The 72,089-nt window shown below is 34.9% G+C and overlaps 2 long non-coding RNA genes and 1 pseudogene across 7 annotated transcripts; all 3 read right to left on the reverse strand.

The window, feature by feature from the left end:
• Window positions 1–11,991: 11,991 nt before the first annotated feature.
• Window positions 11,992–14,030, reverse strand: LOC127149389 (uncharacterized). The gene is made up of 3 exons (XR_007820912.1): window positions 12,964–14,030; window positions 12,665–12,885; window positions 11,992–12,316 (listed from the first exon to the last, which is right to left on the reverse strand). It is a non-coding gene; the product is annotated as an uncharacterized LOC127149389 (long non-coding RNA).
• A 3,527-nt stretch (window positions 14,031–17,557) lies between these two features.
• LOC103492694 (uncharacterized) lies at window positions 17,558–33,262 on the reverse strand. 6 transcript variants are annotated; one of them, XR_007821269.1, is made up of 8 exons: window positions 32,877–33,262; window positions 28,266–28,478; window positions 27,975–28,116; window positions 27,799–27,900; window positions 27,406–27,524; window positions 27,172–27,295; window positions 26,949–26,998; window positions 17,558–18,457 (listed from the first exon to the last, which is right to left on the reverse strand). It is a non-coding gene; the product is annotated as an uncharacterized LOC103492694 (long non-coding RNA). The 6 variants fall into 6 exon arrangements; XR_007821268.1 differs by having other exon boundaries at window positions 17,558–19,499; XR_007821270.1 differs by having other exon boundaries at window positions 17,558–19,900.
• A 35,683-nt stretch (window positions 33,263–68,945) lies between these two features.
• On the reverse strand, window positions 68,946–71,599 carry LOC127149582 (ABC transporter C family member 2-like; annotated as a pseudogene).
• Between the last annotated feature and the right edge of the window lie 490 nt (window positions 71,600–72,089).

Genomic DNA, 72,089 nt, shown 5'->3' on the forward strand with positions numbered 1-72,089 from the left:
TCGTTCGAAGCTTGAAAGGAAATGCTTTCGAGTGGTACACGGATTTAGAGCCGGAAGTCATTGACAACTGGGAACATGATGAAGCTTACAAACACCAAACAACGGAAGGTTGTGCTCTAATGTGGAAAGGTAAAGTGATAGCTTATGATTCTAAACAGTCGAAGAAGCATGAGTGTAACTATGCAACTCATGATGTGTAAATAGCCACAGTAGTGTTAGCAGTAAAAATATGACGACACCTTTTTTTTTTATGGAGAAAAAATGTCATATCTTGATAGATGCTAAAAATATTTATTTTTTGTCAAAAGAGTTATATTAGACATGGAGGATATGGTTAGGGTTGATCAATGATTTTAACTACACCATTGATCACCATCTAGGAAAATGAATGTGAAAGTTGATGCTCTGAGTAGAAAGGCGACCCATCTTTAAGTTTCCTTGAAGACCAGAAGTTTTTCTTTGTCTTGGGTCAATATCGTAATTCATTGTTGAGTGTGGATTCTTAGGGAGTTTTTCTTGCACAAATTTCGATAAGGCTTACTCTTGTTGGCAAAACTATTAAAGTAAACAAAAGATGAAGGTTTAAAGTAGAGAGTACCAATAAAGCAAGGCTTTCAAGCAAACTATGATCTAAGAGGCGATGGAGTAATAACAAGATACAATCAATTGTGCATTCTGAACAATTTGGAGTTAAAAGAATGAAATGATATAGGAAGTTTAAGTCTCAATTTATACTATGACTTCAAGAAGTACCAAGGTGTATCTAACTTTGAAACAACATTACTGGTGGCCTCAAATGAAGCGAAAAATAGTTGAGTGTGCATTAAGATGTTTGATTTGCCAACAGGTTGAATTGTTTAGACAAAAGCAACATAACTATTGAATCCATTTCAACTACTAAAGTGGAACTAGAAACACTTTATGATGAATTTTTCTTTTGGACTTCCTTGAGCATGGAGAAAACACAGTGGTGTTTGGGTGATAGTCAACAGATTGACAAGGATAACATGATTTTGTTTTTACCTTTACATGCTGCTTAGTACTTGGATTAATTTGGCTAAGTTTATAGCAAGTTGTAGTTACTAAACTAAGGTTTAGTACAACCTTTTATCCTCAAACTAAGGGAAAGTCAGAGCAAACTACTTCGACATTATAGGATATGTTACAAGTCGATGTTTCATAGTTTAAGGGTAACTGGAACTCATATCTCTTATTGATGGAATTTGATTGTAACAATAGTTCCAATTCCAACATTGAAACGACTCCCTTCGAATTTGTTTGTAATGATATTTTATGGGATGAAGTAAGGTTGAGAAAGTGACTTGGCCAAGTGATATAATTCATCAATAAGACAATAGAGGTTATCTGAAGCAAACAAAAACCAACCCATTATCGCAAACGGAGTTTTGTAGATAAATGTTGAAGTTAATGTTAAAGTTTTCCCCTTAAGTTTCCTCTTTGGAAAGTTTTCTTTGTAGAATAAGGTCTTGAATCATATGAGATATTGAAAGGTTTTGGACCATTTACATATCGTTTAGTGTCGCTTATGGAACTTGCTAGGGTTCACGATGTGTTTCATGGTCGTTCTGGCGTAAGTATTTTCCTGATCCCTCTCATATTCTCGAGGCACAACCGATCTCCATTTGAACAAGGACTTGTCTTACGAAGTGGAACCAATACAAATTCTTGACAAGAAAGAACAAGTGCTAAGGAACAAAGTTATACCGTTAGTTAAGGTTCTTTGGAGGAACCACAATATTGAAGAAACAACGTAAGAGACAGAACAGGCAATGAAAGCTCGATACCCACAACCCACAACTTTTCACGTCATCACCTTGATCGAATTTCGCGGACGAAATTCTTAAAAGGAGATAGTAACTTGTAAGCCCCATTCCGTTTTCTTCTATTTTACCTATTTATTTAATATCTCCTTAAGATTTATTTGTGTGATAAGAAAATTTTAGAACTACAACTTCTTCTTGTTCTTCTTGTTCTTCTTCTTCTTCTTCTTCCTTCTAGAGAGAGAGAGACCGACGGCTTCCCCCTCCTTTCATTCAAAAAAATTTCTTCCGCCGCCACATCTCCCTCTTTCTCTCCTAAAACCGACACCATCACTTGTCGATGACCAGCATGCCACCGTTCTAGCTTGGATTATGGTTAGCGTCGTTCGACCCTCTTTCTCCTTGCGCGGTGCTTAAGAGTTCAACTTGCACACCACCATTTGCCGCTATCACACCAAACTCACGAATATGGTAGTAACTTAGTTTTCATTCGAATTGCTGAACTTTAGGGCAGGTTACTGCAATGTTCTTGTCTCGTATTTGTCTTGTACCGCAGCTATAAATTCTATGGCTCCGCCGTTCTCACTAAATTTTGGCTTCGGAGTAAGATCTATTATATTTTAGTTGGGTTTCTTGTACACTTTCAAATACCCACTAAGTCTTGACTTGAATTAAACATTACCCACAACATTTCGATGCTAGATTGGACTATTTGAGGAGTTTGAGCCACTGTCCAGTACTTGAAAGCTCGAATTTAGGCATTTCGGCACAACTTTGGTTAGATTCTAAGCTTTATGGAGTCGATCTTGAGCCCATCTAAATTGAGTGATAATATTTAATAGCCCATGATAGTGGATGATTATTTTCGAATTAGGAAGTTGTTAGGGTGATGTCCATTAAGATTAAGGCTACTTTGATAACTGTTTCGTAAGATTTTGGGTAATTTCGGTAAATTTTGTGAATACCCATTTGGTTTTAACATGAACTTGATATTACCCATAACGTTATGTATAAAAGATAGAAGATTTTGTGAATTTGAGGCTGAAGAGGAAGAAGAGAACTTTGGAAAAGTGACAGCTATAACAGAAGTGTGGTAAACACATACCACCTCTGATGTTCTGATCGGTTTGAGCTACACAAAAAGAATTAAGAGTTGAGGTTTAAATTTTGAAATCTAATTCATTTTTGAACAAATTTTATGAAGGAAGCTTAAGCAAATTCTGAGGTTTATTGGGTGAATTGTCACACAAAAGACAGAGCAAGTGTTTTCACGCGAAATCAGAAGATCTCTGTTTTTTTTAGTATTTTAGGGTGTACCAGTGAAGTTAGGATCTCTATTTAGTATGGTTGGAAAGCTTATTCAATGTACTACAACTTTTTGAAGAAATTGTGAGCTAAATATGATTAGAAGTAAGCTTAATTTTATAAACAAGTCAGGGGATAGCAGAAGACTCTGTTTTTGAACTCTCTCTGTTTCGAGCCATTTCTGTAGCAATCTGTTGCGAATCCTATTTTCTTCCTTCAGGTAAATTATAAAGGATATCAAAATGAAGGTTTGACATAAAGAACACTCATTTTGGTTTAGTATTGGAAGAGTTGTGATCATTTAAAGTTCATGTTGCGAATCTGAAAATTTTTTTAGATATGTGTTGTCGAGGTGATTTTGATATGGTTTTAGATAAATTTTAGTGGGTTCTCTCATGTTTGGGTGCTTGTGGCGTTAAGAGATTAATGTAATGCTAAGGTCCAAAGTTGGAATTTTTAGAATAGATTAAAGCATGAAGGGATAATTCAATTTAAGTCTTGAAAGAGAGCAATTGGAGTCTTTGGAACATAAAATAGTTTGAGTTGGCTTTATGAAGTATGTTGAAGATTGTTGTGTCGTTTTGCTTGATGAAGTTAATTGATAAACCTTAATCTTTGTTTCAGGCTAAATTGAAGTGGGGAAAGCGTAAAATCCTGGGGGATCGAGTAATTGATTGTGAGTGGATTATTTTTAAGCTTTCTTTATACATATACACGTTATCTCTTGATATTGCTTGGAAACTACCATGACTCGTTTATGACCACGTTTTCGTTTATGTTTAAACAATGTGTTTTACACATCGCGATTTAATGAATGTTATGACTTGGTGTTTATAAAAATGGGTTTCAACTTCCTGTTTTCAATTACACTTAAACGACTTGTTTGTTCATCACGATTGTAATAATGTGCATGGCTTGAACTTTTTAAAATCGTATTTGAAATTTTTATTATACTTGGTTTTGAAATATGGTTAACGGATGCTTATGGTGAATGAGAAAGTGATTTTCCTAAGCTACGTGAGTGTGTTTCCGTAGCGCCACCTAAGGTTGTCAGGGGATTCCGGGGTTGAAAGAGGCCATGACCGAAGATCCACGAACCTGAGCCTAGGTGAGGACGTGGATGGAAGATTGTGATATGGCTTCATGCCTAGCTTAACCCATGGTTGGGTGGCTCTATGTGCACATAGGAGCGGTATGTTGTTACCGTGGTAGGTGCTAAATATGCGTGAGCTCCGTTTGGCAGCGTGTTTCCTTGTGGATATGGATCACGTGTGAGCTATTTCGGGCCGTGTATTTAGTATGCTATCATGGTCGGATTGGATGGAGGTTGCTATCGTGGTATGTGCTAAGTATGCGTGAGCTCCGTTTGGCTTCGTGTTTCTTTGTTGATTTGGAGCACGCGTGAGCTATCCTTGGGTCGTATGCTTAGTATACTATCATGGTTGGGATGGATTGGTTGGATCGGATTGGATGGAGGTTGTTATCGTGGCAGGTACTAAATATACGTGAGCTAGTTTTGGCTGCATGATTCATTGGTCATGTGTGAGCTATCTTTCGTCGTATATTTAGTCGCCTTGCCATGGTTGACTGGGTACAGGTTTGTTGGCCTTACTTTTGGTTTATGGTAATATATGATTTTATCGTTGTAATTATTATTTCGTTATTGAGGTTATATTTAAACGGTTTAAAGATATGTTTTATAAGCTTTTACTTTTAAAACTTGCCACTCATTGAGATTTAGCCAACGTTTTCAATGTTTTCTCCCCCTTCCTCAGGTAGCAGTCAAGGACCAAGCATTGGTTAAGCTTCCCGTCATTGATCGTAGATTTTCATTCTTTTCGTATGTTTTTACTTCAAGTTTGTATTTGTATAATGGGGTGCTTATAAGTAATAAGGGTCACGCCAAGGTCATGTGTTTTTAGACACTTTTGAACTGTAATTATTTCTTGGCTGGTATCTAGTTTGATCATGAGCTCTGCCTGAAACTCTAAATGAGATTCTTAAATTTTCTGGATGATTATGTGGTGAGACACACTCGATGTATTTGAGTTTTTAACAAGCATAGAAGTGTGATTTTCTTCTATTTTCAGGTGTGGTTAATCCGTTTTTCAGGGGAGACTCTGTCGAATTTTTTTTAGAATTTTTGGAAAGCATTTTATCAATCTTACGTTTAAAGAGGATTGTTTTAAGGAGTAGATTCACACAACGATCTAGGTTAGAGGGGAAAATTTAGAACAAGGTGTGACATCGATGCAGAGCTCTAAGTCTTGACTGCAAAGATTGACTCACCGAACTGTCGGCTGTAGAAATATGCACCCAAGGCATGCATTGGGGACTCCTCTACATTCTACAAGGAATAAAGCCACGCACATTTGAAGAGTTAGCAACTCACGCTCATGATATGGAATTAAGCATCGCCAACAGAGGGACTAAGGATTTTCCAGTTCTTGAAGTAAGAAAAGATAAGAAGGAGACGAAGGGTACTGAAAAGGTAGTGATGAGCACCGTGAAGAATCTATGGTCGTAAACGCGACTCCACTGAAGTTCTCTAAAAGAAAAGAAGGGAGAGCTGAAAAGAAGGATGATGGAAGCGAGAGACGACATCTGACTTTAAAGAAAGATAGGAAAACGTTTTCCCATTTTTCAATTCAGATATTGCTGACATGCTAGAGCAACTACTGGAGAAGCAGCTGATCCAACTACCGGAATGTAAGCGACTTGAGCAAACAAGAAAGGTGGATGATCTCACCTACTGCAAGTATCATCGGGTCATCAGTCACCTAGTAGAGAAATGTTTTGTGTTGAAAGAGCTAATTCTAAGGTTAGCTCGTGAGAAAAAGATTAAGCTAGACCTAGAGGAGGTAGCTCAAAAAAACCATGCTGCAGTAACGATAATGTTAGAGGCACTTTCGCTAAGATTGATTTTTAAACAAAGGGAAAGCTTGATCCAGTTCGGGACCTTCAAGCCTATAGTGGTCCAATTCCATCAGGAAGTTCCACCCAAGGATTCTCAAGAAAAAGAAAAATCGATCGAAGAAGACGATGAAGGATGGATCGTTGTGACTCACTGAACGAAAAGAAAGTCGACTTCGACCTAAAAAGAGTCTCGCTTCTACATAAATTATAGAAGAGGGAATAAGGCTCAAAAGAATAGGAAAAAGAAGAAGACTCGAAAGCCTAAGCTTGTGCACGAGGAAGACAAGGATTTCCCTCAACCTCAGTGCTTAGTAACCTTGGCAGACTTCTCTCCAACAAGATTCCTTTGTGATCATAAGGATGAAAATCCAGGAGTTGTTGTATGTCATGCTATTAATGCAATGAAGGAAGAAAGCATCCCGCCAAGATTACTAGAGGAGAAGGGAGTGTCAAAAGACCTATCGAGGTTCAATGTGGATTATTTTTTATCACTTCCTCAAGAAACCGAAACCATCCTTATTAATGCATTATTGAATCCAGCAGCATCAAGTTCTAGTGCTCCAACTGCGACATACGAGAGTACTCTTTATTCCATGTGTATAGACTTCTCAGATGAGGATTTACTGTTGGGATATAAACTTCATAATAGACTCTTGTATGTTTTTTGATATGTTCGAGAACAGAGAGTCGATCGAATTCTCATCAATAATGGATCAGTTGTGAACATAATGCCAAAGTCGACTATGAGGCAATTAGACATCTTAATGGACAAACTCTCAAATAGTAAACTAGTAATTCAAGGTTTCAACCAGGGCAGCTAAAGAGTAATAGGTATGATACGCTTAGAACTCATAATTGGTGACCTAAAGGCTAGTGCATTGTTTCATGTTATAGACTCGAGAACCACTTATAAGTTGTTACTCGGTCGTCCTTGGATTCATGGAAATGGAGTAGTAACTTTGACAATGCATCAGTGCTTTAAATTTTATCAAGACGGTGTAAAGAAGGTTGAGGCCGACTCTAACCCGTTCTCAGAGGTTGAGTCTCACTTTGCAGATGCAAAGTTTTATTTAAAGAATGACAATAGCCCAAAAGCCATGCCTATAGAAATTCCTTTTGTAAACAGAAAAGATAATTTACAGTTGAAATCACTTGCAAGCAGGGAACCACATAAAAGTACAGGAACCTTTAACTTTGAAAAGGGTGAGGCATCCACGAGCATCACAAAAAGTATGATCTTGATGGACGAAACCACCGATTTTGCACTATGTCCCTCTGTCGAGATGCAAGAAAGGCGAATCACCATTTGTAGAGTCCCCACAAGGCTTGAAAGTTGGTGACATTGAAGTCCTAAAAGAAAGCTTCACTACACCGCTTACCAAAATAACTAAGTAAGAAATAAAGATAGACCTGATGGAAGCAAGCTTGCCTCAAAGGCAGACGAAAGATGGGTTCAACCCCAAGGCTTACAAATTAATGGCGAAAGGAGGTTATGACTTCACAACTCACACCAAGTTTAAAAGCTTGAAAATTCACGAACAATCTGAGCTCTTCTCAATCCAAAAGAAGCTGTTACAGGAAGGACATTCTATACCCGTGTCAAGAAAAGGACTCGAATACAAGTCACTAGAGCCAATTCATATAACTAGAAAGGGGAAGGAAAAAGTGGTTGACAGCAACATATAACTGTAGAGAAGGTTGATAGTATGGAAGAAAAAGAAGGTGACAGTTAGAGAACCTCAGCATTTGATCGAATTAGACCGCATGTTGCACGCGACCCAGTATTTGAAAGACTAAGCATGATAGAGATAGAAAGAAAAGGCCACCAGTCAACATCTAGCCTTAACCAACGATTGGTCTTTCAAAGGCTAACTACGACCTTTAAAAAGGAGAAAGACACATGTCAGGCCTCGACGACTACATGACCATCAACCTTTGAAAGGCTAAGCATGGCTAAAAAGAAAAATGTACAAACACCCCGTGCTTCAATTTTTAATCATATTGGGGATGGAGGCCCACGTGTCAAGACTGGTTCTAGCATAGATACAAAGAAGAAGGAACCAACATCTCGCGTGTTAGTTTGGCACCGAATTAAGCATACAGACATCGATAATTACCATGGTAAGTAGTTTCCTTGTGAGGTAAAGGGAGAGAGAGAAATTCGTAGCAATGTACTGTCCCGAATGAAAAGAAAATTTTTTGTTACACTTAATACAAGTCAAGGTTCCTCGAAGGTGAAAAGACATGATGTTATACTAACTAATCCTAAAAAAGAAGACTCATAACAAGAAAAAGGTGAAACCTCATGTCATCATATCACCATTCTTGAGTAATTAGAGATTGAAACCCCTGAAGAAGACACGAAAGATGCCCCCACAGAGTTTAGAGGATGGTGGCTAATCTACCATAGATGAGCTGAAAGAGGTAAACCTTGGTACAATAGAGGAACCATGTCCAACTTTCATTAGTACATCTCTCTCTAGTGAAGAGGAGGGTAAGTACATGAGTTTGCTCACAGAGTATAAGGATACTTAGATTTTTCTTGGTTATACAAGGAGATGCCAGGACTTGATCCAAAAGTAGTAGTCCATCATCTCGCAATTAAACCAGGGTATCGATCGATTAAGCAAGCGCAACGACGTTTTCGACTAGAGTTTATTCCTCAGATCGAGGTTGAAGTCAACAAGTTGATTGAAGCAGGATTCATTCGCGAGGTCAAATATCCAACCTGGATAGTAAACATTGTCCCTGTAAAAAAAACGGGTAGCTTCGCGTTTGTGTAGACTTTCGTGACCTGAATAATGCATGCCCTAAAGATGATTTTCCTCTGTCCATCACATAAATCATGGTTGATGCAACTACTAGACACGAGGCGCTGTCCTTTATGGATGTGAGTCATCTGGATATAACCAAATACGAATGACTCTTGAAGATGAAGAAATGACAGCTTTTAGGACTCCAAAGGGAATATATTGTTACAAGGTGATGCCCTCTGGATTGAAAAATGTTAGCGCCACTTATCACCGTGCTATACAAAAAGTGTTTGACGATATGCTACATAAGTATGTCGAGTGCTCTGTTAATGACCTTGTGGTCAAATCTAAGAGACGATAAGACCATTTGAAGGATCTAAAAGTTGTGTTGGATCGCTTGCGAAAATATCAGCTGAGGATGAACGCCCTCTCAAATATGCATTCGATGTAACTTCAAGAAAGTTTCTTGACTTCATTGTAAGGCACTGAGGAATTGAGATATACCAGTCCAAGATTGATGCCACTTAGAAGATGTCAAGGCCAAAGAGTTTGCATGACCTAAGAAGTCTTCAGGGACGATTGGCTTACATTCGAAGGTGCATCTCCAACATGGCCGATCGGTACCAACCTTTTCAAAAGTTGATGAGAAAAGTAGAAATTTTTGTGCAGGATGAGACTTGTCAGAATGCTTTTGATAGCATAAAGAAATACCTGCTTTATCCTCCAGTATTAGAAGCTTCAGTACCTGGCAAGCCATTAATATTGTACATTACTGCACAGGAAAGGTCTCTAGGCGCATTGTTTGCACAAGAGGAGGAGAAGGGAAAGAAACGTGCTCTCTACTATTTAAACAGAACCTTAGTTGGGGTCGAAGTTAACTATTCTCCCATTGAGAAAATGTGTCTTGCACTTTTCTTTGCTATTGATAAGTTGAGCCATTATATGCAGGTGTTTACAGTTCATCTAATAGCAAAGGCGGACCCTATAAAGTATGTTTTGTCTAGGCCAATTATCTCTGGTTGCTTAGCCAAATAGGCAGTTCTACTCCAGCAATACGACATTGTCTATATTCTCCAAAACGCGAGAAAATGACAAGTGTTGGTAGACTTTCTAGTAGGCCACCCAATTTCTTCATATTGGAAGTTATGTGAAGACTTGCCAAACGATGAAATTTTCTTCACGGAAGTTATTGAACTTTGGACTATGTATTTTGATGGCGCGACACGGAAAAGTGACGCGGGGGCAAACATCATCCTCATTTCTCCTGATAAACATATGTTGCCTTGTAGCTTTTCACTTGCTGAACTATGCTCAAACAATGTGGTTGAATATCAGACTTTGATAATTGGCCTTCAAATGGCATTAGAGATCGAAGTATCATTCAAAAAAATGTACGATGATTCAAAGTTGATAACCAATCAGCTCTCGCTTAAGTATGATGTGAAACATGAAGACTTGAAGTCATACTTCGCTTATGGTCAACAATTGATGGAAATGTTTGACAGTGTGATGTTGGACCATGTCCCTAGAACAGAAAATAAGAGAACAGACACATTGGAAAATTTGGCCACTACCTTGACGATGGTGGATGACGTAGTTCTGAATATACCACTTTGTCAATGATGGATTATGCCTCCAATTTTGTCTGATTGTCAATAAGCGAACATAACAACATCTCATTTGATGGACGAAGAAGATTGGCGTTAACCTATTATAGAGTATCTTGAACATGGAATGCTTCCAAAGGATTCTCATCATAAAATTAAGGTACGAAGAAGGGCTGCACACTTCATTTATTACAAGGGAACCTTATATTGTCGTTCTCTTGAAGGGCTCTTCCTACAATGTCTTGGAAATGAAGAGTCAATAAAAGCTCTAAAGGAAGCGCATGCAGGTGTCTGTGGAGCACATCAATCGGGACTAAAGCTTCAATTTCAGTTGAGAAGAATATGTTATTATTGGCTTAAGATGATTCAAGATTCAATGGACTATGCAAAGGAGTGTGAAGCTTGTCAATACCATGCAAACTTCATACATCAACCTCTAGAGCCTCTACATCCAACTGTGGCTTCTTGGTCGTTCGAGGCTTGGAGACTTGATCTGGTTGGCCCTATTACACCAAAATCATCAGCAGGACATTCTTATATCCTTCCAGCAACAGATTATTTTTCAAAGTGGGCTGAGGTCATTCCCTTGAGAGAGGCCAAGAAAGAGAATGTGGCGAACTTCATTCGTATCCACATCGTTTATCGATATGATATTCCTCACCAGATCGTGATAGATAATGGAAGGTAATTCTCTAATAACATGATAGACAAATTATGTGAAAAATTCAAGTTCAAGCAATACAAGTCATCTATGTACAATGCAGCTGCGAATGGCCTAGCAGAAGCATTCAATAAAACGTTATGTAATCTTCTGAAGAAATTGTCTCTAGGTCGAAGATGGATTGGCAAGAAAGAATCGATCAAGCATTGTGGTTTTATCGAACCACTCATCGCACTCCTACAGGGATTACACCATATTCGCTTGTTTACAATGTAAAGGTTGTCCTTTCCCTCGAAAGAGAAATCCCATCATTAAGAATGGCAGTGCAAGAGGGGTTGACTACTGAAGACAATGTCAAGTTACGTCTTCAAGAGTTAGGCTCACTTGATGAAAAGCGATTAGAAGCTCAGCAAGCATTGGAATGTTACCAAGTGAGAATGTTTAAAGCTTTTGATAAGTACGTTAAACCTCGCTCCTTTCAGATTGGTGATTTAGGACTTGTTGTAAGAAGACCGATCATCACAACGAGGCATACATGAAATAAGTTCACACCTAAATGAGATGGACCTTACATTGTCAAAAAAGTTTACACAAATGGCGCATACAAGATTGTTGATCAAGGTGGATTAAAAATTGGCCCAATCAACGACAAGTTCCTCAAGAAATTTTATGCTTAACGTTATTGTCTAGTAAAAAAAACAAATCAATTGAATTACGTTATGACTTGATCCCTATGTTATAAAAAGGGTAAGTAGGCAGCTTAAGGTTCACTTTAAGTTCAGTCACACGTAAAAAAAAAAAAAAACAATCATGTTTCATTGTCATCTCATATATAAATTGCAAAATAAATATAAATGTAGCCACACTAGAATAAAAAAAATCTTTTGCATTATCATTCAACAAATTTTTTTTTATACATTTACAAGGATTGCAACAAAAGAAAATGGGGCAAATGAGGCATAAATCAAAGCTTCCATGCTCCTGGGAACCGTAGCCAGGGCCTCAATCACTTCTTCAGTAATAACAGGGTGCTTTCAAGGGTGTTAACTTCATCTTGGAGCTTGGCAACTTCTAGTTCTTGCTGGTTTATGGCCTCTTCTTTCTCACAAGATAAGATCGACAGTTGTTCAGACTCAACATTTATCCTCTAAAGTCTTCTTTTCAGTTCCTTCTTTTCTAAAGATAACTGCGTGGCTCTTTCTTGAATAACTTTGGCATCCCCTCGTACTTGTTCCATCAAAGTTAAAGCTTCCTTGATGGCAGATGTCCTCTCGTCTAATTGACGAGCTTTATCTGTTGACAACAACTGTGCAAAATATGAAAATTACACATCGTTGAAATTGTCCCTCTTAAGATAGCTATTTAAATACTCTTCAAGAGGAATCAAGCCATCTGCATGGATCTTTTCAATCTCCGAGAGAACCGTTACTATTTCTAGCCTAAGTCTTGGAATATATTCAAAAGAAGTTCACATGATCTTATATTGAATATCCTCCAACATATATAAGGCTGTTTTCTTGAAGAAGTTTGAAACAATATTTTCATCAACTCACTGAGAAGGTTTAGGGTTTCTCGTAGTCTGTCTATTAGAAGTGTCTAAAAACGATTCAGAAAACTTAAGGGGACAGGTGTCGAGCTGACCTTCTGTAAGGGTGCTTTAGGACAGGCATCTCCTTTGGATGAAGGACTCCCAATGTCTTTTCCTACCACTATCATCTTGCCTCGACGAATCTCCTCGAGAAGAGTAGATGGACGTAAGGACTGTTTGGCTGGTTTAGAGGCAGGAGTCTTCGAGGTACCAACTTTCTCAATGGTCGAATCAACTGCTCTATAAGGCCTTCAAGATGATGGTTCAAAGGTGACTGCAGAAGTAAACAATTAATAAGTCATTTGTGAAGAAGATGAACAAAAAAAAATTTAAGAAAGGAAAATGTGCAAACCAGTGGTGGAACATCAGGGACTCCCAAAGCACTTGAAACCCTTCCGTCGAGATCATCACTTGATACCTTCGCTTTCTTCAAAGGTCTCTTCCAATGACGATCACTTTTGATGCTTTCACTCTCATCTTTATGCTCCTTTATCTCCTCCTCGAGAGCAGCATCCATCGCCTCAACCAAGTAAATTTCTTTATCATTCAAGTTGCTCCCTCGGTTCTTAGACAGTTTGGGTTGTGAAAGGGGAGGAATGACACTACTCACCAAATGGTGTCTGTTATCCTCAAAATAGGTATCGTGCCTCGAGGCCCACCAGCCTATAAATTTTTGTGTCACATGCTTGCAAGGCTCTAACGAATGGACGGACAAGTATAACTCAGATAAAGTGTTACGCCTCGTACATATTCTCCAGTGATATAATATCACTAGTACAAATTTGGGTTTTAACGACACTAGTAATCAAAATATTGTGTCGTTAAAAATAAAAAAAGGGTGGGGTGAAAGTAAATGTGTCGTTAAAAATGACAAATGCGAAATTTTTTATGACACGGTTTTTGCGTCATTATTTAATTTTTCTTGATATAAATTTTGCGTTGTAAGAATAAACTCCAGCAATTTTTTTGATCTAATGGAAGGGTAATCTTCTAAAGGTTAGAGGTCGTAGATATAATATTTTGTCATTTATTTATTATTTATTTATTTGCTTTTTTATTTTATTTATCTACTTTATTTTGAAAGTGGATTTGAATTTGAATTTAACCATTTGTTTTTTTAAAACAAAAAAATGAATATCACATCTCCTTCGTACTTATTTTCCCTCAACTCACCGAATTTTCTCTCCTAAGATTTTTTTCCTCTGCCTCTTCAGACTCTTCCACCTCCTCCACTCTTAAAACATGGTACTGCTCTCTCTGTCCTATAAAAACATATAAAAACAAAGGAGAATTTCTTTTTGAGAGGGTATGTTAGATTGAGATCAATTGGAAGGGTTGGAAAAAAAAGCTAAGGAAACTATTATGTCAAATTAGTCTTTTAACTTTTTTCCTCCATTTCCTTTCCCTTTTGAGACTGTGATAAATTATAACGGTGTATTTTTTTCCAAATATAAACGATCGTGTAGCAAAATCTAAACGATTGTGTTACCAAATCTAAGAATCGTAAAGCCAAATCTAAACGATCGTATATCAAATTTTAAATAAAATTGGTTTAGATTTAGGGTAGTCAAATGTAAACGATTGTGTAACCAAATCTAAACGAATCTAAACGATCGTGTAACCCAATTATTTAAACGATCGTGTAACAAATAGTCAAAAGCACATTGTTGACGAGGTATTTTTGGTATTTTACATGTTGGGCCTTTGGGCTTTTTATATTTTCGGAATTATTCTATACAGTGTAAATACTTTGCCACTTTTTTATATTTTTGAAAAGACGCCTATTTTATTTCCAATATATTATTTTATATTATTTCCAATTTATTTTTTATATTATTTTATATAATTTTCAATATATTATTTTATATTATTTCCAATACATTATTTTATATTATTTTCTATATTTTATTTTCAATATTTTATTTCCAGTATATTATTTTATTTGGTGGGGTTGTAAAATTGTAAAATTTGTAAATATTGCTTCTACGATAATATTAATGTTGAAAAGAAAACAAGAAAAATTGATTTGGATCTTTCTTATATGTAACAAGTAATACAAACAACATTTGATTATGTACCCATTTTTATGAAATATTGTAATATAATAAATTATTTGTTTTTAATTTTTATAAAAAAAAACTGATTGGCACATTAATTTGGTAGGACACATTTCAATTTATTATACTAAATTAAATTTCAATACAGTTGCAACTGTAAAGCGAATTTCGGATGAGCTTTGTTTGCTTGATTAAATTTTTGGGATGAGCATTATTTCCTTCACTAAATTTTTGGGATGAACATTATTTCTTTAGTTAAATTATTTTTAGTAAACTTGGATTTGGGATGGCCATATTATAGGTTCTGAATATATAAACAAATTTAGTAATAATTGATTTATGTAATGACAAATTTGGCAATAATTAATTTTTGTATCCGTAAATTTAGTAATAATTAATTTTTGTGATTGCATTCCGAAAGTAATAATCAAAGAGTATGGTAATTTAGAGAAGTATGATAAAAGAAAGTGTCCATGCAAAATAAAATAAAATATATGAAAAAGTTTACGATTGAACATTACCTCGTATTGAAATAATAAAAAAAAATTAAGATTCAACCAAAAAAATAATAATAATATGGTTATTTTAGAATTTAAAAATTAAATAAAGTTGTTAAATTCCTAAAACATATATTAGGAAGGTTATAATAGGGGTTGCTGTACCTCTACACGTCAAAATTAATTACACAATTCCATAAAACAAATTAATTACATTGAAGAGACTCTGATAAGAACGCAAGTATTAAAATAATTACAAATTAATTATTGTAATTCAAATATCTGCATTCTAAATAGTCTTAATATTAACTTTTTAAAATATAAACACAATTCAACAACCACAAATTGTACACACAATTATACAAGATTCGTATGTATGTGTGTGAGTGTGTGTTTTATTAAAATAATATTGTTTGAAAAACTTATTAAAAAAAATAATGCACTTTAGAAATAATTTTTAAAAAACCAGAAGATCATTAAACACTTGATCAATATTTAAGAAAAAAATAAATTAAACGTTAAGAAGTGGGCGAGTCTCGTTTATTTTTCAATGTCTTTCCTTTTTTTTAATCATTTTCTTTAATTTAAAAAAATGAAATTTTTAAATTTTAATTATTATATATATTTTAAAAAACCTTAATTATATTACAAATACTATTAATATAAAAAGATGACCATAACCACACGTCAATCTATTTATTATCCAACACTCGTACCATCTGTCAAGTAAACATGATGGTCTCTTAGTGACCATATAAATTGCCTATAAAAGAAAATTTGATTTGGATCTTTCTTATATGTTGTAAGAAGTAATACAAACAACATTTGATTTTATTGTACCCATTTTTATGAAATATTGCAAATATATAAATTTTTGTTTTTAATTTTTATAAAAAGGAAAAAAGAAAAGATTGGCCCATTAATTTGGTAGAACACACTCCAATTTATTATACTATATTAAATTTCAACACAGTTGCAACTGTAAAGCGGATTTTGGATGAGCTTTATTTCCTTCATTACATTTTTGGGATTAACATTATTTCTTTTAATTAAATTATTTTAGTAAACTTGGATTTGGGATGGCCATTCTGAATATATAAACAAACTTAATAATCATTGATTTATGTAATGACAAATTTGGTAATAATTAATTTTTGTAACCACAAATTTGGTAATAATTAATTTTTGTAACCACAAATTTAGTAATAATTAATTTTTGTAACCACATATTTAGTAATAAATGACTTTTGTGATTGCATTCCAAAAGTAATAATTAAAGAGTATGGTAGTTTAGAGAAGTGTGATAAAAGAAAGTGTGCATACAAAATAAAATAAAAGATGAATCTCTTACACCTAGAATGATTGTGCAAGACACCGAAGTTTTGCTAGCATATTGTTCAACACTCTGACACTTACAAAAAATGCAAAATGTATGAAAAAGATTTCATATATGTAATTAATAGATTTCTAATATTTTAAACCTAAAAACAACTTTCAGAAATTGTAATTTGTGTCTAAGATTCCAAAATTCAAAACTACTACTAAAATTGTTTTAAATATTAAAAACAGCTATTAAATCTCGAAATATATGAAAAAGTTTACGATTGGACATAACATCGTATTGAAATAATAAAAAAAAGTTAGAGATTCAACCAAAAAATATAATAATATGGTTATTTTAGAATTAAAATAATTAAATAAAGTTGTTAAATTCCTAAAACATATATTAGAAAGGTTGGTTGCTATACCTCTACACGTCAAAATTAATTACACAAATTAATTACATTTGAGACACTCTAATAAGAACGCAAGTATTGAAATAATTACAGTCATCAAATGTAGGTATTTTGGTATTTTACAAAATAACATGCACGTCACACGTGCATATTGCAAAAAATACTAAATGGTTTTACCATTTTTTCAAAATAACCCCTAAAAACATTGTTATATCTCTTATTATCCTTTATTTTATTTATTTAGATTTTAGTCCGTAGCCATTTGAATTTTGTTTTTTTTTATATAATTAAAATTAAGGGTGTTATGGCTTTAGGTTGAAAAGAGTTGAGTGAACTATAATAACTCTCTCAACACCCTAGTAAATTAAGGGTATAAATAAAGGTGATAAGGATTACTACTAATTTGATACTGAAAAACTATTTAAATTCTAGCGGCTAAAATATTTAAATATTTAAACAAAATTTAAATAAAAAATATAAATAAAGCAACATTTTAAAATTATAAAATTTGTAAATATTGCTCTATAATAATATTAACGTTCAAAACAAAAAGGAAAATTCGATTTGAATCTTTCTTTATACATATTTTTACGAAATATTGCAAATATATAAATCTATTGTTTCTAATATTTATAAAAAGAAAAAAAGAAGATTGATTCATCCATTTATTTGGTAAGACATATTTCTATTGTAAACTCAATTGTACACTCAATTCATGTAATATTCACATACATATGCACGTACATACGTACCTACTTACCTACCTACATACCTACATGCATAAAATAAATGTATGTACTGTCCTATAATAATATAATTTTGACAAGAAAAACGAAAAATATGCTTCGATTTAGATCTTTTTTGGTTCATAAGTAGTACAAACAACATTTGATTATGTACCCATTTTTATATAAATTGCAAATATATAAACATTTTGTGTTAATTTTTATAAAAAGATAAAACTTACACTAACTAATAAATGGTAGAAATGATCAAACATATTGATGGATTCACTTGGTAAGGCATCTTTACCTTTCTCTCTCTTGGCTACTATAAATATGATCATCCTTACTCTTATCTTTCATCACTTTCAAACAATCTCACTCTTATCTTTCACCACTTTCAAACAATCTCATTCTCAAGTGTTTTCGTTATCATCCAAGCAATTTCCATCATCATTCAAGCAATGGAGTCTTTCAACATCCTGTTTCTATTGGTAATCAACAATACACAATAATTTTCTTCTTCTTCGTTTCATTATAACCTCAATCTCACTGTTGTTTTTTTTTTTTTTTTTGAACTACAGATCACTATTATTGGTATTGGGCATAGTTTGGCCCTCACTACTATCTCTCCAAAATTATATTGGGAGTCTATGCTTCCTACCACTCCACTGCCAAAAGCAATTCTTGCTCTTCTTCAACCAGGTGCATTTTTTTCTAAAAAAAAATGTTTTAATAAGTAATATTGATTTGATGGGTAACCATGCCTTGCAGATTTCTTTTTCTCCCCGAAGAGTCACAACGGAAGCCCATCTCTTTATATTGAGGAAAATGCTGGTCAAAAATATGCGTATGTCGATCATCCTCATTCACAAAACAGTAATGTTTCAAGCATCTTCTTCTTAGACAATATGTTATCTATTGGTTCAACATATAACTTGTATTTTCTAAATATTTCATCAAAAAATTCCCCTTTCTTGGTGCGAGTGGCTGCAAACAAATATCCCTTTTCTTCGAACAAACTATTAGACATCCTTGCCAGATTCTCAATAAAACCCAATACCGACGAAGCAAAATTGATAGAAAACACAATTATGGATTGTGAAGTTCCTCCTATCAAGGGGGAAGAAAGGTATTGTGCAACGTCATTAGAGAGCATGGTGGATGTGGTGATCATGAAGATGGGGAAGGAAGTTAAGGTAATGTCAGCTACAGTGGAGGACGGAATGAACCCAACGTATTCACAAGTTTCAACGGTGGTGGAGAAGTCGAAGGTAAACAACCTTCTTTGCCATAAGGAAACATACCCATATGCCGTGTTTTATTGCCATTCAAATCGGGGAACGCGAGTCTATGAGGTTGGTTTTATTGATAAGGATGGAAAGAGGGCCAATGTTTTGGCAGTTTGCCATAACGACACCTCCGGTTGGGATCCAAAACATTTTGCTTTCAAATATCTGAAGGTGAAACCGGGTGGAGCTACAATATGCCATTTTCTTCCTCCATATGATTTGGCTTTCTTTGTATAAAGTCATCACAACTGTGATCAGTGGCCTAACCTATCTTGACTCCAAATAATTATTGTTTGACGTCTGTTTGTTTTCAAAGGTGTGTCCATCCTAGCTAATATGATCTATGGTTGTATTTGGTTTGTTTGTATTTTTGTCCTTCTGTCCCTTTTAAAGTTTGTATCGTTTTTATTATTATATCAATGAGAAGTATTTCTTGTTTGAAAGTGTTTGATTGGAAGAACTAACCTCCTAATTTTGACCAAGAGAAGTAACTACAGGATTTGTACTCACTAATGCTTTTTCGCACATCTTTATAGCTTTATGAACATCTCTCAAGTGACCCCACTTAGGTTGCCTAGCCAATCCTGTGTCATAGAAGATAAAACAACTACCATATAAAAAGGCAGTAGCTTGTAATGAATTTGGGTGTGAATCTATATCCATATAATTTTTGTTTTTCATTTTTATGATTGGAGTTCACAACTTGAGTATAAGTTCATAACAAACTTCATTCTTTATGCACAATTTCAATTTTGAAGATGTAATAGCCAAGTCTTGATGTGAAATCCAGAATTCTCAAGCAATTGAACATAATCAAAATTGAAATCATAACTCAAAAAGGCAATAAGTAATGTATCATTGGCCACTGTCAAGAATGAAGAGATAATTAAAGAGAGGAAAAGAAAACAAATGGCCACCAAAAGCTTCAAATTTGGTTTCACTTTTATTAGTTACGCATTCCACCTCTTTAAATTTTGATGGCATCCTAATTAAAAGAAAATAAAATAAAATAACTATATTAATTAGAAATTGAACCGAGTGTTATATGTATTAGACAGATGTGAAATAAGTTTCATATTCAAAGACTCAATAAGAACTGACCATTGGTGTGTTTGTCTTTTTCAGATATATTCTATGTTTGTACATCATTGAAGTCTTCTACCAAGCATGTTTGTCTTATATTACTCAAATTTAGGAAAGAAAGAAAGAGGTTGAGTGTGGTACAGCCGATCAGGCAACCCCACATACAAATGTGACAAGGCTTTTAGAGTACATATTGTTATATTGTTAGATTTTATCTTGTTCCACCTCAATTGTTATATTGTTAGATTTTATCTTGTTCCACCACATTGTTAGCTAGCTCTTACAAGGGATTTTATTAACCGTATGCAGACTTTATTTGGTGTTCTCTTACTTGCATATTTTTCTAGTTTGGATGTTCTCTATAATGGAGGTACAGATGTGATTACTTATGAATTCGTGGATACTTGAGAAAATGAAGAACTTGTCCAAGGAGAACATCTATGTCCTGAGCGACAAGCAAACTTATATTCAAGTCAGTATCAATTTCACAACATCCTGTGATATTATTACCTTTAACGATAAAGATCGATATTTTATGTTTTTTCTTTTCTTTTTTTTTTTCCACCAAGACATGAAGACAACAGATAAAGATTGTAGTACATACAATATATATATATATATATATATATATATATTAACAAACTAATATGCACATATTTACAAAGACTAAAAACTAGAAAAATAATGCAGCTCGAATTGTACCTTTGAAAACAATAAATTTATAAAGATATAATAACAAAAATAAAAGAAATAAAAATGGAATTTTGAATATGGAACAAATATGCATTGTATTGAAATAACCGATGTATACAAACACGGTGAGTTTAATAAATGAAAAAAATAGATTAAGGAGGTATTTGGGGCATTGAGTTGGTTGTTATAACTAATAAATATTGTAGCTTGTGAGTTATAATATAGTCCATGTTTCGAGTGTAGGCTATTTTATTGTGTGGGCAGAAAATAGTAAAACTATGTAAGAAAGAGATAAATAGAGGACTAGTAGGAAAGAATAAACATTGTAACCGAAATTTGAATTGGTAAAACTACATTTAATTGTAGGTTATAATAGTTGAAAATACCAAAAAAAATATATATAATTGGAGCCCAAATATAGAGTGAGTGATATATATCGACCCACTTAAAATTGGTAACCCAAACACTTATCCTATGGCAGATCATGTGATTAGCAGTTTGCGTCCGCTTATCTCCCTAATCAAAAGTAATGAATTTAATGTTTGTTCCTTTAATTGTGGCTCCCATTAATTTACTAAAAATGACTTTCGCATGGATGAATCACATAATGAAGATAGGATACAAAAGACCGTTGACAAAGAATGATGTATGGAAATTGGATATATGGGACCAACTGAAACATCATTCAATCGATGTGTTTGTTTACCTCTCCCACTCAACAACAACAACAACAGCTCTAGTTTTCGTTCGAAGAAGCTTTTAGTTTCTTATATATTACTTATACTTTTTCTAGTCTTTTTTATGGCATCTTTTTCTTCTTCTCTTAATTTAAAAGAAACGTGCAATTATTTTAGGAATATGTTTGTTTTGTAATAATAACCTCGAGTTTAGGCTCACGAGTACTCAACAATAGAATGGTCATATTGGTCGTAGTTCATGACTTCAACCCACTTTATCTTTGAACACAACTTGACGCACTTGGGAAGTCTTCAATTTAACCCTCGGGTTCTTTTTTACCGGTCTTGTCCAACTACTAACAAATGTAGTTTTGATACTATGTTAAATTACAAATTGTGACCCAAAATTTTAGATGATGAGTTACGGTGAAATTTGATTACATCAACAACTTAATTAACACAAAATCTCCCTCAAAATCAAGGATTTTAGTCAAGAATCTGAACATTAGGAATGAAAGAGGAATGCAGTAGCATATAGAATTGAAGGAATAATAGGCTTTTAAGTAGCGGTTGCTTATAAACTTCGATTCTCAATTATTAAAGTAGAGGTTGCTTATAAACTTGGATTCTCAATTATTAATTAGGAAAGATTTAGAGGTATAGCCTTCACTATGCTGATTTTCATATATATCTCATTATCATATACTACATCTACCCTAATTAATTTTCAAAATTCTAACTCTTTATTATAATGTATTTGTTTCGATATATACTGTATTATATACACAGTAATGTATCATTATATGCAATGAGTTTTTTAAGTATATATTATTTTTTTCAATATTTTTGTATGTAATTAGCTTTTTATAGTATATTTAACTACTTTTTAGTAAGATGTTATGTAGTGTATTCGTGATAACTTTTTTAATTATATAGTTTCTTACCTTGTAACTTTTTTTCAATATATACTGTTATATTCGCTATAAATTTTTTTAATTACATAATTTCCCATCTTGAAACTTTTTTTAATTCCATAATTTCCAATCTTATAACTTTTCTTCAATATAGATTGTGCTATATTCAGTATATGTAAACCCTCAAGCTTGGTCGTCCATTTGAAAATAAATTGTTGATAAAAAAATATTTATTTTAGATGTGATTCTATATTTTTCTCAAAAATATATTTTTCATTTTTTTAAACCATCATAATTATTATGGGTTTATGAGACAATTGAGCACGACATTTTTTAAAAATCTTAGCACATTAGGCTATTTATGAAAAAATAGTGAATTTAGATTAGACCATTGTAACATTCATTCTTTGGGGTATGATAAATTTAGCAATGAAATTATCCTCCAAATTTAATCTAGCTAATTGATAGGGTCATGTTATCATAATGAAACTTCTTTGAAATTTTAGCAGCTGGAAGTGAATTGTGTGTATCTTAAATGAATTATTGAATGTTTTCTATAGTTTTATTTAGCATATATATACTACAAAATACAACTAGTTTTAATTTGTACCTCATTCTTTATGTCTTTATGGTTAACGTTCATTCTTTGGAAGGTAATACACAATCTTATCCCTCAACATATAAATAAATAGAACATTTAGAAAAAAAAAATTGGGAATGGCAAATACTTAAGAAATTTTTTGCTTTATATTTAGCGTTATTAATATATTTTATTATATTACTACTCCTATTTGACTAATAAGTTGGGACTTGTAGATTCTCAATTTGTGGGACCTGTCATTTTGAATAAACTTCTAGAGGTTGGTTAATTCCCATTTTTGTTTTTGTTTTTTTTTTTTTTTTTCTCTTTTGTAATTAACATCTCAATAGGTAGGTTTATTTTCACTTTTGAATGAATGCATCTTTCATACCATTTAAATTGATTTTGAATTATTAAAAACATTTTTGAAATTGACAAAAACCATTTTTAATATTTTAATATTACTCCAAAAAACATGTTGTCAATTATGTTCCTAAGATTCAAGCAGCTCAACACTCAAATTCGAAATTGGGCTTAAAACAAGAACTCCAACTCTGAGGCTGAAAAGAAGAAATGGATCAAAGAAATTGATGATATTGATAAGCTTGAAAAGGAAAATAACTAAAAGGATGTGAATAGCTCTCGTCGGCTTGCTCTCAAATCTAATCTTAGTAATCAATTCCACAAAGAAGCTCAGATCTGGGCCCAAAGATGCAAAATCTTATGGCTTGTTGATGGTGATGAGAATACGCCCTTTTTTCATAAAATACGTAATGCTAGGAAAAGAAGAAGCTCCATTTCTAGCATACATAATAATTTCGGTGAAATTTGTAACACAAACAATTCCATTGAGAAAGTGTCTGTTAATCGTTTCTCTAATATCTACTCTGAAAACAAATAGGTGGCTTGGCTGATTAACAACTTGAAATGGTCTCCTATCTCTAACTATTTACGGATTATCAATTGGTGGTGTTAATGAGACTTATATTGCTCAAAAAAATAAATGTTGCAAACGTGGGAATTACCTATTAGCCTATTAGCCTCACTGTTGCTCTCTATAAGCTTATGGCTAAAAATTATGGCAAACAGACTAGAAGAAACTCTCCCTCATTCCATCTCTGGTTATCAAATAGCTTTCATCAAGAAAGACAAACACGGATGCTATTCTCATTGCACATGATGCCATTGATTATTGGAAAATGAAAAACGTGAAAGGTTATGTTATAAAGCTTGATATTGAAAAGGATTTTAACAAAATTCAATGGGGTTTCATCGACTACTTTCTATTGAAGAAAAATTGTTCCAATCAGTGGAGATCTTAGATGCAGTCATGTCTTAGCAATGTGCACTACTATGTCCTTATTAATGGAAGACCTAGAGGGAGAATCAAACCTTCAAAAAGTACTATTCGTCAAGGTGACCTCTTTCCTCATTTATATGTCCTTGTCATGGATTATTTTAGTAGAATTTTATTACACTTGCAAAGGCAGGATAAAATCAAGGGTGTTTTCATCAATGATGGATGTAATCTCACACATATTTTATTTGCTGATGATATCCTCATATTTGTGGAAGATAATGAAGATTATATATCCAACCTTAAGAATGCTATTTTCCTCATTGAAGAAGCTTCGGGGCTCAATATTAATCTTTCAAAATCATCCTTATCACCTATAAATGTGGATTCTAATAGAGTTGATGAGATAGCAAATAGTTGGGGGATCCAAAAAAAGTACCTGTCCATCAATTATCTTGGTGTTCCATTGGGTGGCAAATCATCCTCTGCTCATTTCTAGGATAATATTACTGAGAAAATCCACAAAAAGTTGAATAGTTGGAAATACTCTTATCTTTCCAAGGGAGGGAAGTTGAACTCTTTTTCACTCAACTCTAATCAGCCTTCCTACATATAAGTTGTCTGTTTTCAAAGCCCCCATTGACATTTGTATATCAATTGAGAAATTGTGGCTTAATTTTCTTTGGAAAAATCGTAGCGAGGACAAGCTCACGCATCTCCTGAGATGGTCAAAAATTACTACTCCAAAAGAAAATGGAGGTTTAGGTATTCATAAACTGGTGGACACAAATTTCTTTCTCTGTAAATGGCTACGGAGATTCTAAAAATAGTCCCCCTCTGGAAAAGAGTTATGCTTGCAAAATATACACAATCTGCTATTCATGAAATTCTTACGATTGCAAAACATAGTTCTTTGAAACTCTTGGAGGAATATTGTAAAAGATATTGATTAGTTCAATTCTCATATTAAATGGCAAGTTAACAATGGGGAAGTCCCACTTTTTGGAAAGGCAACTGGAATATCGATGGCCCTTTTATCTTTGAAATATCCAAGATTATTTGCTCTCTCCACTATTCTGGATGGCTCAATAAAAGATGCTTGGAACTCTGTTTCCTTTGATTGGGATTTTCTTCTTAGGAGACCCTTGGGCAGCATTGAACCTCAACAATGGGAGGAAATTAAGCATTCACTCGCCCAAATGAAGAGAGAGGCAAAGATACTCCCATCTGGAAATTAAACTCAAATGGCAGCTTCTCTATTGCTTCTATTAAAAGATATATTATCAACATTGATCAAGACCCTCTTTCAAATTATAGCAATGGCATTTTCAACCAGCTCTGAAAATCAAAAGGTCCCAAAAATGTAGATTTTTCATTTGATCTCTTATTCACAAATGCTTAAACACTGTTGAGGTTCTTCAAAGAAAAATCTCAAGTCTTCATCAGAATCCAAACTAGTGTATCCTATGCCAAAACAGCTCCGACGACCTTGACCATATTTTCATTAGCTGTCGTATTCCACAAGTGTTTTGGGCAAAGGTTGAAAGTCTCCTATTATGCAAAGTGCAGCACCACAGTGTCTCCACTATGTGCTCTGAATGTGCGATATGAATCAAAAAAACAAAAAGGGTATCATCAAATTCAATACCATCTCGACTGTGCTATGGGATATTTGGTTGGAGAGAAACAATTGTATTTTCAATGAAAAGGACAGCTCTACAATCAATCTTTGGGTGGATATTTACGCTCTTTCGGGTTTTTAGGCCAGTAGATCATCGCTATTTTCAAATTATAGTGCTACTTCTATTGCTCTCAATCTTAATGCTTTTTAGTTTCTTGTATTGCTTGGTCTTACCTCTAGCCCTCCAACTGTTGTTGTTGTTGGTCCTCTTCCTTACTTCTCTTGTTTTCGTCTCATATATTAATGAAGTGTGAATGATGAAGGTGCTAAGGGGGTGTCCACCTAGTGGAGATGGTCAGTATCTTTTCTAAATTTTTTTTTTTTTTAAATTTGCATATGTGCAGTGCATGCGACGTGGAGATCCACGTAGAATTGGTTACATTTATGCCTTCTCAATATTTGTAGGAGTGGTATGACCCAAATCCTCTTTCTTATTTTGGCCACATTTATGTGAATGAATTTGTAGGTTGCCTTTTTAATTATATTCGGTTGTTTTAATTTAACCCTCATGGTTTTTCTTGTTCAACCATAAACAAACTTTTTAATGATTAAACTTTTTAATGGGTGATTTAAAAGGAAGTGGGATATTTATATGAGACTACCACCTTTCTATAATTTGAAATGGAACTGGTAGTTAAGAAAGTTTCCTAATATATGTGCCTTCAAACAGTTGCCAAAAGAGCTTGTTTTGAAGGCTTTATAATATTATGTTTCTTTTCTGGGATAGCTATTTGGAGTGTTATGTGAAGCACAATATCTTCAGAATGTGATGCATGTTGGTTTTCGATTGAGATCAATGTTGGTAATTAATTTTTTTTCACTCGTGCCTTATTTGATCTTTTAGCTAATTCGAATGCTTTGAATAGTAAATGCTTTTGTTTTCTTTAGTTTAGTTTGATTGTAGTTTAAGCATTAGTCTGTTTTGATATACTTGTAGTTTGCGTCTATTTTTCGTAAATCAATGAGGTAGACCTGTGAGGATAGAAAGAAATTTAGTACCGGAAAGATAACCAACTTTGAGGTACATCCTCCTCATCCCCCCCCCCCCCCCCCCAAAAAAAAGAATCATTTAAAAATAATGATTATACTAACAGAGATATTCTCATACCTTCACGACCTTCCAGATTGGTATTTTCTTCTTCGATAAGTTTGAACGACCTACAAAAGAATATCAAACTGTTACCTACTTAAAGTAGTGACATACAGAAATAAGGACTAATTAGTTGATTGAGGACTAATTTCCAAGTCTAGTATCGAATCAAAAACGTTAAAACAAAAACATCACGGAAAATCTTCAAAGAATGTAATACAAAAGGTTATTAGTCATTTACCAATGCTCGAACTTGACGTGAAATTGAATCCCCAAAGTCTCTATAGTCAGAAATACGCTTTAACTGACGTGCTTTAGTTTGTGCTCTAGCTTCTTTCGTATCGGTTAATTATAGGATCCACCAACTAAGAAAAGTGGAAGAATAGAATAAGCAAAGAGAAGAGATTGAAATGGAAAACTTCTGGTTCAGAAAATGTTATACAACATTGTATCATACAACAAAAATAGAAATAACCTTCTCTGTCTCATTTGATCTAAAAGTTGGTGCGTGGTAGCAATTGAAATAACAACATTGTATCATATAACTGGTATGTCAATCCTCCTTGTGCCCCTAGCTTTTCTTGAAACATTAGACTGGACAAATGCAATAAATCAATTTATTTAAAGACACCAATTTTTTGTGAAGTACACTGAAAGAGATGAGAGACAAATTTCCAGGGAAAGAAAAGTTGGAAGATAAGAAACATAATATGATCTAAGATAGTATTGGCATGTCTCCCGAGAGAGAGAGGTAGGGAGGGAGGGGGGAGAGAGAGTATAGGCATTTCCAAAATATAGAATCAACAGCAAATCCATATTTCTGATGCATATAAAGCTTTTTGAGTACTGAAAGGAATCTCTTCAATACCTCTGAATGGGAAGAATCAACAAACTCGGTCTCCATCTTCTCTGTGTTCGAGTGAGTAGCATCTCTCCTAGGAATTTGTTGATCTATAGTATCCTCTATAATCTAAATTCATAGTTCATATAAATACTTAGAAATTTCTAGTAAACAGTGGGAAGTCTGACGGAAATATTACTTACTGTAGCTGATTCAACAGTAGTGATGCCATTCATATTTAATTGAACTCTGACTTTAACCCTTGAATTCGAGTTGTTTGAGCCTTGGAAAGGAAAAATCTACATCTCAAATGACTTAACATTTAACAATCAATTCCAATCCAACCTAAGAAAAATTAAAAAAGAAACAGAAACAGGTTAACACACTCTCTCGAGTAGTTTCTGAACACTGCAGCAGTTGAAAAGCCTTCCGACTCGACAAGAACTACTTCAATGATAACAATAATAAATAAAAAAGATTAAAAGTGAACATACTGTAAAGCAACCAATTTTTGAAGACATGCCAGGAGGTAGTTCATCCGGGTTACTATAGACTGCTTCCAAGTGGAATAAACTATTGCGCTGGAATGATAGAATTTTAGTACTTGGAATGTGCTGGCCTTTGGGAATTAGTACGTTATTTATTCCTAAGCAAATTAGGCCTGCATCTGATGAGAAGCCAATTGAGAATGGAAATGAATCTTGCACCTGTGTTCCATCAACCATATACCATTTAGCATCCATGCAACTAACAAGCCCAGAAGAAGGAACATGTCAATTAAGTAGATGAAGAAAACACATAATTACAAGTTGCAAAATCGCCTAAATCATGTTATACAATAACATGAAATATCACATTGCACCCATTTCTAAAGAAAAATAATCGAACGGTTTCTCTTCGGGTCAACAAATTTATTAAGGTCAATGTTGGTAAAAGGAGTAGGATCCAAGAACCCTGCTTTGTCCAAGTACATTACACCCAAGAACCAAAAAGAAGCTAGAAGAAGAAAAGGAAAACAAGCAGAACCATGAGAGTTTTGTGTTTTATCCAGATCCAGTCATTGGCATTAAAGATTCAAGTTCATGCTAGGAATATAATCTTTTCTTAACTCCCCATTAAATGCCTAGCTAATGCAAGTTATAAAACCCCAAGGGAAGTGTATTTGAGAAATCTGGGTATCAAACGATACAATAGAGACTTGAGTATTTGATAGACCTCCAATAATATTCCAGTATTCCAGTATAGCAGAAGAAATAAGGTGTGGTGGGAGTGGCAATATTGTAATAAAAGACTTTTAATAGTAAGTTTGTTAGAAGTCTGTTATGTTAGAGGGAGGTCGGTGTTAGCTAGTATAAATAGAGTGTTTGGGCAGGAAATGTTTCTCGTGAAGTTTTGAGAGTTTAGTGGGCTTGTTCTTCCTGAGAGGAGAAGACAAGAGATTTCTTGTAATTGAATTGAGTTTCACTCAATTCAATCTATATTGTAATCGATTTCATTCTATCAATACAATTCAGAAATTATTTTCGAATAGTTCAGTATCTACCATATTGGTATCAGAGAAAGATCGATCCGAAAAGGAGAAGTGACGATGGTGTAGACAAGAATCGAAGAGAAGATGGAATTAAGGAGTTGAGTAAGATGTCGGTAATCGAAGCAACGTTGATCGAACTTACAAAGAGTATGGAATTGAAGAAGCAACAGTAGGCCATATTGTCGTACATGGAAGCAAATGCGAAAGAGAATGAAGCAACTTCTAGTCGAGAAATCAGAGAAACCAGCACAGAGAGAAAGGCCGATACAGACAAAATTTCAGGAGATCGAAGTAAGTTCAAGAAAGTAGAAATGTCGGTCTTCACCGGCGACGATCTCGATTCCAGGCTTTTCTACGCGGAAAGGTATTTTCAAATACATAAGCTATATGACTCTCAGACAATGTTAGTTTCTACGATTAGTTTTGATGGACCTACATTTAATTGGTATCGCTCGCAAGAGGAGAGGGAGAAATTTGTGAGCTAGTCCAATTTGAAAAAGAGACTACTAGTAAGATTTAGATCTACTAGAGAGGGGTCCATTTGTGGCCGATTCTTGAGAATCCAGCAGGAAACTACAGTAGAAGAATATAGGAATTTGTTCGATAAGCTGGTAGCTCCTTTGTCGGATTTACCAGAAAGAGTCGTAGAAGAAACTTTTGTACTTGAATATTACCATGGAGACAAGCAGAAGCGGCTTTTTGTAGACCGAAAGGTTTAGCCGAAATGACGTTGATCGCTCAGTTGGTGAAAAACAGAGAGATTATTAAAGGCGAAGCAAATTTGAATGGATTCGCTGGCAAGAAATATCCTCCGCAAGCTGCAGCAAATGCGAAGTCTACAACTAATCAATCCATCAACGATAACAAAGGAAACACTTCGTTTCCAATAAGAACCATTACACTAAGGAGTCCAAATACAGGAGAAGTGCGCAAGGAAGGAACTTCTAAGCGATTACCTGATGTAGAATATCAATTAAGAAGAGAAAAAGGACTCTGTTTCAGGTGTAATGAGAAATATTCGGCTGATCATGAGTGCAAAATGAAAGAGCAAAGGAAACTCAGAATGTTTGTGATCAATAGTAACAATGAAGAACTTGAAATTGTTGAAGAAGTTGAAGCTGAGAGTATAGAATTGAGGATGGTAGAGGTGAAAAATAACACTACAGCCTGTGTGGAATTATCGATCAACTCTGTGGTTGGTGTGAATGATCCGGGAGGTTGTAATCTTGATTGACTGTGGTGCCACACATAATTTTGTGCCTGAAAAATTGGTAAAGTCTTTACAATTACCAATTAAAGAGACTGCTCATTATGGTGTAATACTTGGTTCAGGCACGGCTATCAAAGGAAAGGGAGTATGTGAGTCTTTGGAGGTAAAATTGAATGAGTGGGAAGTAAAAGAGGATTTTCTACTGCTAGAACTTGGAGGGGTAGACATCATCCTTGGTATGCAATGGCTTTATTCGCTAGGGGTGACAATGGTAGACTGGAAGAATTTCATATTAACCTTCTATGATCATGGAAAACAAATTTGTACCAAAGGTGATCCGAGCCTTACTAAGGCAAGAGTAAGTCTGAAAAATTTGTTGAAGACTTGGGAGGATCAAGATCATGGTTATTTGATTGAATGTAGATCACTTGAGTTGATTGAACTGAATGGACTAACTGCCGAAGAAACAACAGAATCTAAAGAAACAGAGGAAAGAATTGCTCCTATGTTGAATCAGTACAATGATGTCTTTGAGTGGCCAAAGAAACTTCCGCCCAGAAAGAGTATAGAACATCATATACACCTTAAAAAGGGTACTAACCCTGTAAATGTCAGGCCATACCGTTATGCATACCATCAAAAGGAAGAAATGAAAAAACTGGTTGGGGAGATGTTAGGCTCGACAGTCATAAGACCGGTTTTGTGTAGATTACCGAGCCCTGAACAATGTCACGGTTCCAGATAAATTTCCAATCCCTGTAGTGGAAGAATTATTTGATGAATTGGGAGGAACATCGTTATTTACTAAGATTGATCTGAAGACTGGCTATCATTAGATCAGAATGGCAGATGAAGATGTGGAAAAGACTGCTTTCCGGACACATGAAGGCCATTATGAGTTTCTAGTAATGCCCTTTGGGCTAACTAATGCTCCGGCTACCTTCCAATCATTGATGAAATCTATTATAAAAAGATACTGTGCTGAATGCTTGGTAATGTCAACAGAATAGGCCTCTGTGCCCGTCTCCAGTAGGATTATTGCTGCCATTGGAGATTCCTACACAAGTTTGGAGTGACATATCCATGGACTTTGTGGATGGTCTACCTAAGGCGACTGGTTTCGAGGTTAAATTTGTAGTAGTAGATCGACTGAGTAAATATGGCCATTTCCTGTCATTAAAACATCCATATTTTGCAAAATCAGTAGCTGAATTGTTTGTCAAGGAGGTAGTTCGACTTCATGGATTTCCCACATCCATTGTATCGGATAGAGATAAGGTGTTTCTTAGCAATTTTTGGAGGAAAATGTTTTGTGGAACAAGATTGAATTGAAGTTCTGCGTATCACCCTCAATCCAACGGTCAAATGGAAGTGGTGAATAGAGGAGTTGAGGTATATTTGCGATGCTTTTGCAGTGAAAAGCCTAAGGAGTGGATTAAGTGGTTACCATGGGCCAAGTATTGGTATAATACCACTTTCCATAGGGCTTTAGGCATGACGCCTTTTCAAGTAGTTTATGGGCGAAAACCTCCATCTTTGCTTTATTATGGTGATCAGGTAACATCTAATGCTACCTTGGATGAACAGTTGAGAGAAAGAAACATGGTACTACTGTCTCTAAGAGAACACTTAAGGCTTGCACAAGATCAGATGAAAAAATATGCTGATCAAAAGAGGCGACATGTGGAATATGAAGTTGGGGATCCTGTCTTTTTGAAGATAAGACCACACCATCAACTGTCTTTAAGGAGGAAGAGGAATGAGAATCTTTTTTCTAAGTATTTCGGACCTTATAAAATCCTTGAAAGGATTGGTCCGTCCAGTGGCCTATAAACTAGAGTTACGGGGGAATCCCCTGTCTTTCACTTACAGAGCTGGAGGCAGATATTCACCACAATATTCAAAAAGAAGAGAAACGATAGATCAGGTAAAAGAAACACACTTGACTCTAGGATCAAACAACATACATAAACAGTCGTACAGATCCAAAGTAGTGCTACCATCAAATAATCTCCAAATTGTTAATTTCAAGTAATTTGGTATTAACAAACAATTGTAATATAGCGGTCAAACAAAAAATTTAAATGTAATTAACAAACGTATGTCCTTGATTAAACTATCAGATTCATGGTCATTAATTAGAATGCTATTCTTTCACACATACAGCCCTAGCAAACCACAACAAAATTCATCAAAAAGAAAAGGGGGGATTCGTTAAGTGCCTAATAGATGCAGGAAATGAAGTTGCATTGCATTGAGTGCCACGAAAAATCAAATTTGCTAAATGCGGATAAAAAGAATTCACGTAATGGTCGCTCGATCTAATCAATAGAGAAACATGAGATGAGAAACATGAAAACCCACCTGAGGACAGCCAGTCAGAAGGTAACGGCGGCAGGAAACAGCTCCGGAGATGGAAAAATGTATGAGAGAAAGAGAGAGAAGTTTTCGTCGGGGGGGGGGAATCTAGGGAGGGAAGAGAGTCTTCTGTTTCACATTCCATTGGTTGGGCGACGATTTCGGGGAAATTATATATCGGTACATCATAAGGCGTGGAGCGTGAGACGGAACGAGCGAGCGGCGGACGAACGAAGATCGGAGCGTGAGAAAATCGGGGAAGAAGACGGAAAGATTGGACGAACGAAGACGGAAAGATCGGAGAAAATCGTAGAAGAAGGGAGAATATTGGGTGAGGGGGAGTTCGGGATTTCTTTAGAAATCGAGTAATAGGAAAAATCTGGGAAAGTTAAAAGAAGCAAAAAATTATTTTTTTAGAAGAAATTGAAAATATATATTCCTTCACATTTAAAAAAATATAAAATAATTATAATAGAAATAAATTGCTTAAATCAATATTTAATCTAATAATAATAGAAATAAATTGCTTAAATCAATTAAAATATAAGTGTAACGCTCCAAAGTAAGTTAATTTTAAATTTAATTAGCTTAAGTTTAATTTGAATCATGTTGAAATTATTTTGGGTGTTAATTGAGTTATTTTGTAGAAATTATGGCTAATTAAATAATTGTTGGAATAATGTTTAATTGGTTTAAGAAGAATGAAGGAAAGTATCAGTATCTTAGGAGATCTAAGCTATGCAACATGTTCTTGATGCGATACAGATTGCTTGACCATTTTATATTTAAGGTGAACAACCTCTCAGTGCCTAAACACCACACTTGTTCTGCACGTGTTTGGTTATATCTTTGTTACTTACTCTTTAGAGTAGTTAGTAAGAAACACTGGCCAAGCAATGGAGTCAATCTAAGCTAAGCATGATGAGACTTATAAATAAAGAATCCTTACCAAATACATAACCTAAACTTAAACTACATAAAACACTTCAACAAAGTGGAAAGTAAATAAATGGAAGACAGAAAGTGGATAAGACTGCATTTTATACATAATGTAAGCCTCTTGGCCATAAAGTAAAAAGCATTCATACAATACATCAAAGAAATACAAAAATGTAAAGAAAGAAAATATGTCGAGCCGCAAAATACTTGCATTCTTTGGCTCTTTTACAAGTTAGAGGAAATGGTGGGGGAAGCTTCTCTTTCTAATCTCTCTCTAACCTCTCATTTAGACATTGACGAGAGAAGAGGATGAAGGAATAACTCTACTACAAATGATGGACTCTAAAACTTGTCCTTCACGGGACTCCTTAAGGGATGTCCTCCTTTGATTCTCTTTTCAAGGTGGAGTTGCGCTTCTTTTATAGACACACTTTAGGTGTTAAATTAAGTGCTCATGTTGCACATCCGTCTTTGCCAACGCTGCCAATTACCCTTGCCTACAAATGTCAGTGTAGAAAGTAGTCATTTTTTGTCATATCACCACTTGGTCATCCGTGAAGCCCTCTGTAAGTTTCCTCCTCCTCCATCATGCCATCTACAATTGTTTGCTGATGCTTTGTCCCTTACTTCATTATGGTGCTCTTCGAAGGGTAGATGATATAAGGGTAGATGATTAGAAATCAATCAATATTGACCATTTTTTCTCTTTTTCTGGAACTATGGAAGTTGGGATTTTTTTTTTTTTTTTTTTTTTTTTTTGCCTTTTTCTGCTTCATGCTTTTATTTTATTTTTGGACTCAATAACTTACTTTTGATATTACTCTTTTGTAATGGATCTTGAAGTTTCAAAATTTTCTCACATAGAAAGATAATTAGAGGTCACCATGGTTGATTTTGTAAAGTGATATTAACCATTTTAGAATCACTCTTTATCATCTTAATCGTGTCCTTCATTTATTAGATGGAATGAGGGTGGAAAGGGAGGCATTGACTTCAAAACCACACAAATGATAGAACTAGTATCGATGCTTTATCTTAATTGCGCCTGATTTCTCATAATTACCGAATGATAATTAACAACTACATTACGTTTACGAAGACACAAATTTATTTATCACTTTATTTATTTTTTTGGAGGAATTACCAATGCGAACTATATAATTGATTGATTTAACTTAGGATATTAAAACAAAACATATAACTTATTTAACTTGAAAAGCTCCTCCAAATGTTTCTTTGGTATTGTATTCATGAAAAGATTGAGGTCTAAAATCCAAAGCAATCCTGATAGATAGCTACATGGATTCTGCATCTTCAAGTGTGCTCAAGATCAATTCCAAAAAATATACAGAATTTAAAATAATTTATTATCCTTCCAAATCTAACAAAAGAGGTCACCACATTCTTTTTTCAAGTTTTAAACACATTGAAAGTGATGGAAAAAACAAAGCACTAGAGACATGCAGCAACGAAATTTAAAGGATCATGATTTACTCCATATGCATCTAAACAATTTAGAAGTTAACATGGAACTACTATGCGATGGAATTAAACGAAAAGCCAAAAGGTAAACGATGTTCTTACCTTTGTAGTTCTAAACTTCTTCTTTAATCCAATGCTTCTTTGCCTGAATATCACGAACAAGGACAACCACCAAGCTGACCTACTATGCTCAGGACCAAGAACGGAGTTGTGGGACACGGTTATGCAAAGAGAATCATTACAAGAAATTCACCTTTTGCCGATGACAAAAACCGTCGGCATATCTTAAAAAAACCGTCGGCTTTTCTTTTGCCAACGATTTTCAGTCGTCGACAGAAACCGTCGGTGTAGTTCCGTCAGAAGAACCTAAGCCGACGCCCGAAAAGAGACCATCAGCAAATATTGGAATCGCCGACGAAATGGAACTAACGGAGCTATACCGACACTAGAAATTAACCGTCGGCGAAAGGGATATTCACCGACGAAAAAAATATTTCGTCGGCATTTATTATGCCGACGATGTAAGAATGTCATCGGCATATCCTTGTATTGCCGACGACATTTATAGCCGACGATGTTGATTTATTATGCCGATAGCTAAAATTTTCGTCAGCAAATCCATGAAATGCCGACGGTTTAAATTAATGTCGTGGGCAGAAGCTTTTTTTTTAATATATATTTTACATTTGTATTGGTTTTCCACAATTGTTTTGGTTTGTACCTAAACACAATTCAAACTGTGGAAATATAAAATATTAAAATTCATTTAATGTTTCAACAAAAGTTAAAATTGTTTCTTACACAATTAATATAAGCAAAAAACAGTAAATTCGTCCAAAATAACAAAAATTACAACAATACATAAAACTCTACATAAACTTCTAATTTGCTTGAAGTAATCCCCATTGAAAGGTGAACCTGAAAAACAAATAAAAATAAAACAATAGAAACATATTTAATAAACTAAGTATAATTTACACTTTACATACATATGTATACACAAAAAGTACTTTACATACTTTAATTTCTTGAAAAACAAACTTAGAATAACAAGTTACATACTTTTCTCTACAACTAAAACAATAACAATTACATACTAAATAATCAAACTTTACATAACCAAAACAATAACAAAAACAACAATAACTTACAAAAAGAAAACTACATTTCATCCCACATCCAAGAAAACAAATCTAAACTTCAAATCTAAACTTATGTTCATGAACCTTTCTCTACAACGAAAACATAACTACTTCATACTAAGTAATCAAACTTTACATAACCAAACCAATAATAACTTACAAAAACAATGACAATCATCTTACATTTTCTCATCCCACATTCAAAAAAAAAAAACAAATCTAAACTCAAAATATAAACCTATGTTCATAAACCTTTCTCTACATACCAAAACATAACAACTTACATTTACTAAAAACTCCTTAATCCAACTTTACATAACCAAAACCATATAAAAAACAAAAACAACTTAAAAAAAAAAAAACTATATTTCATCCCACATTCAAGAAAACAAATCTAAACTTCAAATCTAAACCTATGTTCATGAACCTTTCTCTACAATCAAAACATAACTACTTCATACTAAATAATCAAACTTTACATAACCAAACCAATAATAACTTACAAAAACAATGACAATCATCTTACATTTCCTCATCCCACGTTTTAAAAAAATAAATCTAAACTCAAAATATAAATCTATGTTCATAAACCTTTCTCTATATACCAAAACATAACAACTTACATCTACTAAACTCCGTAATCCAACTTTACATAACCAAAACAATGACAATCATCTTACATTTTGTCGTCCCACATTCAGAAAAACAAATCTCAACTTGAAATCTAAACCTTTGTTCATAAACCTTTCTCTACATACCAAAACATAACAACTTACATCTACCAAAAACTCCTTAATCCAACTTTACATAACCAAAACCATATCAAAAACAAAAACAACTTAAAAAAAAAAACGTATATTTCATCCCACATCCAAGAAAACAAATCTAAACTTCAAATCTAAACCTATGTTCATGAACCTTTCTCTACAACCAAAACATAACTACTTCATACTAAGTAATCAAACTTTACATAACCAAACCAATAATAACTTACAAAAACAATGACAATCATCTTACATTTTCTCATCCCACATTCAAAAAAACAAATCTAAACTCAAAATATAAACCTATGTTCATAAACCTTTCTCTATATACCAAAACATAACAACTTACATCTACATTTTCTCATCCCACATTCAAGAAAACAAATCTACATTTACATTTCACTACATTTTAGGCAAAATTGCATAATAAATCAGAACATCTCTCCTAAAAACATCTCAATTGCTACCATAACTGCAGGATAGCAACAAATTCAAAGAATGGTAAATCTAAGCAATCCCTAAAATGGTAATGTATTACAGTTGCTACCATAACTACAGGATAGCAACAAATGCTCAAACAAAGGTCATATGAATAAAATAATAGTGCATACCTATTTTGAAGTTCCTTCTTGTGACGCCATGAATTGCTTGATTAATTCTTTCAAATCGTCAACCTCTGCCTTCGTTGCCATAAGCTCTTCCTTTGTTACATTCCTCACTTCTCTCTCTTCTTGAATCTCCGCCTTTTGCATGTCTAGTTGTTCCTTCAAATTTCTTATCTCAATTGCTTGTTCATATTCTTTTTGCTGAATTGATGAGATCGATTCTGACGAGTATCTATGTTTCCTTGGCTTTAATTTTGGACCCCCTGGATGTCTTCCCAACACTATCTCACATATTTCTTCCTCTGATGGTGGTTGACTCCCTTCTGAAGTTGGCAATCCTTCTAAGTCTACCATCCAATTGTAACAATGATCAATACACAAGAAATTTATGTAACATGTCATATATAAACACATATTATAAGAAATAGGACAATGGTTTACATGTGCTGCATGGGAGGCCTCATTCACCCAATTTTCATCTTTTGCATGTGTTTTCTTGAATAATTCAATTAGTCCACAATGTTGACCATCCTTCGTACTCTATAATCAAAATCCCACCAAAAGTAAGCACATAAGTGATTAAACAACTGAAATGTAGATAATTCTTCTTATCATGCAAGTCTTACAAGTTCTTGTTGTATGTTGATGAATGTCTTGGGTCCAGCTCGATGATTGTATGTCAATTTTTCCCGATTCTTTTTGTTAGTCTCTGATGATTTCTAATAAAAAAATTACACAATTTAAAAAAGTACACCTTTCTAATGAATGCCAAGTCAAGAACAAACATACCTTGAATTCAGGGCTCTCAAACTTATCACATAAAAAATGTCAATCTTCAATGATAGTTTTAAGTCGTTTTGGTGGGTTCGCACGTGCCTCTTCATCAGTCTTATAATGCTTGTAATGCCTATGCAAATCTGATCTGTACTCTCTAAAGGACTTTTGCATTTGTTCTTCGACGAATTTTGACACATGTGGTAAAGACATGTCAACCTGAAAATAATGCTACATACAAAAAAGCTTTTAGGGCAAGTTCATATCTATTGATCAAAAGAAAATTATACACTTACTTGAACTCGACTTTTAGCAATCTCAATAACATCTAATGGCACGTTAGACCAGGTTGTACAGCGTACTGGAAAGCCTTCCCTCATAACATTACCAATAGTGTTGCTGAATTTTGTAGCCTAAGGACTGATCGACTTCTTCAACTCAATCGAGATCTCAATAGGAATTCTTCCAAAACGTTCGACATGTTTATCTTATTCAATGTTACGTGAGTACCCACGTGTTCTAGAAACCATAGAACTTCCATCTAAGAAGAACTAAACATAATTAGTCGTTATGATTTTGATTTGAAGTAAGTATGATATAAGCTAACTGATTACCTGAAGTGTCTCCTGTGGAAGATCGCACGCTAGGAGGATCAGCACTACCAAATTCATCCTCTGCCTCACGGTTATCATCCAACGGACCAGCCATATTTAAGCACTCACCTACAAAAAAAGTAAAGTTAACAAAAAAAAATCAAGATATACACTCATAAGATGGAAATCTCATCAAATTACTTAGCCATCATCTGGAATTGACTAATCAGGCAGTTCATCAGATCTCGAACTAATGTTAGAAGATGATGGTGTATCTTCTGATCCATCGTTTATGAATCCAGCATCGTCATCTTGGGACTGTAATTGTTGTTCCACGAGGGTAGGTTCAATATCATTTCTACAGAATATGGTATCCTCAATTGATTCATTGACTTCAATTCCAACAACTTCTAACACATCAAGTTGGTCATTCCCAATATCACCAACTTCTGGCACATCCCACAAGCGTTTATTTTGATCTATTTGAACAACTTTCCAATTCATACCATATTTAGGGTCATTGAGGTAAAAAACTTGTTGTGCTTGATTGGCAAGAATAAAAGGGTCATCGACATACCAATAATGAGATGTATTAATTGATGTGAATCCTAAATCTATGTGAGATCTTTTTTTTCTAGGATCGGTGTCAAACCATCTACACTTAAACATCATAACATGTCTTCTTCTTACATATTGAATGCCTAACACCTCATCCAAGACACCATAGAAATTATATTGATCACCTTCACTTTCTCCAGGCACAAATATTCCACTATTTTGGGTTGTTAGGCGATTATCACGTTGTGCAGTATGAAATCGTACCCCATTAACTATACACCCACTATAAGAGCGCACCTCAGAATTCGGTCCCATTGCTAGTGAATAAATATCATTTGCCACCTTTTCTCTGTGAACCTATATAATTACATTAGAACATTATATATAAATACAAACATAAAGATACGTGTGTGTGTTTAATTTGAATTTGACAGAGAGTTCTATATACTACATACCTGAGATTTGAACCAATCAGGAAATCGTTGTTTATGCATTTGTTTGAGATCAGAAGAGTTTTGTGCTTCTTGACGAATTTGTCTCAAATGTTTCCTACGATATGGTTCTAGTTGTGGACAATTGTTCAATATATACCATTGTGCAATTCTCTTCTCATCTACTGATAAAGTCCTTAAAGTTGAGGTCCCTATCGGTCGTGCATTTTGTGTGAACACTTCAAATTCACCACAAACATCATTGTCGAGAATTCTATCATTATTTCGTTCATCTCGATTGAATCTCGTTTCAATTCCACATAGGTACATTGCACAAAAATTAAGTGATTCATTCATTACAAATGCTTCTGCAATAGAACCCTCGGGATGTGCTTTGTTGGTACATATTGCTTTAAGGTCCGTAAACTCCTTTCAATTGGGTACATCCAACTATAACTCACTGGATCAACCACTTTGAGTTCATAAGGCAAATGAACCGATAAATGCACCATTACATCAAAGAATGCTGGTGGAAATATTTTTTCTAATTTACAAAGTATGATTACAATATCTGCTTGTAATCGATCCAAGTCACTTATGCGTACTGTTTTCGCACATAAATCACGAAAGAACTTACATAACTCAACAATAGCAGTTGCCACATCCTTTCGTAAGTATGCTCGAACGCCGATAGGAAGATGTCTTTGAAGTAAAACATGAGATTCATGAGTTTTTAACCCCCATATTTTTCCATCTTTCTCATTCACACAACATGATATATTTGATACAAATCCATCAGGAAATTTTACTGATTTCAAGAACTTACAGAACTCAACTCTTTCATGAGTTGTTAATGTATACGCAGCATGTGGCTTTACAAACTTAAAACCTTCATGTCACAAATGTAAATCTTTTCGTATCTTTAAATCTTGTAAATCTAACAGTGCATTGGCCGTGTCTTTTGTTTTTCCATCAATATTCAACAACGTGCCTATCAAGTTGACACAAACGTTTTTTCAATATGCATCACGTCCAATTTATGTCTCAACAACAATCGTGACCAATATGGAAGTTGGAAGAAGATGCTTTTTTTTGTCCAATTTAGATCACGTTTCCTTTTCTTATCTTGTTTCGTTGGATGTTTGCTAAGCACGGGAAGATTTACTGTACTTAATTGTTCTAACATCTCTTCTCCATTCATTGTAATTGGAGGAGGTCGATGTTCAACCTTTCCATCGTGTTGCTTACTTCTACGCCAACTGTGATTTTCAGGCAGATAACGTCGATGACCCATAAAAGAAATCTTTCCTCTAATCCCAAACGATGATTTATCCTCCTTACAAATGTGGCATGCTTGATAACCCTTAGTACTCCACCCAGATAAATCACCATATGCTGGAAAGTCATTAATAGTCCATAACAAACTTGCACGTAGTTGAAAGTACTCACCACTAACACTGTCATAAGTACGAACACCAACATTCCACAATTCTTTCAACTCATCCACCAATGGTTGCAAGTAAATGTCAATTTCTTTTCCTGGAGATTTAGGACCCGGTATAAGCAAAGACATGAAGAAATTTGTTTCTTTCATGCATTTCCATGGTAGCAAATTATATGGAATTAGCATAACAAGCCACATGCTGTAAGAAACATTCATGTTTGCAAATGGATTGAAACCATCTGAAGCTAATCATAAACGAACATTTCGTGAATCTGAAGCAAACTGAGGAAATTCACAATCAAAATGCTTCCACCCTTCTCCATCAGCTGGATGTCGTAATATATCATCTGTTACAACACTCTTTTCTTTATGCCACCTCATTTTAGATGCAACATGCCTCGATGCAAACAATCGTTTCAATCTTGGAATCAATGGAAAGTGGCGTAAGACTTTATGTGGGATCTTCTTACCTTTTCCATCGTTAATTTTATACCGAGGCTCATTGCATATTGGACATTGTTGGCAATTAGAAACTTCCTTCTAATATAATATGCAATCATACTTGCACGCATGAATTAGGTCATAACCTAGCCCTAAGTCACGTAACTTTTTCTTAGCTTCGTAATATGAACTAGGTATAGATGCATCTGTTGAAAATGCGCTCTTTAATAATTCAAGTAGCATATCAAATGACTTGTTACTCCAACCATTTAAAACTTTAATATGCATCAATCTTACTAAAAAGTTCAATGAAGAGTATTTTGTACAACCTGCATACAATTGATTGCATGCTTGACCTAGTAAATCTTCAAATAGTTTAGAATTATCACTCTCATGGACATTAATGGGTACCTCAGTCTCGATATCTTCTTCATGCAACTCTTCTTCAAAGCTTCGAACTTGTAAATCATTTAGAATATTCAACATCTCGTTTTCTTCAGTTGGCACATTAGTAAACTCTTCAGGATTTAATTCTTCACCACGTATTGAATGAGTTGTTTGATTTAATTCTCTAGATAAATTACTTGTTTCACCATGATAGACCCATTGACTATACAATGGAGACATTCCATATGTGAGCAAATGTCGCTCAACCCCGTCTAATGATTTCCACACTGTATTCATACAATTTTTACACGGACATCTTGTTTTCCCCAAGTTATTGACATGAAACTTTGCTTTTTCAAGAAATTGAGTTACTCCTTCCATATAAGTCATTGAAAACTTATCCCGAAGATGAATCTAACCTCTATCCATTTCAATTATATTCTTTCCAACTAGTTAATAACTTGACCTAGAGTGTTAGAGCCTAAAACCTATACAAACAGCACAAACGATCAAAGTTAGCCTTAACTAACTTTGAATCACATCCCCAACATCTAAAGTCTTATTGTAATTATACAAATTAGGAATAGTTCATTAAAAATAAAATAACTAATAATCATACTTGAATGTAAAATTATAAAAATTAAGCTAATAACAATTCATTCCAAACAATACATAATAACAAACTATATCTTGAGGCATTTGAGTATTCATAGACACAATTTGGTCGAGCAAATGAACCAAGAAACCACTATACATTTTAGGCTATAAGTGTCAAAATTTCTCAAGATCTTAAATTTCAATGCAATTTTATTACAAGAAAATTTACTTTATACCACACATGCTTATTATATCCAAGCAGAAAAGTAACTAAAACATGATGATCATCAACTTGATTCAAAGTACTTAACCTTTTATGCAATATCTTTAAGAGCAAAAATCATTAAATTTGTATGTTGATTATGAGTAGTAATTATGTGAACTTATTTGTTAAATAAAATCATAATTCATTGGTTCTAAAATGTTTTCCCTAAAAATTAAAACAAAAATTTATAAATTAAATTTACACTAATCAATCCAAACAAAATCCTTAGTTGAAATTGAAACAAGAACAAACCTAGGAAATACAAAATAATGAAAATGGATGATAAATTGACAAGAAAGTAAGAATGAAAAAGAAGGGAATTAAATTTGAACTTACGAAGAAGAATTGGAGAAAGAAGAAAAAAGGAGGGCACTCCGACAACGGCGGCTAATGGAGACTTGCAACGGTTGGCGGCCAATTGAATCGGATTTGGGAAGAAGAAGCAGTGGCCGATGGAATCGAAATTGGGAAGAAGAACCTGCGTCGGCGTATTCTGGGAGAAGAAAGACATAATCGAGAAGAAAAGAAAAACCCTACTTTTGTTTTAAAAGAATTGCCGATGGTAATTTTAATTTCGTCGCCGTTTGTTCATCTAAGCCGACGGTTCTAATCCACCGTCGACATATGTCTACAAATGCCGACGGTAAAAAATATGTCGTCAGCAAAAACATATCTACACCAACGCTTTAATTATTGTCGTCGGTGATTCCACTTATTGTCGACGATAACACAATCTGTCGGCGTATACCACTTCTACCGACGAACTTTAAGGGCGTCGGCATGTTTGTCGTCGGCAAAGGTAAAATTTCTTGTAGTGAATTTTAGAGAGAGATGGAGAGTGAATCGTTTAGGTGTTTTTTCAGAGAAAACCTCATTCTTTTTTTTTTTTCATTCGGTAATGAGAAGTTTTATATGAAATTTACATGCAAATTGCATGTAAATTATTTCATATCTTATCAACACCCAATCAATTCATGAACTCTTTAATGAAATTAGTGGCTTCAAATTCATAATAATTTGCCACATTTCCCATTAACCATTAATTAATAAAGTAATTAGTCAAAGAGGCATTTTGGTCATTTGACCAACTTAAGTCAAAGTCAAACTTTGACTTTTCTTAGTCAAAAGTCAACTTTTTGACTTTTTACTAATTTTCCCATTTTCACTAATTTCAATCTCTCGAGTATGAATCCGTATTCATTTTTCTAAAATTCAAATCATATTTGAATATAAATCTGGTCAAAGTTCAAAGTTAAAAGTCAACATGTTGACTTTTACAACTTTGACCGTTTCAAAACTTTTCAAGCTTTTAAATATGAATCTATATTCATATTTATTTAAATCATATTTAAACACAAAATTTAACGTTTATTTCTACTGACTTATATCTTATATATTTGTCAGTTTCTCTCTCTTGTCTTTATTCGAACAATTCGAATTACTTCAACATACTTGTTATTAGTTGAATCCATATGAGCTAGTAGGGGAACGTAATAGACCTATAGATCATGGACTCCGACCTATAGATCATGGGCTCCAACGATTTGAGATTAACTAGCTAAACTCTTTTAGACCAAGCTTAATCAACATTCGTTAACTAAAGAGTCATTCCACTAAAGACTCTTAGTTGCACTCCCCTCACTATAGATATATTTTTGTCCACCTGATATAACCATGATGAGTAAGTCGATCCTTCACAGATTGTTCGTAATCTCGACTGGGTCAAAATACTGTTTTACCCCCGAGACTACATCTTGTTCCTTAAGACCCATTGATCCACTATTGAACAATTGGTTTAAGGTCCAACCTATAAACCTGAATCCTTCTTGGGCCAATGAGAAGGTGGGGCCCCTTGTTCAAGACTTGGATTCAGTCCTTAAGGGAACAACCTATCTACTATCCCAAAAGTAGGTAGAAGTGAATTCCATCTTGCACCCTATGTTCCTAGCTATCCACTCGATCTTACCCCTGAAATGGGAGGCTTATTGGGCCAGCGATGTTGAACTGCCCTCACCTATGCAGATCTAAAGATACTACCGAATGAACAGAAGGTCATAGTTAGCTCAGGATTAAGATCAAGTTACCTAGGTTATCATAAATGAAAATAGTCAGTTTATAGTTTACGGTGTTACAACTAAAAATGACTACTTCATGGATCCAGTCTTATGCAAACCATTTACATAGGACGCCCCCACTCCCATGTCTCTACATGAACGATTCAGGATTACATCGTTTGTACTTATTACGGAGCAGGGCGCATCCATAGTGTTTATCTAGAATAAGGTGCCTAACCTTATTCATACACTATAGACCATTTTGGGCTATTAACTTGAACTTAATCCATGTTTATGTCTCTACATAAAGTTCAAGTATATGTGACAAACTAGTAAATAGCCTCGGAACCTTAATTTATTGGTTTTATGATTATAGCATTCAATAATAAATTATATTGAATCAAATAACAAAATACGAGTTTTTAGGACACAAATTCCAACAAACTCCACTTGGACTAAAACTCCAAGTAAGTTAGAATTTTTTAATGAGAGAAAAGTATATATACATGAGTACAATAAACATTTATATAAACTAGGGCATAATCCCAATAAGTCTCCCACTTGTCCTAGTTTACAAACCACGTAGACCTAAACCATGTAGGTGGCTCTCAAACACTTTAGCTGTGAGAGCTTTTGTAAACGGATCAACCATGTTTTGCTCGAAGGAGATTTTTTTATAGTAACGTCTCCTCGATTTACGATTTCCCTGATGAGATGGTACTTTTGTTTAATGTGCTTTCCTCGTTTATGACTTCTAGGTTCTCATGAATTTGCAACTGCACCACTGTTGTCACAGTATAAGGTGATTGGCAGATGCATATTTGGATCAACTTCCAAATCTGTTAAGAACATTTTAAGCCATACTGCTTCTTTTCCTGCTTCACAGGTAGCTACATATTCAGCTTCCATAGTGGAGTCAGCAATACAAGATTGTTTTATGCTTCTCCATACTACTTCTTCTCCGTTCAGAGTGAAAACTGATCCTGATATAGATGGGTCGATGCACCTTTGCATTGATTACAGAGAGCTGAATAAGGTGACAGTCAAGAACCGCTATCCATTGCCCAGGATTGATGAGTTGTTTGATTAGTTGTAAGGAGCCACTGTTTTCTCTAAGATTGATTTACGTTCAGGCTATCACCAGCTGAGGATTAGAGACAGTGATATTCCTAAGACTATTTTTCAATCTAGATATGGACATTACGAGTTCATTGTAATGTCTTTTGGCTTGATCAATACCCCTGCGGTGTTTATAGACCTGATGAACAGGGTGTTTAAGGACTTCTTAGAAACTTTTGTTATAGTTTTTATTGATGACATCTTGGTTTACTCCAAGAAGAGGCTGAGCATGAGGAGCAATTGCATAAGGTTTTGGAGACTCTTCGAGTTAATAAGCTATATGCTAAGTTTCCTAAGTGCGAGTTCTCGCTGAAGAAGGTGTCATTTCTTGACCATGTAGTATCCACTGAGAGAGTCTCTGTGGACCCAACGAAGATTGAAGTTGTGACCAGTTGGCCTCGATCGTCTACAGTTAGTGAGGTTCGTAGTTTTCTGGGCTTAGCAGGTTATTACAGAAGGTTCGTGGAAGATTTCTCTAGTATACTCATTCCATTGACTCAGTTGACTAGGAAGGGAACTTCTTTTGTTTGGAGCTCAGCATGTGAGAGTAGTTTTTCTTTTCTCTTTTCCCTTCCGTTCGCGCACATCTCCATCTCCGTCTCCGTGGTGGTCGTTCGCCTCCGTCTACACCGTCGAACTCTCCAGCTTCATTGTCCTACCGCCGCGGCCCCTACCATTTCGGATCTCCTCTCGGTTTCAAATCGTCCGATCGTGTCCGCCGTCAAGCCGTCGTCCTCCGCCGCGTGAAAACAGAGCAGTCGTCGGACTCCTCCCAGCCGCGACACATCCCCGTCGTTGAACGCCCGAAGTTGTCGTTGAGGTTGCCCGTTTTCAAGCCGACCCGACCCGAAAACCCGAATCAAATCCGACCCGTGTTTCAAGCTGCGAGCCGAGCCGCGAGCCGAGTGGAGCCGAGCCGCAAGCTAAGCCGAGCCGAGTCGAGCCGAGCAGAGCCGAGGCCAAGCCGAGCCGAGCCGAGTTGAGTCGAGCTGAGCCGAGGCCAAGCCGAGCCGAGCCGAGTTGAGCCGAGCTGTGAGCCGAGGCCAAGCCGAGCCGAGCCGAGCCGAGAGTGAGTCGAGTTGTGAGCCGAGGTCAAGCCGAGCCGAGCCGAGAGTGAGCCAAGCGGAGCCGAGCCACCTAAGCCTTCCTTCCTCCACTCCGGGTCACGGTGAGTTGTCGGTAAGGATTGTTTTGATGAATTCCCTAATGTTGCTGCATCCGATTCGAGTTTGAATATTTGAAAGAAGATTTGGTCCTACCTTTTATCCCTTGAAGGTATTAAGGAGTTGACGTTCAAGTTTTCGGGTTCCGCGGCAGGCTTGGTTGGAGATAGCTTTCCTTCCCTCGGGTAAGTCAACGGATGTCGCTTAGGACCATTTAAAATGACTTCTACTAGTGTCATCGATTAAAACCTTCGTGTTTTCGTTTAGGTGGATCCGTTGAGCGTGGACTCGATCGAGGGGCATAACCGAGTTTCAGGTAAGGGTTTTCCTACTACTGGACCTCGGAGCGAGGCTGGAAATGTAGTAGTCCACAGGGGATTACACGTTAGTAATTGTACCGAATAAATATATGTGTGTTTGACTTTTAAGCATTGTTAATATATTCTTGTCTGATGTAAGAGAAATGCGACCGCTAGTTGTAATTTGTGCGTTATCGGGTATAAGGAGTTTCTTGCTAGTAGACCCCGATGCTAGATGTCCGGTATAGTGTGGTTATGTTAACGGGCTACGTGGTAGATTGGAATTTCATGTCGATGGACCTTAAAGTTACGGTTACGCGTATGGCAACTGAGGATGTAGTTGTTTAAACCTGTTCTATCTGACTGGCAAAGCCTATGGCGAAATTGTAATATGAGTGTGGACGGGGTATGACTGTTGTAGACGGTTTAGTATGGACTGAGGGGTAACGGTTAGCTTCATCTATGGGGTAGTGTGCCTTACTGATATGTGCATCCTTCGGGAGCACTAGACTGATGTGTGCATCCTTCGGGAGCACTAGACTGATGTGTGTATCCTTCGGGAGCACTAGACTGATCTGTGCATCCTTCGGGAGCACTAGACTGATATGTGCGTTCTACGGAACCACTAGACTGTTATGTAGGGTACCCCTGAATAGGAAGTTAACTGTTGTTCCCTGACGGGCCCAGTAGTGGGTCCCTTACTGGGTATGTTTATACTCACCCTTTTCTCTTCTTAAACTTTTCAGGTAAGGGCACAGCGAGGGGCAGACCGACGAGAGGCAGGAAGGACGCGTGAAGGCCATATGGACGCGTCTGGTTTTCATATTGCTTCCGCTATGTATTTTTGTCAGAATATTTGGTTTGGGATTTTGAACTGATGACTTGAGTTTTTATTTGAGACTTTTATGACTGGTTTAAAATAGGGCCCGAAACTGTTTTTTTTTGTAATGTTTCTAACGTTTTTAATGAATCGTAACCGGTCCGTTTTAAATTTTATGTTGTGTGGTCGAGTTTTGGTATTTAGTAGTGACCTCAGCTTAGTCCGGAAAGTTGGGTCGTTACAGTGGATTAGAACTTTCGAGAACAAATGTTTCTCAAATGAGGAAAGATTGTAATGCGGCAAATTTAAGGTAATTTATTTGTAATTATCTCAAGTTAAATTTTTAATTTTTTGGTGTTACTTATTTGTGGAAATTTGATTAATTATATATTTCATTGTCTAATTAATTGACTGTGAAGTTAAAATAATTATTTTAGAATAAAATAATTATAGTATGAGGATAATATAATTATATAAGATTAGTAGTTTGTTTTTAGAGAAAAAGTTGATGTGATTGGAGCGTGGGAGAATAATTGATTTAAAAGAGGATTTGATGGGTTTTAAATGAAGTAAAAGAAGATATGGTTGGTTTATTTGGGAAAAGAAAGAAAAAAAGAACAACAATAATAATTTATTATTATTATTATTAAATAGCCTTCGAAAACGTGGGAACCCTATTCATCTTCTTCTTTTTTGAAAAAAAAAACCCTTGCCTCCCAAGTCAACTGCCGCCGTCACTGCTTCAACCTCAAGTCGTTACAACTCCTTCGTCGCAAGCCGAGACAATCGCTGTCGTCGCCGTGGTTTTCCATCGTAGCCACCACGTCCAGCCCATCATTCTCGCCGCTCGCATTTCGCCAGTCGTTCGCCTCCGTCGCCCGTCTATAGCCGTCAGCATCTCCGTTGCAAGTCCCGGTCGTCCGCTTGCCGTCACGGTTTGTCGCTCGCCGTCGTCAATAAATGCGCTCCATCTGTTCGAAGAGCCGTCTTCGAGCGCAGTCTGAGTAGCACGCACGCCCCAACTCCAGCCATTAACCCGCGCAAGTTGCAAATTTCCACCAGTGTTGTCGACTTTGGATAAGTTGAAATAATTAGAATTTTAATCCTTAAGCGACTGCTAAATAATTTATTTACTTTAGTTATTAAGTTCTCTTGTTGTTTAGGACTTTACTGTTGGAAAGCTTGACCGTGACTGTTAGGATAATTTTGGTTTAAGCTAATCTCTAGGTAAGAGATTTTCCTACTAGACCTTCGTATTGAAGTGAGAGCTTGCATGAAATTCTTTTATTATGCTTTGATGTAGCTGGTATGCATAATATGATCATGTGTAAGACTCTCAACTCCTTAAGTCGACCACATTCAAAGATTGAAACTCCTTTGAAGATACAAGCTTTCTTCCAAGACTCCAACTTTAAGAATATCACGTGTTCTGCTCTCTCAAATCAAGCGTAAGCATCCAGCTGAGAGAGAATCAGAGGATCAAATTCTAGAGATCGAACCACATCACATCAGATCAACATAAATACAACATCAACACAAGTTTAACTCCACAAATCAAATTTTTTCAAAAATCTCGCGTGAACAGGGGTCATGGGCTCAATTTTAATTTTATATTTTGCCATGTCCTAGCCAATGTTATTTTTCAAAATTTACAAATCAACGCATAATTAAAGTTGTAGCTCATACTATGAATTAATTAAAGACCAATAATATGATAAAGATGGTAATTATATTCTAAAATATATATAAATAAAAGGAAAATATATTTAATTCGATCCTAATTAAGAAGATTCTAATTACATTATTATAATATATAATATATGTTCACCTTTCTTTTGCTTGTTTATATGTTGTCTTGACCTTCAAATACTAATTTGTGCAAGTATTGAGCATTGGTAACTCCTGTACTTTGAATAGTTGTTTTGAATCACTACTTCAAAAATTGGATTACTTGACGTTAATATAGTATTAAGTAAACCTTTACTTGATGTTTTTAAAAGCATCAAGTAATCAACTATCAAGTATAGTCAGATTACTTGACACTAAAAAACCGTCAAGTATACCTTTACTTGACACGAATAAATCGTTCAATCCAAGTGTTAAGTCCTCATTAGTTGGTAGCTCCATTGTATAAGAATCAATCTAAGAAATAAAATAAAGTTTAGTTAGGAAAGTGTAAGATGCAAAATATTCATAAAAATTAACAAGTAAAAACACACCCAAACATTTACTCATTAGAAATCCATGTGCCTTCACAATCAGCTCGTACATATGTTGGAGTGTTCTCATCTTAATCAGGTCTAGATTCAATATCTAATGTATCTTTGGGCATTCCTTGACAATTTAGAACTGTATTTCCAAATTTGTCATCATTGTGTTGATCCTCGAAATCTCTTTGGGGTAGAGTAAGAACAATAGACCACCGACTATCACTTAGATCCTCGACAAAAAACACTTGTTTTTTGCTTGGGTTGCAAATATAAAAGAATCGTTCTTATTCCCTACTCTACTTAAGTCAACTAACACAAACCCAAGCTCGTCAGTTTTGATATCACCACTATTTTCAACCCAATCACATTTAAAAATAGCATCCTTGAATGAATTATAATTAAGTTCCCAAATCTCTTCTATCACACCATAAAAAGACATTTATCCGATTATAGGATTTTTTATCTTTCGCGCTACATACTTGCATTGTTTTTGCAACTAAACTAACTCCACTATTCTGTACAGTTTTGTTCTTGTCATGCGACTTTGTGTGGTAGTGACATCTATTAATAGTGTAACTATTGTAACTAGTCACAACTGGATGAGGGCCATGAGCAATCGACCGCAAGTTATCTGAAATCTCCACATCTTCTGTTGCAAGTTCCATTCCAACCTAAGTGACAACGACTAAAACAACATTAGTTAATGTTAAATAATTAATTTCAAGTTATACCTTTTCTCGTAACCATGATATGAAGGTTTGATTGTGTTCATCTTAAATCCATTTCTTTTTTGATCTACTCTATGTTGTTGTTGCAATGTGATCATATGTTTCCTTGTGATGTACAACAAGGATGTTGAAATGTAATTACTTTTAGTTTCATGAATTTCAATCAAATAAATAGATTATAGATAGAAGAACTTACTCTATATATGGTTGCACAATAACAGTATTCTCCAAAACATATCGATGAGCTTGATGTAAAAGCTCTCGTTCAGGTAGGCTAGTAACTCCACTTAACAATGGTCTACCAAGTTCTGAATTGTCAAAATTGTCTCTTAACTTTTGACAACCAAGTCCAATAGGATCTACTCCACTTAAAAATTCTGAACAAAATTTAACAACTTCTTTTAATATATAACCTTCAGCAATACAACCCTCTAGATGATGTTGATTCCTCACAGCATTTTTTCTAACCTTCATGAACCTTTCAAAATGATACATCCATCGCAAATAAATGGGCCCACAAAGTTTTACTTCTCTAACAAGGTGTACAGTGAAATGGACCATTATCGTGAAGAATGAAGGAGAGAAGTACTTCTCTAGTAAACATAATGTAATCATAATGTCTTCTTGCAGCTTCTCTACTTGTGTAACATCTATAACTTTGTTACTATAGAATTAAAAAAAGAGACACAAACGAGTTATAGCATATTGAACATGTTTTGAAAGTACAGATCTGATGGTAACGGGGAGCAATTGTTGTAAGAGGACATGACAATCATGAGATTTTAGACCATTCAATTTTGAATCTTCTATTGACACAAGATTCCTAACATTGGATGAGTAACCCCGAGGAACTTTCATTTTTGATAACGTCTTCTAAAGAAACATCTTTTCTTTCTCAGTAAGTTTATAACAAGCAGAGGGAATGAATTTTTTTTTATCCCCATTAATAGGAGTAAGCTCAGGTCAAATCTTCAAATCAACTAAATCACGTCTAGCATTCAGACCGTCCTTAGTTTTCCTGGAATATCGAGAAGTGTACCTAAAATATTCGTGCAAACATTTTTCTCAATATGCATCACATCTAAACAATGTCTAACATGAAGATGCTTCCAATAGGGGAGCTCAAAAAAAGCAGACCTCCTATTCCAAAAACTCTTGGTACTTCCTTTAGAGTGTTTTCTTTTATTGTTTATTTTTCCTCTTTCAAAGTCAGATCTTTAGTTTTTTTCAAATACAACCTACCTAGACAAAGGTTCTGGAATACTTCCAAGTTCTCACTGACCATTAAACGATTTCTTTTGACAACGAAAAGGATGATTATGTGGTAGAAATTTTCAATGCCCAAGGTTACCATTTTTTTTCCATATTTCGATCGTATTGAAGATGTGTTATCTTCAGAAATTGGACATGCCTTATACCCTTTCACACTACATCCACTAAGGTTTCCATATGTTGGAAACTTGTTAATCGTCCATAATAGAACTGTTCTTAGGTTGAATAGTTCCTCATTATAGGCATCATAACATTGCACACCACATTTCCACAAAAGTTTTAAATCATCAATCAATGGTTCTGAGCATATCCCAATGTCATCTCCTGGTTGCTTTGGACCCAAAATCAAAATTGATAACATCATGAACTTTTGTTTCATACATAACCATGGGGGAAAGATTATAAATCACCATCACGACTGGCCAATAACTGTACTTGGAGCTCATATCACTATAAGGATTTATTCCATCTGCTAACAATGCTAAACGAAAATTCCTAGGTTCATGTAACGACCCAACTTTTCGGACTAAGTTGAGGTTACTACTTACTGCTAAAACTTGACAGTAAAACATGCAAACTCATAAAAAGAAAAGCAATTTCGGGTCCTATTTTAAATCACTTTCCAAAAGTTTCAAAATATAGTTCATGGCGTCATGAAGACAAAACAGAAGAACAGTTGTTCCAACCATGACTCCATTTAATAAGTAAAAAGAAACAGAAATAACAAATACATTCAGCAGAAGCATAAAAAAACTAGACATGTCCATATGGCCTTCACGCATCCTTCTTGCCTCTCGCCGGTCAGCACCTCACGTTACCTTTGCCTGAAAAAGTTAAAGAGTAAAGGGTGAGTATAAAAATATACCTAGTAAGGGATTCAATACTACGCCCGGTGGGGTAATAACAGTTAGCTTCTTGTTAAGGGGTACCTTACATAAAACAGTCTAGTGGTTCCGTAGAACGCACACATCAATAAGTCTAGTGATCATAAAGTATACACGTATCAGTCTAGTGATCCCGTCGGATACACATATCAGTCTAATGATCTCAGAGGATATACATATCAGTCTAGTGATCTAGAAAGATACACATATCAGTCTAGTGATCCCGAAGTTTGCACATACCAGTCTAGTGATCCTAGAGGATACACATCAGTTTAGTGATCCCGGAGGATACACATATCAGTCTAGTGATCTTAAAGGATGCACATATCAGTCTAGTGATCTCGGAGGATGCACGTATCAGTCAAGGAATCCCGAAGGACACTGTACTTGCAAGGTACACTACCCCATAGATAAAGCTAACTATTACCCCTCTGTCCATACTAAACCGTCTACAACAGTCACATCACAATATCGTTCGAGCTAACGGCTCAATTTATAAGCTTAGTCAGTCAGACAGTTTAGGTTTAGTCAACAATTTCATCAGTCACTATACATATATCCAATTCACACAATACTGTCATCTTATCTAAGTCCAGCCAATGAATCAAATCATCACTACGGAAATACACCCGACAATCATTTCGTTTCAGTCCAAACGCTAGCATAACTACAAGTAAATTATATTATGCATAACGTCCATATTATGCTTAACGTCCCTATTCAGTCTACAACACATTCCATCAGCGAATACAGAATCTACACACGAGGTTTCCGAACCCTTGGTCCATCAACGACGTAACTCAACAAATAGCAACCCAACAACATTCTTTAACTAGACATAGCATCAAAATTTTCATAATCCATCGACATTACTATTTCAGTTAACAGCACGGTCCATCAATATAACTAAATTACATAGAACATCCGAGCATCCATACTTCATCGGCAGAACAACCCATTCACATGTATATACATGTAATCTACAACTGACAATCATATCACCTTTAATCAGTCAAGAGTACATACTAATGATGTTTTCTAGGCATACATGCATCAATCAGTTCAGTACAGTCGCTATTTTGTAATCTTCATATGAGTTACTACATTTCCAGTCTTGGTTTGGGGTCCGGTAGTAAGAAATCCTTTACCTGAGATTTAGCTACAATCCTTGTTCGAGTCAACGTCCAAACAAATCAACCTATACACGAACATAAGGATTTAAACGATGACACCACAAAAATCCACGTTTAAAACACTCCAAAGAAACATTCACAGGCTTACCCAAGTAGAGGATAGTTAACTCCAAACTACACTTGCCGTAAAACCCAAGAATTCGAGCATCACCTCTTTAACGCCTTCAAGGATCAAAAGTTAACCCAACCAATAAATCTAACGTTTTATTTCAACATCTATACTCGAATAGGCTATAGAAAACGTTAGGAACTCACTAATTCACCCTTACCAAAGACTTACTGTGACTCAGCTGGAGGGAAACGGCTTAAGTGACTTGGTGAACAGGGAGATCAGCTTATAAAATTGGCTTGCCTTGGAAGGCAGCTCGTCTCGAGTCGGCTCAGATCGCCTCGTGGCTCGGCTCTGCTCGCAGCTCGACTTGGTTAAATAGGCATCGACCGGAAGAGGAGATGATTTGGGTCGGGTCAGATAAAGACAGAAGCGGTGACTGGGTCTTGCAAGAATTCGACAAACGAAGGACGGAGAGGGATTGAGATGGCCGACGGTCTATGGATACAAGAAAATCGAAGATGTGACGTAAATCGCTCCACCACGCGGCTGCCGGACTTCACAAATAGAGACAGATTTTACCGACGAACGAGAAGATGCACGGCGGTGGCTATTGGGCTTCGTCGAACGACACACGAGGAGAAGACAGGGGCTCGACGGCTGCGACGACGGACAGAGAAGAGGAGAGAAGAGATTGAAGATGAGCGTAGGGGGGAGAGGCGCCGTTGGAGGAAGAAGAAGAAGAAGAAGAAAACGCAGGGGAGCTGGCGACGCGCGGGAGAGAAGAAGAGAGATTTAGGTTTTTTTTTTAAATAATAATAATAATAATAATAATAATATAATATTACTATAATAAAATTCATATCATATTATTATTTTATTATTTTATAATATATCATATTATTAAAATTTACACCCTTCATTTTCTTTTTCTTTTCTATTCTAAACCAAATAAATTTAACACCCAAAAATTTTTAAATCATCAAATTAGTACAAGTGTCAAGAAATTTACCTAAAAAATCTGGAGCATTACATTCTTCCCTCTTTAAGGAACTTTCGTCCTCGAAAGTTCTATTCCTCGAACAACTCTGGATAACGAGCTCTCATGTCATCTTCTCTCTTCCATGTAGCCTCTTCAACTTTGTGATTCCGCCATAAGACTTTAACTAAAGGGATCTCTATGTTTCTCAACATCTCTACCCCTTTAGCCAATATTTTAGCTGGTTGTTCTGTAGAACTCAAATTTTCATCTATCTCTAATGGCTCGTAATCTACTACATGGGATGGATCTAACACATACTTTCTCAACATAAAAACATGGACTATGTCATGAACTACCGAGAGTGATGGCGGCAACACCAAACGATACGCCATAGGGCCAATTTGCTCCAGAATCTCAAACGGTCCAATGAAATGAGAACTCAACTTCCCTTTCTTTTCAAATGTAAGACACCTTTCATAGGTGCTACTTTCAAGAACACTTTGTCTCCCACATCAAACTCAAGATCTTTCCGTCTCACATCAGCATAACTCTTCTATCTACCTTGTACGGTCTGCATACGTGCTCTACTTTTCTGTATTGCTTCGTTAGTAGACTAAACTAGCTCAGGACCCATTAACTGTGCTTACCAACCTCATCCCAGTAAATAGAGGATCTACAACATTTGCCATACAAGGCCTTAAACGGTGTCATGCCAAGGTAGCTTGAAAACTGTTATTATAAGCAAATTCCATCAAATGCAAGTGAGAATCCCAACTACCTGAAAATTCTAATGCGCAAGCTCGTAACATATCCTCTAAAATTTGGTTCAGACGCTTAGTCTGACCATCAGTCTGTGGGTGGAAAGTAGTACAGAAGTCTAACCTCATGCTCATAGCAGCCTGTAAACCCTTCTAAAACTTGGAAGTGAAACGAGCATCTCTATTAGAAACAATCAACGCTGGCACTCCATGCAGTCTCACTATCTCAGTCAAGTACAACTATGCCCAGGATTTTCTCGGAATGAAGTGTGCTGATTTGGTAAGCCTATCAACAACAACCCAAATCACTGTAAAACCCCTCAAAGTTCTAGGAAGTTCTATAATGAAATCCATAGACACATTTTCCCACTTCCATTCCGGCACACTCAAGGGTTGTAATAAACCTGCTAGTTTCTGCCTTGGTGCTTTAACTTGCTGACACACCAAACATTTACTGACAAATTCTGCCACCTCTCTTTTCATATTACGCCACCAACAAACTCGTTTCAGGTCCTGATACATTTTTGTATTTCCTGGGTGCATGGAAAATGAGGAACTATGAGCCTCAGTCAATAATTTTGTTTTAACTACATCGTTTGCTAGCACACAAAGGCGCCTCTCAAACAAAAGCCCACCATCAAAGGATATGGAGAACTCAACAACTTGCCCTGCTTTTGTTAGGCAACGCTTCTCAACCAAATAAGGATCGTTACGCTAAGCAACAATAATCTTTTGTCTCAAATTCGCCTGCACCGACAACTGAGCTAACTACGAGGCGACTGCCCCTACTGATACTGCAATCTCAGCCCTCTCAAAATCTCGGTACAACGGGGTCTGTCTGGTACTAAGTGCTGCTGAATGTGATACCTTTCTACTTAGAGCATCAACTACCACATTTGCCTTGCCAGAATGATACAATATCTTACAATCGTAATCCTTTACTAATTCAAGCCATCTTCGTTGTCTCATATTCAACTTCTTCTGAGTGAAGAAGTATTTCAAGCTTTTATGATTCGTAAAGATCTATATCTTTTCACCATACAAGTAATGTCTCCATATCTTCAGTGCAAAAACTACTGCTGCCAACTCTGAATCATGGGTAAGGTAATTCTGCTCATGACTCTTCAACTGACGAGAAGCATAAGTGACTACCTTATCTTGCTGCATCAAAACACAACCTAAACATTTCTTAGAAGCATCACTGTAAATTACAAAACTTCCTGAACCATCAGGTACAGTAAGAACCGGTGCAGTAATGAGCTTCTGTTTAAGGTTTTGAAAACTATCCTTACAGGCCTTGCTTCAAACAAAAGGAGCTCACTTCCTGGTCAACTAAGTAAGAGAAGTAGCTATACGGGAAAATTCCTCCACAAACCATCGGTACTAGCCTGCTAAACCCAAAAAGCTACGAACTTCACTGACTGTGGAAGGTTAGAACCAACTGGTAACTGCCTCTATCTTAGCTAGATCCACAGAAACACCAGCTTTGGAAACTGCATGGCCTAGAAAAGATACATGCTTCAACCAAAACTTACATTTTGAAACTTTGCATACAATTTATTAGCTCGAAGGGTTTCTAGAACCATGCGTTAATGCTCCTCATGCTCTGCCTCTGTCTTGAAATATATCAAAATATCGTCAATAAACACAATCACAAAAGTGTCTAGGAAATCCCTAAACACCATGTTCATCAAATTCATAAACACTGCTGGGGCATTCATCAAACCAAAGGACATCACAATAAACTCATAATGCCCATATCTAGAACGAAAGGCTGTTTTCAGTATATCACTATCCTTAATCCTCAACTGATGATATCCTGACTGGAGATCAATCTTAGAGAACACTATAAATCCCTATAACTAGTCAAACAGATCATCGATTTTGGGCAAAGGATATTTGTTTTTAACAGTTACCTTATTCAACTCTCTATAGCCAATACATGAGCGCATCGACCATCATTCTTTTTAACAAACAAAAGTGGTGCACCCCAAGGTGACACACTCGATCGAATGAAGCCTTTGTTAAGCAACTCGTGTAACTGCACTTTTAGCTCTTTCAACTCTGCTGGGGCCATTCTATATGGAGCTCTAGATATAGGATAGTACCAGGTTCCAGCTCAATAGCAAAATCAATCTCTCTGTGATGAGGTAATCCTGGAAGTTCTTCGAGAAAAACATCTGGATAGTCCCTCACAACTGGTTCCGATGACAACAACACATCAACCTCTCTATTATCTACCACATTGGCCAAGATACTTCAAGTTCCCTGGTTAAGCAATTTGCTGGCCTTCATAGCTGAGATTACCTTAGACAACGACCTTGATCCTTCCCCTTTAAATTTAAAGCTGGCCATAAAGGAAGGGTTAAACGCTACCTCCTTACGGGAACAATCTATACTAGCATGGTTAGCAGCTAGCCAATCCATACTCAGAATTACATCAAAATCATGCATATCCAAGACTAACAATGTTACTTCTATTATATGACCTGTTATCTCAATCTGGCATGCCTTTACCTTTTCTTTTGACAACATACTCTCCCTAGAAGGAGTAGATACTGATAAAACATGGTTTAGGGGCTCTACCTCTAAGCGTGCATGCAACAAAAATGCAGAAGAGATAAAGGAATGCGACGAACCAAAATAAAAAAGAACTAAGGCATAATGCCCTAACACTGGAAGCGTACCTATCACTATAGTGTCTGCTCTCTCAACCTCAGACTTATTCATAGCAAAGACTCTACCTTGCTCTGAAGCACCTGGTCCCTAATTCTGTGCAACCCTGGTAAGTCTCATCGGGCATCTATCATTCATAAGCCCTCTTGCTTACACTTGAAACAATTCCTGGTCCCAAACAAACAACGACCCAGATGGTACTTCCCACAGGTGGTACATAAAGGCTTCCCTCTAGCAACTTCCCCTGCCTTAAAAGGTTTCTGCTGGAAACGACGAATATCTCCACCTGATCTAAAGTTCCTCGACGACAGTGTAATAGGCTGTTACTTAGCCTTTCTTTTCTGTCCTGAAGTCGACCCTCTTCCTGCGATCTTGAAGGAGTTAACCCTCTACTGTAAATTGAGATCCACTGTCAGGCGCAGTGCATCGGCATTGGTGACTGGTCGAAAGGCTCAAACGAGACCCTGGATATCTAGCTTAAGACCTCTAAAAAACTTATAAGCTTTGGCAGCCTCGGTTGCTATCATCTCAAGAGCGAAGCGGGACAACATATCAAAATCTGCATCATACTACTCCACTGTCTTATCGCCTTGCTCTAGGTTTAGAAACTCTTGCCGCTTGGCATCTTGCAAACTGGCAGAGAAGAATTTCGCATAGAAACTCTCCTATTATTATTCCCAAGTGATCTTACCCACATCACCTCCTCTCTACCGTCTCCCACCAGGCATTGCCTCTGTCTGTTAACATAAAAATGACGCACTGAAGTTTCTGATCATCATTTGAGCCTTTGTGGGGTCCTCCAAAGATTCTTTGAATTTCGTAGGGTTGTACTTTCTGAAATCCCTCAAATGTTTAGCTTCTACTGAAAACTAGTCCGGTACGTTCTGGGGTACAGTTGGAGCCTGAGTAGGAGCTAATGGGGCAGCCTACTACGACTCCCGCATCTACATAATAAAATCCCTGAACCTCTACTCCATAGCAGCGAGGTCTGCATGAGTGACTAGTGAAGCAGGGTCGATAGCTTCAGCTACAGGTTGCACTTCAGGTTGAACACGTCCTGCTCCTCTTCCTCGACCTCTTCGACCACCCCTATGAGCACCTCTCCTTGGCGGCATATTTCTAACAACCACCAATGACTCCGTTAGTCTCATACAATAATTTACTTTATAGTTTAACTTATGCAAGGTCATACATATAGAGTTATACATATAATTTCATGAAAGCGTACCTGACGAGTGGCAAAGGATCGTTTAGCCATAGGGACACAAAACACAGACTCACATCGTAAGTCAGTCTACAAAACCTAAAACTTAGGCTCTGATACCTACTGTAACGATCCAACTTTTCGGACTAAGCTGAGGTTAATACTTATTGATGGCTCTGATACCTGCTGCGGCTCTCGCATCTGTATAATCAAATCCCTAAACCTCTGTTCCATAGCAGCGAGGTCTGCATGAGTGACTAGCGCTGCAGGGTCGGTAGCTTAAGCTATAGGCTGCACTTCAGGTTGGACAAGTCCTGCTCCTCTTTCTCGACCTCCTCGACCACCCCTACGAGCACCTCTCCTTGGCGGCATATTCCTAACAACCACCAATGTCTCCGTTAGTCTCATACAATACATACAATAATTTACTTCACAGTTTAACTTATGCAAGGTCATACATATAGAGTTATACATATAATTTCATGAAACCGTACCTGACGAGTGGCAAAGGATCGTTTTAGCTAGAGGGACATAAAACACAGACTCACATCGTAAGTTAGTCTATAGAACCTAAAACTTAGGCTTTGATACCTACTGTAACGATCCAACTTTTCGGATTAAGCTTAGGTTACTACTTATTGCTAAGGTTCGACAATAAAACACATAAACTCATAAAAAAACCTGTTTACAATTCATTAAAAACCTTCAATACATAAGAAAAGTAATTTCGGGCCCTATTTTAAATCGCTTTCAAAAAGACCTGTTTACGATTCATCAAGACAAAACAGAAGAACAGTTGTTCCAACCATGACTCCATTTAATAAGTAAAATGAAACATAAATAACAAATACGTTCAGCGGAAGCATAAAAAAACTAGACATGTCCATATGGCCTTCAAGCATCCTTCTTGCCTCTCGTCGGTTTGTCCCTCGTGTTACCTTTGCTTGAAAAAGTTAAAGAGTAAAGGTTGAGTATAAAAATATACCAAGTAAGGGATTCACTACTGGTCCTGCTGGGGTAATAACAGTTAGCTTCTTATTAAGAGGTACCCTACATAAAACAGTCTAGTGGTTTCGTAAAACGCACACATCAATCAGTCTATTGATCCTGGAGGATACACGTATCAGTCTAGTGATCCGATCGAATACACATATCAGTCTAATGATCCCGAAGAATGCATATATCATTCTAGTGATCTTGGAGGATACACATATCAGTCTAGTAATCTCGGAGTATACACATATCAATTTAGTAATCCCGAAGGATGCACATACCAGTCTACTGATCCCGAAAGATACATATATCAGTCTAGCGATCCTGGAGGATCCACATATCAGTCTAGTGATCCCGAAGGATGCACATATCAGTCTAGTGATCCCGAAGGATACAAATATTAGTCTAGTGATCCCGGAGGATATCAGTTCAATGATCCCAAAGGATACATATATTAGTCTAGTGATCTTGGAGGATGCACGGATTAATGTAGGAATCTCGAAGGACACCATGCCTACAAGGTACACTACCTCATAGATAAAGCTAACCGTTACTCCTCAGTCCATACTAAACCATATACAATAGTCACATCACAATATCGTTTAAGCTAACGACTTAGTTTATAAGCTTAGTCAGTTAGACAGTTTAGGTTTAGTCAACAGTCTCATCAGTCATTAAACATATATCCAATTCACACAATACTGTCACCTTATCTAAGTCCAGTCAACGAATCAAATCATCACTATGTAAATATAGCTGACCATCATTTTTTCTCAGTCCAAATGCTAACACAACTATGAGTAAACTATATTATGCATAACGTCCACATTATGCTTAACGTCCCTATTCAATCTACAACACAGTCCATCAGCGAAGACAAAATCTACACATGAGGTTCCCGAACCCTTAGTCCATTAAGGACGTAACTCAATAAATAGCAGCCCAACAACATACTTCAACTATACATAGCATCAAGGTTTTCATAATCCATCGACATTACTATTTCAGTTAACAGCACGGTCCATCAATATAACTAAATTACACAGAACATTAGGGCATCCGTACTCCATCGGCAGAATAACCCATTCACATGTATATACATGTAATCTACAACTAACAATCATGTAACTTTTAATCAGTCAAGAGTGCATACTAATGATGTTTTCTAGGCATACATGCATCAATCAGTTTAGTACAGTCGCTATTGTGTAATCTTCATATGAGTTACTATATTTCAAGTCCCGGTTTGGGGTCTAGTAGTAAGAAATCCGTTACATAAGATTTAGCTACAATCCTTGTTTGAGTCAACGTCCAAACGAATCAACCTATACACGAACATAAGGATTTAAACGATGACACCACCAAAATCAACATTTAAAACGCTCCAAAGCAACATCCACAGACTTACCTAAGTATATGAAAGTTGACTGCAAACTACATTTGCCGTAAAACCTAAGAATTCGAGCGTCACCTCTTTAACACTTCAAGGATCAAAAGTTAACCCAACCAATAGGTCTAACATTTTATTTCAACATTTATACTCGAATCGGCTATAGAAAACGTTAGGAACTCACTAACTCACCCTTACCAAAGACTCACCATGACTCTGCGTGGAGGGAAATGACTTAAGTGGCTCGGTGAACAGGGAGATCAACTTGGAAAATTGACTTGGCTTGGGAGGCAGCTCGCCTCGGGTCGACTCGGTTCGGCTCGGCTTGGTTCTCAGTTCGGCTTGGTTAAATAGGCGTCGGCTGGAAAAGAAGATGATTTGGGTCGGGTCGGATAAAGACAGACGCGGTAGCTGGGTCTTGCGAGGATGCAGCAAACGAAGGACGGAGAGGGACTGAGATGGCTGGCAGTCGACGGATAGAGGAAGACCGAAGACGCGATGTAAATTGCTCCACCATGTGACTGCCAGACTTCACAAATAGAGATAGATCTGGCCGACGAACGAGGAGATGCGTGGCGGTGGTGACTGGGCTTCGTCGAACGATACATGGGGAGAAGACAGGGGCTCGATGGCTGCGGCGGACGGAGAAGAGGAGAGAAGAGATTGAAGATGAGAGTTGGGGGAGAGGCGCGACTAGAGGAAGAATAAGAAGAAGAAAACGCAAGGGGGCTGGCGGCACGCATGAGAGAAGAAGAGAGATTTAGGTTTTTTCTAAAATAATAATAATAATAATAATATAATATAATAATAATAATATAATAAAAATTCATATTAAATTATTATTATTAAAATTTACACCCTTCATTTTCTTTTTCTTTTCTCTTCTAAACCAAATAAATTTTAACACCCAAAAATTTTTAAATCCTTCAAAAATTAGTACAAGTGTCAAGAAATTTACCTAAAAAATTTGGGGTGTTACAGTACAGAAGTAAAATTTGGCCACATGGTGTTAACTAACTTCCAAGCTAGAGAGTCATCACGGTGCCTCAATTTATCTTCAATTTCTCTTTCATTAACATACCAAGTTAAGTTTTTAGCACATTCAACACTTCTAAACATTTGTTGAAATCGTTGAATAGGTGGAAAGTACCACACCTAGACTCACTGCATTCCGAGCACACAATTGTGTTGGCATATTCCTTTCGATACAAGCAACAATGATTAGGGCATGCATGAATCTTTTCATAGTTCATTCCTAGTGCAACTAACATTTTCTTTGCATCATACATTGATGTAGAGAGGTCATTAGGAGAAGGTAAGATGTCTTTTAATGCTTTCAGGAGTTTTGAGAAACTAATGTTACTCCATCCATATCTAACTTTTAAGTTATACAACTTCATTAATGTAGACAATTTGGTGAATTTTTTGCATCCTTCGTATAACGACTGTTCAACATCATTAAGCAATTTCTCAAAACCACTTGGATCCTTTGAATATTGCTCATGAGCAATTTGAACCATTTTTTTTATATTTCCAACATCATTCTCTTCATACATACACTTAGAGGAATCTCCATGGAAGGATGAATATTCACCATGCCAAAACCAAATCCTATAACTTTCATCAATGACATTAAAATATAAATGATCTCTTATATCATTGGCTTTATGTTTTTGACAATTTTCACACTTTAAACAAGGACAACGTATAGAAGTATTAGTTGTATTGGAACACTACTACAAATTTAGGTTTTAACTACGCAAGTTTTGCGTCATAAAGACTTTCAACGACACAATTTTTGTGTCATTGAAGCCAATTTTTGTGTCATTGAAGCCACTGCCAAGAAAGTCTATTTAACAATACTTTGGAAAACGTGTCACTAAATGTGCTTAGATGACACCAAAATTGTGTCATTAATACCTTTACCTTGACGCAATAAATATGTCACCGTTATTTATAACTCGACACCAATATGTTGTCATCAATACCCTTATATTGACGCAAATCATGTGTCACCGTTATCTATATCTTGAGACTAATATATTGTTATTAATACTCTTAGATTGAAACTTTAAATGTGTCACCATTATCTATTACTCGACACGAATTTATTGTCATTAATAACTTTATATTGACGCTTTAAATGTGTAATTGTTATATATACCTTGACACGAATATATTGTCATTAATATCCTTACATTAACACTTTAAATGTGTCACCGTAACCTATCACTCGACACGAATATATTGTCATTAATATTATTACATTGACAATTTAAATGTGTCACCGTTATCTATCACTGGATACAAATATATTGTCATTAATACTCTTATAACGACGCTTTAAGTGTGTTATCTTTCAATATAACTCGACACTAATATATTGTCATTGTAAATGTTTCGTCACACAATTATTGTCAAGAAATGTGCTTTGACGATACTGTTTCTATTGAATAAAGGCTTATATGTCAACACATGTTTGGTGTCAACGTAACAAAGTATCAAGTTCCTAAATATATGTCAACACGAATCCTAAAACATATGTCTAAGTGGATTGCCCAAAATATTTTTTCAATGGCTACCACTGTAGGATAATCAAAGCAACATTCCTAAGTACATGTCAACATGATTCCTAAAACAAAATAGTTAAGTTATGGTTGCAAAACATAAAGCATGCTTACCAAATCCACACTTTCATATCTTGATTACCCTCCACAGAGGTTTTTGATAAATTAAGTTAACATCATCATCAAAGTTATTCCAAGAACAAAAGTTACAACCAATGTTATGAGAAAACAACAAACAATGTAACAAATAACAAACACTCTAAAAATTTACATCAGAAGGTGACTCCAAAAATCCAAATAATATATAAAATGCAGTTGAAAAATAAGTAAGTTTTAAAAATTTCTTACCATGAGGATTGGGAAGTGTTGTTATCAAAGATCTCTTGTAGTTCCTCTTTTATCAAATTCAACGCAAAAAATATAGTAGACAATACATTGATCCAAATAATCCTTGTTTTTCCCTGGGAACCATAGCACAAGAAAACATTATCATTGACATACAACACATAAGTAAATCTTTAATGGCTTAAATTGAGAAGTCATAGTTTTGTATCTTATCCTCGTATAGTTTTAAATTTAGTCTATCACTATTCATAAATGTTAAAATTAGATGATAATGAAACTTACATAGCATGATACTTCATAGATTAGCACAAGTTTGAAAAACCAAAAAACATCATCTAAGGAAAAATTAATTTTTTTTACTAATTGAAAAATGTAATATGCTAGATGCAAGCCAAGAACCAAGAAAAAGAATAAGGAACTCACCAATTTAACTTACAAAAGAAAAAAAATATTTACTCTTAATTTTTACTGTAGCTTGGTGGCAAGTTAGGATGTTAGACCCAAGAGAATGATTGTTAATAAAAATTCTTGAAATCAAAGCTTGAAAGGAAAGTGGTTAGTAGAAAAAGGAAAACATATAAAAGAATATGTAGGGAATATCAAGAGAATTTGTAAAAAAAATAAAAACAAGTTGTTTTATAGATGCAAATTTAATTCGCAAACAAAAAGTAGAAAGAAAGGGAAGAAACTCTCAAACAAATGGAATACTCATTGCCTTTTTACCTCTTAGAAGATTACCTTTTCATTGGATAAAAAAGATAGTTGGAGTTTTTGGGAGAAAAATGGTAGAATGGAAAGAGAAGAGTAAAGAAGATTGCTAGAATTTTTGAGAGAAAATGGCAAAATAGGGAGGGAAGAGTTCTGGCAATAACAACAACAACAACAACAACAGCAACAACAACAACAAAAAATCTACAGAGATTCTCTAAGCAATAAAAAAAATTGTTTTCTCTCGTAGATATTCTTTCTAATACACTTTTTTTTTCTCTCTTTTTCAAATGACAAAAGATCCCTTTTTATAGACCCCGGGGTGTGCCACAAATTAGGAAAAAATAAGTATAAAATCAAATTAGGTTATTTTATTGAATTTCTTTTTATCTAAAATAGTAAAAATATGATATTGAAAGATTTTGTATAAAATAAAATACTTTGTTTTTTTTCCTAAAATGATAAAGATAAATTAAAAGAATTTTGTATGAAATAAATTATTTTACTTTTTTCCTAAAATGATAAATCAAATATGATATTAATAAAATAAAATACTTTGTTTTTTTTCCTAAAATGATAAAGATAAATTAAAAGAATTTTGTATGAAATAAATTATTTTACTTTTTTCCTAAAATGATAAGTCAAATATGATATTAATAAAATATTTCTTTTTCTAAAATGATAAACGTGATAAATTGATTTTTTTTAAGATAGATACTTTCATTAATGAAAGATTTAAATAATAATAACAATTATTATAAGATTTTATATTATTATAAAAAAATTACTTTTTTTTAACAAAATAAAATGAATAAAATATCTTAACCATTGCTACAATTAATATTTTAAAGAATAATAAAAAATGTAGGATAAAATTAGGTGGCTACACTTCAAAGATTTTATCCTTTGTGTATTTATATTTCTATTTATTATTATTATATTAATGAGAAGGTATTTTTTGTTGAAAAAAAAAAACTAAATGTTTGATATGTGTCCCAACAAGTGTCGGAGTGTTGAGCAGAAACATGCCAGAAAAACTTAGGTGTCTTACACAATCATCTCAGGTATAAGAGACGTATATTTTATTTTGTATGCACACTTTCCTTTAATTTGTTTCTAATTAAAAAGTGGCTGAGCCTAAAGAACGGTAGTTGTAATCTTGATAAGCATCTAAAGAAGTTATTCAAATATATTTGACACGACCAAAGTGTGTTTCACTTAGCAAGAGGCTTAGCTAGAAAATGCAAAGAATTATGAATTACAATGCTATCAAAGGCCGAGCTACAATCAATTCGTTGATTCAATTCGACAGCTTGAGAGCAGAAAATGGGGAAGAAACGGCCTCTCAACCAGATTAATTATAACCCAACTCTAATAATTTTAGTTACAAAGTTTCATGCATATATCCTAATATTAAGAATTCAATACAAAGAATCCAACAAAATGGAGCAAAGTTTCCGGCAAATCAATTTTACAAGTTACAAAACAAACCAAAGCCTAAGGCAATCTTAGGAAAAAGTTAGACTATCAAATTGACCAAAAAATTTAAATAAACAATCATCCAACTTAGACTGCTATCAAATTCCACACATAAATTATTTCTCACAAAAGTCGATCGCAATGAAACATACCTCAACATCCAAGCACAACGTAAAACAAAGATTAATGTCAGCGTGTTCTTGGAATGGATCTAGATTAAACCTAACACTTCCTACATAAAACAAAACAATACAATGAGAAAAATGAAAGAAAACGCTATAACTATAACCCAATTGGTTAACCCTTTATCTTTCTTAAGTTTTTGGTTTTTAAGAATTGAGACTATTTTCTCTTCATTTTTTACCATGACCTTTATCTTTCTTAAGTACAATAATTGTATTATTCTTAAGTAAAGTTCTAAAAATATAAGCAAACTTTTAAAAACTATCTTTTTATTTTAATTTTGAATACTTGTACTAATTTTTTAAAACATCAGTAAAAAGAATATGTCTAAGCCAGAAACTCACGGGTGAAAGATGTGTTAACAAAACTAAATTTACAAAAACCAATTAGACTTATCCGAACGAGACCTAAGAAACCAAGATGATTAAATATGATCACATCCTTTACCTGAAAAAAAGAACAGGTGATTGGCATAATCCCAACAACTTTTCTCAAATCCCACAATTCAAATTTTGCAATATCCAAACCATCAATGAATATTCTTCCTATTTCTAGTTCAACAATCCGAAATAGAGCATTAAGTAGCATTAACTATGCTTGATTTTCCAGCCCCAGCCCATCCAACGATTCCAACATTTTTCATTACAAAAAACACTAAAAGAGATCCCATGAAGACGAGTCGGAGCTCGAGTCTATAGCGTAATACAACACTATAAAATTTTATAACTCCAAACGAAGGCCATCCCGACGGCGGTCGATTGCTCTCGATAATTGATGGTGCTTCCGAAGCTAAATCTATATACCTCCCAATGCGCTTGACCGAGTTTAAACTATTTTCAAACATACTTCCAAGTGTGAGTACATCTGTCAACAAAGAAGTAATAGTTAAAACATTTGTAATTAGAAGTCCATGGTGGATGCAAATGCTTGTTGGTTTTTTCTTTGCTATTCCCCATCACTGCAAAAGTTGCTGTAAGCCAAATCATTAGAGCTCCCACAGTTTGTAAGCGAATGGCTAGCCATTGGTTTCCACTTATCATCACAAGGCTAAATCTTAATGTTATTGTCCATAGATTTTCCATTGGTTTCAACAATCCTATCATAAGCTTTGTATGCACGAATGGTTGATACACCATTTAGAGCTTCGATAAATTGTGCGTAAATGGGAGATCTACTTATCGAGTCTAGTCATCATACTTCTTGAGATGTCCTCTACATAAAAAAAAAGAAAAGAATAAAAAATAGGTCTAAATTAACGGTTTGTGAAATTGAAACATAAATATAAGTAAAAAAGTGCAAACAATTATATTTCAATACTTGCGTTCTTATCAGAGTTTCTCTAATATAATTAATCTGTGTTATGGATTTGTGTAATTAATTTCGACGTATAGAGGTCTAGCAACCCCTATCATAACCTTCCTAATATATGTTCTAAGATTTTAACAACTTCATTTTTTTATTTAATTTATGTATATATATATATTTTAATATTTAATATATCGTAGACCCCACACCCTTTTAAAATATTTAGTATATATATATTTAATATTTAAATATTGTGGACCCCACATTTTATTGTTAAGATAATTAATATATTTATATTAAATTTTCAAATTTCAATTTTAAAAAATAACTTTCTTATTAAATATTTTTTCAAATTCCAATTTTCAATTTTTAAAAATAATTTTTTTCATTAATTATCTTTCCAAATTTCAAATACCAATCTTCAATTTTTTTAAAAAAGATATATATTAACAAAATATGTTATTAAATATTTAAATCTCCAAATTATAATTTTCAAAAATATATTTGGAGATCGAAAATATATAAGAATTTATAGATATTGGAATTTGAAAATTGGAAAGATCATTTTTTAAAATTGAAAATTAGAATTTTGAAATATTTAATAAGAAAATATATATTTTAAATTTGAAATTTGGAGATTTAAATATTTAATAATATATTTTGTTAATATATATCTTTTTTTAAAAAAATTGAAGATTGATATTTGAAATTTGAAAAGATAATTAATGAGAAAATTAATTTTTAAAAATTAAAAATTGGAATTTGAAAAAATATTTTATAAGAAATATATTTTCTAAAATTGAAATTTGAAATTTTGAATATTTAATATATATATTAATTATTATATATATATAAAAGGGGTAGGGTCCACAATTTATTAAATATTAAATTTATATATATATATATTAAATATGTTAAAAAGGTGTGGGATCCACACTATATTAAATATTAAAATTATATATCTATATATATTAAATAATGTGAGAAAACAAAACTCTGAGGTTCACGGATTGAAGTCGTGGATCCCGTCTACGACCTCCAAGTAAAGTTGGTACACAATTTTGCCCAAATCACTCTATTTTTGTCCATAGTCTGCCTTCTACCTAATTTTTGACAATAGTTTTTAAAAATACATTATTAAAAATAAATCTCCCTTGAAATGCAATCACAAAAATCAATTATTACTAAATTTGTCCATATATTCTTTCCTTACAATATGGCCATCCCAAATCCAGTTTGCAAGTTTACTAAAAAAATTTAATTAAGGAAATAATGTCGATCCAAAAAATTATTGAAGGCAAAAATTTAATCAAGGAAATAAAGCTCATCCCAAACTGTGTTGAAATTTAATTTAGTATAATAAATTGAAAGCTGTCCTACCAAATTAATGGGTCAATAAGTTTTTTTTTTCCTTTTTATAAAAATTAAAAACAAAAAATTTATATATTTGCAATATTTCATAAAAATGGGTACATAATCAAATGTTGTTTTTACTACTTGTTACATACAAGAAAGATCCAAATCAAAATTTCCTTTTTCTTTTCAACATTAATATTATTATATAAATCAATACAAAGAATCCAACAAATTAAAATGGAGCAAAGTTTCCAGCAAATCAATTTCACATGTTACAATACAAACCAAAGTCTAAGGCAATCTTCTGAAAAAGTTAAACTATCAAATTGACCAAAGAATTTAAATAAAAAGAATCATCTGACTTAAACTACTATCAAATTCCACACACATAAATTATTTTTCATAAAAGTCGAGCGAAATGAAACATACCTCAGCATCCAAGCCCAACGTATTCGTTCTTATGAAATCCTTTAAGTGTTCCCTCTCACGAACTTCCCAAAGATCAACGTCCGTGTGTTCTTGGAATGGATCTAGATTAAACCTAACACTTCCTACATAAAACAAAACCATACAATGAGAAAAACGAAAAAAAAAAAAAACGCTATAACTATAACCCAATTTGTTAACCCTTTATCTTTCTTAAGTTTTTGGTTTTTAAAAACTAAGACTATTTCCTCCTCATTTTTTTCCATGACTTTTATTATGTACAATAAATGAATTCTTCTTGACTAAAGTTCTAAAAATATAAGCAAAACTTTTAAAAACAACCTTTTTATTTTAATTTTGAATACTTGTACTAATTTTTTAAAACATCAGTAAAAAGAACATATCTAAGCCAAAAACTCCCAAGTGAAAGAAGTGTTAAAAAAACTAAATTTACAAAAACCAATCAGGCTTACCCAAACGGGACCTAAGAAACCAAAATGATTAAATATGGTCACCCTTTACCTGAAAAAAGAAAAAGTGACTGCTATAATCCCAACAACTTTTCTCAAATCCCACAATCCAAATTTTGCAATATCAAAACCATCAATGAATATTCTTTCTGTTTCTAGTTCAA

This window comes from Cucumis melo, chromosome 5 (genome assembly GCF_025177605.1).
Source record: "Cucumis melo cultivar AY chromosome 5, USDA_Cmelo_AY_1.0, whole genome shotgun sequence".
Classification (NCBI taxonomy): domain Eukaryota; kingdom Viridiplantae; phylum Streptophyta; class Magnoliopsida; order Cucurbitales; family Cucurbitaceae; genus Cucumis; species Cucumis melo.